The sequence below is a fragment of the Brassica oleracea genome, chromosome C8, assembly GCF_000695525.1.
Source record: "Brassica oleracea var. oleracea cultivar TO1000 chromosome C8, BOL, whole genome shotgun sequence".
NCBI classification, from domain to species: Eukaryota; Viridiplantae; Streptophyta; class Magnoliopsida; order Brassicales; family Brassicaceae; genus Brassica; species Brassica oleracea.
Window position 1 is genome coordinate 41,301,998 of NC_027755.1, and position 68,543 is coordinate 41,370,540.

Consider the following 68,543-nt stretch of genomic DNA (forward strand, 5'->3'; position numbering starts at 1 on the left):
AACAATCTGATATCTTGTTTTTTCTTTTAGTCAGGAGGATTTTGTCGAATCCAGAGGCTAGGACCATACTTGTACTTGTAAATGGAGCTGTTAAGGATGGAGAGCGGCTGATTCCACCTTGTTCATTTGAGATCTTGGTGCGGCATACATTCCCTGCTAGAGTAGAGGAGGCATGTATAACAATCGAAAGTTTCAGAATGTTACATCATACTAACTACAAACGAGAACGCATGTCCTCCGTGATTTGGTAGGGGAAAATATGTTGTTTCAACATGACTGAATTCAAATTTTCATTTTGGAGATATGTATAACAATCGAAAGTTTCAGAATGTTACATCATATAGTGTTGGTTCCACTAGCATCAATGCATCATATACGACGACAAAAACATAATTAACTTTTTAACATATAGTTATTACGGGTGTGAGATATAATGTGGATATTGGACCATAAACGTTGTAGAATCCAATTGGCATGAAAGTCATTCTCATTGTTTTGGGCGTTTTGTAGTATGAACACTAACATAAAATATGTTTTTCATCAATTTTCCTTTGATAATACCCCAACCACGTAATTTTCACGTAGCCGACAATCACTAATATATCCCACACAATTCAAAAACAGGCCCGGGCTAGTCATGGTTCAATTTCAGATCATCATTTATTATAAAACGCGGTCGTTTACACCTCGAGTCACCAAAACAACAGAAAATATACAAAGAGACAAGACAGAGAACAAAACTTGAACCAAAAAGAGTTAACAGATTGAGTTGATATCAAAGACCAAAACACATATCAACTCATCTGGTAACATCTCTTGAGTCTTCTCCTTCTTCGGCACCCGAAATTCGCTTCCTCGTGTATCTGAAACTACACAGATTAATCGAGAAACGTTAGAAAATGTGTTCACATTTGTCCTTGATTTAGAAAGGAAAAAAAAGGCTTTCTTCAAGCTCATTCTCACCTGTATGAGGTGGTAGGGCTAGGATCATTGTATAACTGAGCTGAAACCAATTGGTTGTCAGGTGAAACAATTGGTGCAGGCGAGATGTCTGAACTCAGATTCGAATTGCCAGCAAAGAAGCCTGCAACGTCGGGAGAAAAAAAAAACAGACTAGCCTTGAGGAAACACATTTCGGAACCAAACAAGATTCATTACGAGTTAAAAAGATGGGTACCTTGAGAGACAAGAATACCGAGGAACAGAACCGTTACTATCATCGAGAAGATACTAATGTATGAAAACGATGATGATGATGATGATGACTTGGCTGCTTTGATTCTTCTTAGAGATTTTTTCATCCTTTCAATCCTTTCACGCTTTCTCATAGCGAGCTCTGCTATTTCCCTCATCACCTTGTGGTCACTCGCAGTCAAAGAAGGGCGTTTTGGAGGTCTAGGTGGCTTTGAAGCCTTTCTTGGTTTCTTGAACTTTACAACATCGCGTTTTCTCTCAGAGACATCTAAACTCTGACTGTTTGTTTCTGTCGGGTTCTCCTCGTCTCCCATTAATGGATAGTTTACGTCATCATCAATCGTTTCAGACGCATTGTCTGAAGTGGATTCTTGCGTAACATGAGCTAGACCAGCTTCAATGTCTACTTCAAAATCTTGTTCCCCCGAAACCAATCGGTCCATTCTACTGTCTTTTAAAAAAAAGCTACTTAAACTCCCACAAAAGCAAAGCTGATTCAGCCCTTTACTTCCCCCTGAGGAACAAGTCATAAAGATAGATTATTAGCAACTTAATCAGTCTCAAAACAAAAACAGAGCAATGCTAATTCTGGATTAGCTAAAACTCTAACTTAGACCATTCTCCAAGTAAAAGCCTGAAGCTAATCAAAGGATACATACTTAAGAGAGTAAACTCTACGATACGCCAAAATGTAAAAAACCACAGAAACTAATAACAAAGTAACAAAAATCAAATCTTTCGTTGAGAATGTGAAAACCGTTAATTACCTGGGACGAGGAAGACCAAAAAATAAACTTTGAATCAAAATACAGGGGAAAAAACAGAGTACCCACCTTGAATTATGGTTCTTAGAGGATGAATGAATAGATTGCGTATCCCAAATTAAATTTCCCAAAGATATCAGTTTGCCTTTGTTGTTTATATAAACAGAAAAAAACTAAAGAATGTTTTTTTTTTTAGTTTTGGATTGTTTATGTCGCCGAACGAATTGAAAAGTGACTGTTATGACCAGGTACAGAACGTGCCAGCTTGTACGCGGTTTTTTTCTTTCATTTCTTTTGTTTCTTTTTAGTGATTTGCTCTAATTGTCTCTTGTTTTTTTCACCAGTCACGTTTTGATATTGTCTGATTCTCAATTATGTATTAGTGATCTGGTTTGTATAATAATAGATTTCAGACGGATATGCAGTTTTAAAAGAAACTTAAAAATTACTAAAATTGTAAATACACAAACTGTAACCTTTCCTTCTAATGAACTTTTTCAAGTTATCTCTTGTGGATAATTAACAGGTTTATTTGTTTGAATTGTTTAGGAGATAAATCTAAAAATATATATTTTCCTGACTTTGTTGGATGCACTAACTATAACATGGATCATGGTTCATGGGGTTGATGTTCAAGAATTAACAAATTTATTATTTTCTTTTTGGCAGTAGTCGGTTATTGGATTTGGATAAACAACAATTTATTGGTTGACATTCGAAAATTTGTTAAACTAAAAAAAAAAAAAGTCAAAAGCTGAATTTTTGAGCCAAGTTCTCTGCCTTGAAATAATAAAACTTGAGCTCATAAACGAGAAACATGTCTAATACACAATGTTCATTCAGCGATTATTAACAAAATGCAGGTTAGCATAAGGCCTTTTGAGATCTTCTCTTATGTTAACCCACAACTTTGTCAAAAGCTCAACTTAGTAGAACCAATAAGCTTAAGTTCATTTAACAGACATAATACTAAACCAAATTAATGCAGATTATATGAAGGACAAACCGTTTCAAGCAAGGCTTGGACCTCCTCGCTTACTTCGACGGCATTAGTGAATAATGATGGTAGTAGTAGGGGTTTAAGGACAAACTTTAAGCTTGTTTAAACGGCAAGTAGTATTGAAGACATAAGACATCAGCTTACATGTCATTTAGGATCCGTATGGGTTTCATGAGAGATATTGGGCTGTTAAATGTAGCAACTGGGCATATATGGATTATGAAAAGCAGAGGCCCTTTGAATAAACGAGTAACTATTGACCCAAGTTATTGACTTTGAATAAGCAAAAGTCAACGTATGTGCATGCATTGACCCCAGGCATGTGAGGGATTTGATTCAAATCTTTTTTTTCTATGGGTTGTCTTTGTATTTAATGTGGTCTGGTTTTGGTATTCCCATGGTATTTATTCTACTTTTCTTGATGCTAAGCTAAAAGCCTAAAACTAAAATTATCTGAAACCTCCTAACAGACATCCACTATTTGTATTTATTATATTCATGTTTTTATTTATATGTATATGATATTTTGTTACTACATAAAAATTATACTATGTAACTTTTTGGTATTCAAGAAATTCGTTTTCTTTGTCAGCATTCAAGAAATTCTTGATGTAATTTAATGTACTATTTTGCTAGGTGGAACAGCTAGTTTATGTGGGCGAGAAATAAATGGGAGCTAAAAGTCAAAGCCCAGAAACCACTTGCTACACAAAGTTTTTAAGAACCTACCGGATTCTCTCGTCCGTTAGATTTCAAACACACAAAACCACGGTCGTTAGATTTATTACAGGAGGCTCCCACTGTTTCTCTCTCTATATATAACAGACCAGAATCACTTGGGAAAATTTAAAAACATACCAAAAAAATCCCAAAACACGCAGATAAGCTTCTTCAAAGTTCATCAACATCATCAATGGCGTCAATTGTGCTTCTGCTCACACAAATCCTCCACCCTACAAACCCCGAGTTCCCTTCTTCCTCCATGCTTCTCACAACATCATCATCATCATCATCATCTTCTCCCCATTACACGCAACATGAAGCTCTAAGACCAACATCACTCGACACGATCAAGATCTCACCACTTCATGAAGATCCTCAAGATTCAAGAGTTATGATCGATTTGTTCTAGATTCAACCATCTCTCATGCTTTTGTGTTGTATTTTTGCTGCTATTTTGGCCACAATTTAAAGTAATATATATATAAATTAAAAACGGAGGTTTCTTAAAGTCAAAACTGCAATCTACAGCTTCACTTCCTATCAAAGTGTTGCTATGTTATATTACTTGTAAGCGTACCTCGAAAATGAAAATAGTTAACAGTTTCATAAGCACCTTTTACACAACCGACCAAATGCTAATTTCCACCCAAGAATATGCCTTCATGACCAGAGAAAAGCTTTCGCTGCTTCGTCTACCAAATCAAATGACTATCAGGAATGGCTTGAGGCCATACCTTCACTTCAAGTACAACTGAATCCATCGAGCCTGGATCTATATTCTATAAGCATCTTCCTTAAGTCTCGTCTATCCATTGCTTCCACTAATTCACCTTCTGACAGGAAAAGAGACCAAAATATCTGTACGATTTACGCATAAGATAGAACCTTTGTTTCCAACCAGAGGTTCTAAATGCTAGAAACCTTTGCTTAGATTTTCACTAAGTGGGCCCATATAGTCGCTATTTGGGTTGGTTCATCATGGTTGCATCTTACATTATGTAGCCCAAAATAAACGCTCAAGCGCTTTTCATGATGCCTCTTTTTGGGTCTTTGAGGTACAAATTTCGGGGAAAATAACACATTTTTAAACTTTTCTTAATTACGTAATTTGTTTACTGATGAGCTAGTCTCATTTTTAATAAAATTTTAGGTCAAAAAATCACTTACCGTATAAGAACCTAACGTTTAGGTCGAAAAATCTCGGATCTATTTGATTACAATGAAACTATGTCACCTCGGTTTTATATCATGATATAGTAATTTAAAAATTAATTATGGTTATGAAAAGTTTACGTTCATGTGTCAATCCTATCTATTTTCAATATTTTTCTTTTTTTTCATTTTGGTTATTGTTCGATATAAATATTGATTTTGAAGTTTATTCTCATTTCGTTTGTTTGTTTTGACCTGAGATTTAAAAAATGCTTATGATTTAAAATAATTAAAGAGATACATACTTAGGTTAAGATCTACACCTTTTGCAGAATAAATATTATATATTTATTATTTTTTTATGTTTTTCTGCATATTATGAAATAATAAAATAATAAGTATATATATTAAATAACTAAGAAGTCAGTTACTATTATGTAATAAATTGGAGTGTGCATATAAATCAAACTATAATTCTTGTTTATTCGCAATCATTTTATGGTAAATAAATAAAAATAATCAATATTATCTATTGTATATGATATATAATTAAATTTAAATGATATCAACATATATATATAGTACACTTTTAATATGGATATTTATTAAATGAAGTTTCTACTCATATGATTTTATGATTATTTGCATATTTATGTAAATTTACACCAACGACTTTTTTAATGTGGAATAATTTCAATAATATATAATCATTTAAAAAACAATGAAGGTTTCAAAATTAAAATATTAACTTTTCAATATATGTTCAATGCAAATATCAAAATATAAGTAACATTTTCATACGATGTATAGTTTAATTTAAACGATATGATATATATAAACATAAAAACCTATTTAAATAAGATTATTTATTCATATGGTCTTATAATCATTGTATCTTAATATAGAAAAAATTTAAACCTTGATCATAAAAGTTTATCTGAGACTTTTAATAATTTTAGTAATTTATACTCGTTTTGAAAAATTCAAAATACAATATATACAAAAAAATCTAGATTTTTATTATATGATTAATGTAATTATGTAATTTATTTTAATAATAAATAAATAAATAAAAATGATAAAAAGTATAGAGATTGTTATCAAAAATTTATTATTTGAAATCATTAATTGCTATATATATATTTTAATCACATTAGGTAATTCCGTAGGTTTTATTTAAGGAAAACATGCGAAACAATAAATATTTGATATATGCGACCAACTATAGCCTGCGAAATATTATTTTGCTAGAGAGTATAATTTTTTAGACTATAGTTTATCTAAGGTGCTCTAGAATTCTTTGAAATAAGATTTAGAAGGCATACCAAGTACCACATAGGATAGGATTTTTTTTTTAATTTTTACAAAATTTAGGTTATAACTTTTTAAAAAATCCTCAATTAATATATAGAGGATTATACAAAGCCATTTTTATATAATATACTCATATACATACTGCTTACAATTACATATTTAACAAAAAAAATACGATGAGAATTAGTTACACTTACACGATGTATGTCTTCATGTTCATATGTACTTAAACCATGATCAATGGGTCTCTTAGAGAAGGTATCTTAGTGTAATTAGAAATTAAAAAATAGTTTTTAACTAAGAAACACTAAAAAATGTATCATAAATAAGAGATATAAAATACGTCTATTAAAAAAAAAGTCAAATCATGGTCTAAAAATTCCCTTAGAGTCTATCCTATTAATCATGCTCTTGTATAATGATTTCATCTGGTTTTTGTGTTAAAAGGACTTAGATTTTTAGCTATGGTATTGTGTTTTTAAAAAAGAAAAGGATGGTGTGCTGGTGTTGAAATATCGATCATTAGGTCGATTACATACAAAACTAAAAGAATTTCATGTTTCGGTCCCAAGATAAATGACGGGAGAAAATATATTTTAGAATATTGATAAGGATAATGCAAACCTTTTCCAATTTTCAATTATTTGAACTGTGTACTGTAGATTAGAACTTATACTCCGAAAGGTCGTTGTCTTTTTTAGGAGATGGAAGCGATGGAGTGGCTGAGGTTTTGCTTCGTCGTTCGCTAAGACACCAACAAAACTGAAAGCACTGAGTGTCAGACATACAAGCATGTCCATCACGAGGTTTCACGTGAACGACACGCATTTTCTTCCTCTCCTTTAGGGTTTTCAGGCCCATTTGATTCAAAGCGAGGTACATAAATACTTATCTAACATTCTTTAAACATAACAATAGTATTTTGCTTCAATAATTCATTCACTCACTTACCCCCATACAAAAAAAATCTTGTTGGTTTGATATAGAGTAGTTTTATTATGATTTCTGTTGGAGAAAATATTTTCTAAGTACTGGACTTTTTATCGTTTTTCAGCAACAAATTTCACTAAAAACTTATCCCATAGAGAGCGATGGTTTTGAAGTACATATTTTACTAGGCATCAATAATAACCTGGACCATCGCACCTGCTCGGTGTATGGGTGATGGTGACGTGACAATAAAATTCCAATAAATGTGTCGTGGGGTTACTGAAGACAAGAAACACACTATTCGTTATAGTAGTATATAGATCTAGGGCCACAACCCACGTGGGTTTCTGGATAAAACCCTAAAACTATTGTTTATTTTTGCTTTTCCTCTATCATAGTTATGAAATCTATTCAGTGCCGTGAGAATAGTTTTAGGGGCCTAAAACAAATTTTAAAAATAAATTTATATACAATTATAATGGAAATATTTTTTTAATACGATATATCATTTTCGGCAAATACACAAATTTAACACTTACAAAAATAAATTTATTACGTAAATATGTTATATTATGTCATATAAAAAAATACATAGATTCAGAAAGTGAATTAATCGATTCTCGTGGAAAATTTTTTTTAGAAAATAAGTTTAAGCAACTAAACTAGAAATTATTTTAAATTTTGAGACCCTAAAAAAAGTAATATTATTCGGGGACCTAAGGCAAATGTCTTTTTCAATAACTGTAAGCACGCCTCTGAATCTATTATTAGCTGAAATAATCGAACATTAGTGTTTGGGAGAATAAGCGTCCTAGTATCATAACTTTGCAATGTCCGATGATATTGAATTATTTTTATTTTATTTTTTTTGGGACACCAGCATCGTTAATGGGGGTTCTTATGGTAGGGTTATTATGGTAGAGTTTTTACCGGAATATAAGAATCCGTCTCTTAACTTTTAACTAAAAAAACTAAGAATCGGTTCTTAAATATTTTGTTTAAGAACCGGTTCTTATTTTTTTAGTTAAAAGTTAAGAAACGAGTTTTTATAATAAAAAATTTCTTATTATACTGAAATATCATAAACACTTATACCACAAATACATACATAGAATAATATAGATCCATCAGTTAATTAATTTATACAAGTATTTTAGTTAATTATTCTCTCGTCATCTTTTATGACGAATAGTTTTGGTTCGAACTTTTTCCAGGGACCGTTTAGCACCTAAATAATCAGCGAATTTTCATTTGATAAAATGACTTATGATTTACTCCTTATGTTTCATAATAATTGTCACTTTAGATTTTTTATTTTGTTTCAAAATAAGTGTTATTCTACAATTCTAATGTAAATTTATATATTAAATATACTTTTTACTCTTTTGAATAACCAATAGATTTTTATTTAAATCATTATTATTTAATTAATCATATATTAAATAAGAATATATTAATCTATTATACAATTTTTTTTTAATTTATGAAAAATATCAAAATGACACTTATAATGAAACATAAAAAGTATTACGTCTATCCTTGCGCGGAAACAACAAAAAAATCGATTATGTGATACTTGTGGTTGTAGTTGGTCCACTGTTTTACATATCCAGAGACCATCAATTATTTTCGCTATACTTTTTTTTTTTTTAACTCATTTTATTTTTCGCTATACTTTGAGCCGATTGAATATCTGATATTTGATTTTTTTTTTTTTAACGCAAAAATAAAGTATAACGACGACAAGCAACGAGAAGTATAAAATGGTCCTGCACGTTTGTGCATTACAGTTCTAGGTGTGTCTTATATTCATCAATGCATGCATATATACATCGAGATTGAGTTGTGTGCATGTAGACCTTTAGATTTTTTTTTAAAAATAATTTAGTTAATCAACACTAGTTGCACACAAAATAAAAGAAGTTAATCAACACTTTAATATCAACTATATCTTGATCCGCGCGATTGCGCGAATGCATATTTTACATTATATACAAACTTTAAAAAATGAAAAGTTAACGGTTCTAGTTTGACTACTTTTGTTAATATGTTTAAACTATGTATTTTTTTACTGTATTGTGTAACAGGAATTCCATAGAATGGTACTGTTAAAAAATATTATTGTTAAGAAATATTTCAGTTTTGGTTTCTATGATTTGGTTTGATACGGAATAAAACGCTTTGTATGTATGTCAAAGAGCATTATTTGATTATCATTGGTGGACCAACACAAAAACGGGTCAAAGATATAAGAGAATTAAAAGCCCATTTAGTGTAAACTAAAAGTTTTAAGCATGAAATAATAAATTTATCTTATTAAGCTATCCAAGTTTCCAAATAGTATTAGTTTTTTTTTACTACTATCAAAGTTACCAAACAAAATTTTTAGGTACTTCTACTTCAATAAGATAGAGAAAGATGTGTTCATCGTTTGAGTTTAATGTTTAAAAGACCGAGTTTAATGTTTAAAAGCAATTCATATTAGGCAAATTAAATGTCATAACTTTAACCTCCTGCTTTTTCAAAAAAAAAAAAAAACTTTAACCTCCTGTCCTCACTCCTTTAGGTATTAAAGAATCTAGTCGGATTGTTGTATTATTGTCAGTGTACGTCAAAAATCATTTTCTATAGAAAACCAAAAGAACCATTCATAGTAAGAAACGTGGCGTAATACTAGTGGGCCACTAAATTTGCTGACACCGAATGTTCTTATATAAAATGAAATGGGATTCCATTTTCTCGGACAAATCTTGAGCCCCCTCCGCCAAAGAATAATTTTCTCAAATCCTCTTATCTCCGATATCTCTTTGGTTTGTTAACATGTACGTATACTTAAAAAGGCAGAGTTCATAGTTTAGGTTTCTTGTCTTACAGTTCAGTAGTGATCCTTTTTCTTTTTCATTAATTAATCTCGTAAACCCTAATAATTTACTATTATTTTCAGGTTGAATAATCAAGATTTCATGGGACTGGAATGGACAAACGATGTCGAATCGCTTGCTTTGAAAGATCAAGATATATCAGTAAGAGCAAGAAGTGATGAAGATCGTATAACCAACGGTTTAAAATGGAGCGACGACTACTTTTATTATCATCAAGCAAATTTTCATCTTCAAATTGTTCCAGAGAATCGTAAAGAAGAAGAAAACTCCGAGAAAGATTTGACGTTGGTTGTCCCTGATGAACATTCTGAAACCGGTGATCATCATCTTCATATCAAAGATTATTCAGAATATAATCGACGTTTTTTGAGAAACAAGCATGCAAAGCCGAAACGGCGTCGTGTTCAGATTTTAAGTGATGTAAGTCGACATATATTTGATATATGTAATTGTAACCTGAGACCTTGATGTCTTTGTATATTCTTCATTTTGACCTTTTTTGTTTTAACTTCTTTTGCCTCCGCGGATTTCTGTGTAGGATGAATCAGAGGATTTTTCAAGAAAGGTTCCTTTAGTGACAAGAAAAAGTTCCAAGAGAAGAATAAGAGATGATATGATGAGTAACAAGATGCGTACTCTGCAGCAGCTTGTTCCTAACTGTCACAAGGTTGGTATATTTTAATATATTATTCCCTCGCTATCTCTTACTCTCTCTATAATAATACACTTTGTAATACATGTATAGTTCCATATATTAAGCAATCTTGCCTTAAAGTTCCGGTTTCTAATGACCGGCAGTGTTTTTTTTTCGATTTTCAGACGGATAAGGTTTCGGTTCTCGATAAGACCATTGAGTATATGAAAAATCTTCAACTTCAACTCCAGGTCCATATTATAATTTTATTTAGTATATGTATGTTTATATATAGTACCTATATCTCTACATATAGTTGCTGGTTGTTCTAAACATAGTTGGGTGTCAAAAAGAATAAGACGGTCAATTAATTACACATTTTAGATGGTCGATTAGATGATATAACGTTTTAATGATCTACAGTCTACACGATTATTTTTAAATTAGTATATTGTAGTTTTCTTATATCACATATATTGTGTTTGTTTCAAGTTAAAACATATTTTATGTTCATTGTTCAAAATACAAATAATTTTGAAGAGTGTATAATTAACATATAGATTTTTTATTTATATAAATTGAGAGCATTTTCTGATATCAACAAAATTCAATAGAGAAATAGGGAATAATATATAGTTATGATTAATTGTTGAATTTCTTTGTTTTGTATGTATAAACATAAGATTATCATATATATAGAGCTGCTCATTGCTGCTAATATATGTATTTTATATAGACATCAGAAAATAATTTATAAAATAAAACCCTTTCTAAAAAAAACTAATTTGTAAAATAATGTTGTAATTGCAGGTGATGTCAATAATGGGAACAAATCCATATATTCCTCAGGCGACATTAGACTTTGGAATGCACAACCAACTTTTGACGGCGATGGGTATTGCTCACGGCCTAAACCCGGCCAAACAAACAACCCTTTCACCGTTAATCGCGGCGTCAAATTGGCCGTCACCACCGTTTAGTAATCTTTCATTCCCACACTCATCTAACCAATCTCTATTTCCTCCACCAGCTTCTTCTCCTCAATGTCTTTGTGGTTTGGTTCGTTGTTTCCCAACTTTCTTTGATTTCTCTTCTCATACGATGGGAGGTAGACTATAATATATGTAAACTGTTAGAGAAAAGTTTATGAAATGTCGTTGATTAGAGGAAAAACAGAGATTGTAAAATAGGACAATATGCCAATGTGGGATTTATTCTAAAATGTAAAATATAAAATTTTATTTTTTACTTCTATTAGTTAAAAAATAAATATACGTAAATAAATTTCGTGTCGTTTAAAATTAGAATTGGTTGTAGTGAAAGACATGTCAGAAAGCTATAGTTTTTTTTTTTAGAAAGCTATAGTTTTTTACCTACTTAGCTTTGATGTACATTTCATATTTTGGTAAAGACAAATGAATTGTTTTGTTTTTCTCAAGCAATGACTTGTCAATCAACAGGACTGGTCTAATTAAGTTCTATAAATACCAAAAAGATGATCCAGTTATCCCTTATTATCAAGAACCTGGAGCTTCTTTTCTCAAACTAAACAGTAGTAATTTCGTCACATTTTTAGCCTTGATGAATTCAAGAATATTCATTACCATCGTGTTATCTTATATTATCGGTTCGATTCATGCATACGATCCCGATGCTCTTCAAGATCTCTGCGTTGCTGATAAACTAACATAATTTAAAACTCTTATATTACATTATATTAACATTATACGATCCCTGTGGTTTATGTTATCTTATATTACTAACTTCTATTAAGATATTTAATTTATCATACTGTTTTAAATACTTTGTCCAACTTTGAAATCTCTCGATATATTTCTGTGACATTTCTATGGTATATCGAAAATAAACTAACATAATTTAAAACTCGTATCGTTTAGGAAGAACAAGTAATTCATAAATAGGGACCCGAGTAGATTTCATATCAAAATACAGTTGAGTTCGTAAGGATGACTGAATCAACAAGGTTCTAAGTCAATTACATATTTAATGACAATATATTAAAATCAGGGATTTAGTGAATGATGAATAATTACATCATAAACAAATATGCCTTGTGATACATGATAAATGGCACAATGTGCGCATCACAGGAACAAATTGAATGGATCTCCATGCAAAGAAACGTCAAACATCACGTCGTCCGACTTCTTCTTTGCCGGAATTTCAAAACCCGCAGTCATAAATTAAACTCCACCACCGCCGTTACTGGAGCCAACGTGGAGAAGATCCCAGGGCTAAACACTCTTTCCGTCTCTTTAGCACGTATAGACTATACGCCGGGTGGTTGGAACACCTCATACTCACCCACGCGCCACTGAAGTCGTTTACGTCCTCGAAGTTGGGTTTATTTTTTATTTTTTATTTTTTATTTTTAGTTGAAGTTGGGTTTATCACGACGGCAAACAAGCTTTTCTCAAAAACCATTAAGATTGGTGAAGTTTTTGTTTTGCCAAGAGGGCTTGTGCATTTTCAGAAAAAATAATGGCAGATCTCCAGCATCGATTTTGTCGGTGTTTAATAGTCAGCTACCAGGAGCGGTTTCTGTTGCAGCGACGCTTTTTACGGCGGAACCTGCTTTGTCGGAAGATGTGTTGACAAAGACTTTTCAGGTGAAGTCTAAGATGGTTGATAAGATTAAGGAAAGGCTTGCTACGAAGAAATAATTTAAATGATAATATCGTCACGTTTATGATGAGAAACCTATCAAGATTTTTCATTAATGCTATGGTAACTAAAAATAATCTATTACTGTAATTATCTGATTTATATTGGTTTGCAAAAGATAATTTATCTTTTTATACATCAAAATTAAATAAATAAATCATCCGATAGATAAATCATGATTTATGAGTACTTTTAATGATTAAGTTTGTGATTCATAATATTAATATTTACCCTTCACTCCCTTAATAATTATAAGGTTTAGTTTAGCTATGATTGTACGAGGTTTAGGTTTGGGATTGGACCATTAAAACCTAAGATGGGCCTGAAAATGTATAAAGGGCTAACTACTAAGGCCCATGACAACAATTCCTTTCGTTTTATTGACAGCCAAGTATATTGAATAAGAACTGGTGAAGAAAACAGAAAAGAGTCTTGTGGAAGTTGAAACGAATTGAAACGAGTGGAAGATGAGTTATATAAGATACCTGATCATCTTAAAGTTCATTTGCTTCTAGGAATTTAATGTAAAAATGTAGAAAGAATTAGATTCGGTCTCCAAAAACTTTCTCAGGTTAAGAAGCGTAGCTCAGAAAAGAGCTCAACACAGTGGAGTAGTGTACTACCGGAATAGCACAAATGCAACTCCCATCGAATATGAATACCTTTCTCATAGATTGATCATTGAAGACAAGTGTTTTCAGTATTGTAATGATTAATGGTTTCTTCGGATGGATGATGTAGATACAAGCTGAAGAACATTGAAGCTGCCAAGAAGCTTCTGCAAGAGAACAGGCTTATGGGTCGGCCGAAATCAGAGTTTAACATTCTTTCTAGTTATAGTGCGGATTATTTCCAACGTGGAAAAGATAATGCTGAAAAGCTTAGAAAAGGTTTTGTTCATAAATCCGTCTTCTCTTTTCTATTTGTAGGCGTGTGGATTCTTGTATTGATTCAGTATAAACTTTTTAAAACATGCAAAATACCGATTTATACAAAGATAGAGGACCTCAAGCTGATAGGGAAGGACCTAAACGGTCTAGTACTAATACTGATACTGCTGATTCAGGGAAATGCAGACAAGGGTGGTCCCGAAGTGAAATATTGTACTAGAATCCCCAATTTTTGTTAAAAAAATTTACATTGAAAAAACCTCCAAATTTATAAAAAAAAGTTTTTGTTAAAATCTTACTAAAATGTTTATGGCACACAACATTTCAGGGACGCCCCTGAATGCAGACAAGCTGCAACTGATCAAATCATGTTTGAATGATTCCGCAAAAGATAGCGTAACCGTGTGATGAGGAGATAAGAGAGACTTGATGATACTTGACCGGGTAAAAGTTTGACTGCGGCTGATATGGCGTCTAAAGGAAGAGCCACCGTCACGACGGCATTCCGGCAAGCCTCCGCCATGGTAATGAACGTCTCCAGGATGTGGGGTTTCGACGAAGGTGATTACATTCCTCTAATCAGATATCTCCAGCTGGCTCCTATTAATGAAGACGTTTTTAAAGGTAACACTCATGCAAGTATATACACATACACAAAGACACTAATATGTATATCTTAATATGTTCGACACTAAATTCAATTTTGATTATTTATGAATAATTCTAAAATATCAAAAAATGTATTTATGAATAACATTATGAAAATGATATTGAATCAAACAACCAAATTTAAAATTTCTTAAAAGAAAAGAAAAAGTAAATGCGGAAACGCACATAAATACTACTCCTATATAGGAGGGTTTCAATTATGAAATATATCATGAACTTATTTTCATGTAACATTTAAATAATGAAACGCATATCTATTGTGAATAAGAATAGTTAATTTTGGTTTTGAAATTAGATTTTGTAACTGAACCGTCCTAAACCGCTTGGTTCATCCATTCATTCCAATGATTCAATGTTCTTTCCTTTTTTCTCAGACGACAATGGTATATATAAATATAAAAATAAATTGAAGACACAATCAGGCGTGGTTCTAATCAGGTTTGTGTCTGGATCCTCTCTCATAGAAAGCCTAGCGCGGTAATCAAATCAATGAAAGGAAGATGTGGATGTAGTCAATTGGCATTGAAGACGAGGAAGAATGAGACGAAGGTGTGTGGGCTGTGGTCGCTGCCAGATGATGTGTTTGTGGACTGCCTGGCCCAGGTGTCGAGATTGGACCTCGTGGCCTTAGCTATGGTCTCTAGGAGACACCGGTTTTACGCAGTGTCGAGTAGATTCTGGGCCGTGAGGTATCGGATGGGTAACGTGGACCCATACTTGTACGTATTTATGCACATGTATCCCGATCCAAGCCCATGTTGGTTCGTCCTCCACCCCATGCAACGTCGGCTGAAACGAGTCAATTTGAACTTGTATCCGGTAACAGGATCATGTTTTGTGAAGACGGATTTGGGGATCTATACTATCGGTGGACTCATCAACGGCAAACCAACATCGAAAGTCACGTTTCTGAATTGTATCGAGCACACAGTGTACCGCATCACGCCTATGAAGATGGCTCGAAGCGGAGCATCGGCAAGTTTGATAGAGGACGGGGAGAATAAGAAGATATACGTGTTTGGAGGGTGCTGGGATGTGGCTGATTCCTCGAACTGGGTTGAGGTATATGATATCGAAACCGGAACGTGGGAATTGTTGTCTGTGTCTACCCCCAAGATGCCCCTCAAAATCAAAGAAAGTATGGTGATGGACGAGAAGCATGTCTACGCGGTGGACGAGGATGGTGAAATCTTTGTTTTCTCGACAAGCGAAAGTACGTTTTGTGCAGAGGGAGAAAGAGAGTCTAACCCGGATGATAGAAACGATTGGCGTTTGTTTGATCAGACGTTTTTCTGCCGTGGTATCGGCGGGAGAATACTGTGGCGTTTGCCGCGTGAGTTTGGTTGGAAGGAAGTCAAGGGTTTGGAAGAGCTGCAGCAGCAACACATTATCAAACTATGCGCCTTCTCTGTCCAGAGGATGGCCATCTTCTGGGAAGCCCAAGGTCCTGATCAGATTTTGGAGCTTTGGTATGCCGAGATTACCCTCAAAATGACAAGACGCAAGGAAGGCGAGGAGGAGGAGGAGGTATGGGAGGTTTGGGGGAACATTGAGTGGTCCGGTGCTGTCCTCTCAGACTCATCATATACTGGCCTTAACTTGTTATTTGCGGATTCTCTCTATGTCTGAATATATTTTCAAGTCTTTTGCTTTTTTTTTTTTTCAAAACTTTATTTTATATAACTTAAGGTATCTTATGTTTGTGTGATTTTATAGAATTTGGAATTCAGTCAGAAAGCTTTTAATCTTTGAGTCAAAGTGTATGAAGATAACATAGAATAATAATATTTGCAACATGTTGCTGACTTCTGTTTCTGTGATTAGTTACACTATTTGTCCGAACATTGAGTGATGCCTCTGTGCGCTTTGCCTGGAGATAGCTTCACAACTTTGACTCAGTGGACATCATCTTCCGGTAAGTAAGTTGGAACACAAGCCCTGCCATAACACTAGACTTTGATGATGCAAGACATTGGGGAAACTGTCATTCTGTTTTCATCTAAACTCAATTTTTGTTTTCGTTTTTGTTTTTGTCTTCTACTCTTGTGTTCCATAAAGTTTTGATCTTTCTTAAACTCCAATTGCTGCAGTTAAAATCACAATCTTGATCTGAACAAGGACAAGTGGTGAAAAGATTTTGATATTTCTTTCATAAATAATCACTTGAGAGTTCCATATGAGGTAAAAGTTGTATTCATTAAACATCCTGGACTTAGGATTTTGTTGATGATATACAAAAGAGGTTCATGACTCCGATATGTTATTAAAGTTTTGGAGCAACACGGCAGGCAGGCAGAAGAACAGCAACTTAACCAGATAGTGTCATGTTGTATAAGCAATCAACAGAAGAATGGCTAAACAACTTCACAGGAAGATGGAAGACGATAATCTCAACAGATCCCAGGTTGCATGTTTATACAGGAACAAGCTCTTGCAATCTGTGGCTAAGAGGCACTAAACGAAGTGATAGAGCATGCACTTTACTAATACGTTTTTAGAGGAACGGAACAAGTTTTTTCAAGAGAGTCTATGATGTGATCTAAAGTTTTATAGAGAAGCACTTTACTTCTACGTTTCGTTTCTGTTACCATGAAGGACTTACTTACATGGCCTCAGTTCACCTCCAGTGCTGTGCAAGACTAAGAAGCAAAGCATGTCTCTTTGTATACAATAAGCAAAACATGTCTCTTTGTATTGGTTAATTCCACCTTAATGCTAAAAGTTTATCAACTCTTTCCTTTCATCTCTAACTCGCATACAAATGCTAAATAAAGACTGACGAAAGATCCAAATCATGGTTTCATAAAACATACTCAACCTCTCACGAACCAAATCACCACTCGTTCCTTAGTTTTCCTATTGAGAGATATGTACATGTACCACGTACCTAGCTAAAAAGGATTAAAAAAAATGGGCACCTGAAACTTCTCGCAAACGCATCCTAATCATCACTCTCATCATCGTCGCTGTATGGCACTAACGTTACTGGAACCTTCTTTCTCTTAGATTTAACGATCAAGTTGACGGGAGTAGCAGCTTTTCTCTTCTTCCGGGCAGTCACTTCAGTCGTGTTGGTTCGAGCTGCTGGTGGTGGTGGCAGTGCTGCAACCTCGTCCTTGAATCTTCGAACTTGTTCTTCCACGTCATCATCAGCTTCCTTCTTGTCGGGTTCAGCGTCGTTGTTTTTATCTTTCTGTTTCGGAGTCTGATCAACACAGCACAAATCTCAGAGAATAATCTTACAAGAAACTAAACCAAGATCAAGAAACTTACAACAACGTTCGGTTTAGGTGAAGACGTCGAACCATAACCCAAACCTAGATACTTTGGACGCAAGGAAACTTCCAAGGGCTCGCTAATGCCCTGTTCTTCCACCACGGATAGTTGCCTAAATAAAAAAGAAAAATATTTTAGAGAAATTCTTGAGACAAAAGCGAATCAATCTAGAGTCGTCACCTGAATTTGAATTCCCTTTATCTTTATCCATCGATGTGTTGTTGAAGAAGATGTCCAAGAAACTAGTGTAGTCCGGATGAGCTAGTCCAAGTGGCAGGACGGGCCTGTGGGGGTAACCACCATCCGGATTCGATTCCCCTTATGCGGAAACTACCCTGCCTCTTCTAGACACCAAAGCGGTACTGGGTTCGATACAACCCAGGTAAAGCCCTCCCGGGTAAAATGGACTGCTGCCTGACCGGACCCAGGAGAATGACCCGCGAAGCGGGAAACCCCTGGATTATCAAAAAAAAAAGAAACTAGTGTAGTGAGACGAGAGAGAGAAACTTTTATATTAAACAGGATGTAAGGCCATCATTAACGCTGAAACCCCACATGGGGTTTTTTATTTTTTATTTTTTTATTTTTTTATTTTTTTTGTCTGAGTACAAAAAAAATAAATAAATAAAGACCAACTAATTGCGGACCGTCACGTGTCAGTGGGACCCGCAAACAGTCCAAAAACCCACCTAACATCGATCTTTATTTCGGCTTTCCTGTGGCCGGTTTTTCCCCTTTTTGTGCCCCCCAACCTAAAAACTACACTGAAAACCCCTTCCCCCTCCCCGATAATCCTGCTCTAAAAGTCGCGAGAGAGAGACGAGATTGTTTAATATTTAAACTTAAAATTCGTTATAACGGTTTGTTTTCGTTTTGGAGTGATGGGGTCCATTTGTTTATTTTATAAAGTTACGCGGCCGTTAAATAAATAATGGAAGAATAGAGGAGTGAAGTTAAATAAAATCCACTAAGTAAATTCCGATAAGGTCACATGGACATTGTTTGTTCTCTCTCCAGAACGCTTTCGGCTTCTTTCTCCTAAACCTCAGACAACGGTACCTTCCTTCGAGTCTTTTAAAGATTATCTCTTTCAACGTTTATTCGATTTCGTAATCTCTAAGCTTTAGCGCTATATATAAAGCTTTAACCTTTTGTTTTGTTTTGGTTCTGGAGTGATGGGGTCCATTGTTCGCGAATGGGTTGGGTTTCAGCAATTTCCAGCAGCTACCCAGGAAAAGTTAATTGAATTCTTCGCCAAATTGAAGCAAAAGGTTTCTTCTTTTCTAAAAAAAAACTTGTTTTATGTTTCTTTGCACTGTTTGTGATACTCTTAAGGGTTGTGTAATTTTGCAGGATATGAACTCATTGACAGTTGTTGTAATGGGCAAAGGCGGTGTGGGAAAATCATCCACTGTCAACTCTCTTATTGGTGAACAAGTCGTCCGTGTCAGTCCTTTCCAGGTATGCAAGCCTCAATTGAATTTGCAATTTGCAATAATTGAAGCTGGGATTAAGAAAGTGTAGTCATTTTTCAAATCTTCAGGCAGAGGGTTTGAGGCCAGTGATGGTTTCAAGAACAATGGGAGGCTTCACTATTAACATTATTGACACCCCTGGCCTTGTCGAAGCTGGTTATGTCAACCACCAAGCCCTCGAGTTAATCAAAGGGTCAGTCATTTATTGGCTTTTTTTTGGTTAACTCCATGTTTATGTGATTATAACTCCATGTTTCATATGAGCTCATGTCATTCCTTTGTGATTAAATTGTGAATTTGCTTAACTGTTTTGCTCAACTGAAGTATTCAAGTTGGATTTTGTGTGTTGGGGCTTACCTTGTCGGAATTTTGGGGGCAGGTTTCTTGTGAACAGAACCATAGATGTGTTGCTCTATGTTGATCGTCTGGATGTGTATCGAGTGGATGAGCTAGATAAGCAAGTTGTTCAAGCTATCACCCAAACCTTTGGAAAAGAGATTTGGTGCAAAACGTTGCTTGTTCTGACTCATGCTCAATTCTCCCCGCCTGATGATCTTTCCTATGAAACATTTTCCTCCAAGAGATCAGATTCTCTCCTCAAAACCATCCGCGCTGGTTCTAAGATGGGGAAACAACAGTTTGAGGTATTATGGCTTTACAATAGTATTACCATGTTTGGGAAAAGAATCAGTTATAATGCTTCTACTTGCTTGTAGGACTCTGCAATTGAGGTTGTGTATGCGGAGAACAGTGGGAGATGCAGCAAGAATGACAAGGAAGAAAAGGTTTGTTTAAACTCTGACTTGTAATGATTTGGAGAGTGTTAAAAAAATCGCTTATGTGATCACTCTCTCTCTTGGTTTAGGCATTACCGAATGGTGAAGCGTGGATCCCGAACTTGGTTAAGGCGATAACGGATGTAGCAACGAATCAGAAGAAAGCGATTCATGTAGACAAGAAGATGGTGGATGGATCTTACTCTGATGATAAAGGAAAGAAACTCATCCCTCTTATCATCGCCGCTCAGGTAAAAATAACACACTTCATCCACTTTATAGACACCAATTCGATTTTACTGTCTTGTCCAACTTTGCTAAATAAACTTTTCTTTCTTTTTTTTTGTAGTACTTTGTCGTTAAGATGATCCAAGGAGCAATCAGAAATGACGTCAAGATAAGTGGAAAGCCACTTTAAGAGCTCTGTTTTATTGTGATCCAACTAAACTGAGAAGACTTTTTTTTTTCTTGTTTCCGGCTTTATGTTCGAATCATTTACATCCTCTCTGTCTCTGAGTTTTTGCTTTAAATTGTCAAGTTATCTGTTGTCTTCTTCCTCTGTCTCCGACTAAACCAAACAGCATGCTTGTCAAGACCGGCTCTTCGATAGGAGTGCTGGGCTATAGCCCAATGAAATTTAACTGCTAAATGGGTTTTTTTGCACTATGATTGGTCATGAGCTTTACTATTATATTTTTTTCAAATATAAATCGTTTAACTATCAACAACAATAATTCGTGTGTAACAGAAACAACTATTTTAGAAAGAATAATAATGATTCTAACCCAACGTTAATATTTATTTATGCGTCGACAAAAGAAAAAAGATACATAAATTTTATACGACGTGATTAAGCAACTTGACCCATGGCAGTTTTGTTTAAAGAAGAAAAAGTTGCTTTGGTAGGAACCGGGTCAAGGTCACCGACATGAGACAAGAAGCATGACTCTCATTTCTCATCATTAATATCTTACTCCTCTCCAAAGATATTTGGGTTTTTCATTAGTTAGTAATGACTGACTGTTTTATTAGATATTTTCTAAGTAAAGTAGAGTAGATATGTCAATTAGGACTGAAGCCTGCAACTCGAATCCGCCCAACTCTAAAAATTACCGGACATGGACTTAGTTTTAAAATTATTTGTTATATTAATTACATAGAGAATTTTAAATATATAATATCTAGTTAGTTTAGTTATTATTTAGGTGTATTAGACTGCATATAATTATTTGTATTCAACTATAATTGTTTTTTGATCTAAACACATAAAATTTTGAGTAGTTTCTTATTTGCATTCAGGTTAATTTGTTACCTTAGATAATAAAATTATGTATAACTTAATATATTAAATATATATATATATATATATATATATTGAAAATTAAATATAAAATAACTAAATAAATATACCAAGAATATTTTCAAATTTATTTTAAATAATACTAAACATATGAATTTGATTTGCTTGTATGTTTTTTTGTAAATATTGAATTTAAAGTATAAAGAATAGTTAATTAAAACCAAAAGTAAATATTAAGCAAAAACAAATATTTTTTTGATATGGTTAAGTATAATACTTTTAGTTTATTAAAAGTATTTGATAAAAATAGGCTTATGATAAATAAGTATTTTAAAATATTTGTTTTAATATTTTTTAAGAAATAAAATAATACCAATTTTTTAAGATTTGTTTTTGAAAATTGTGTTATATTAGTAAGAAAAATTTAAGTTTTATAGTTTATTTATTTTTTATTCTAATAAACATGTAAAGAAAGTGTGGGTAATAGTTTTAACGAAAAACTAATATGCAAAAATTGATGAATCATCTCATTAATAGTAATCATAAAATATTTTTTAGTCAACAGAAGGTAACTGGTTTTATATTATTTTTGTAACCATCTAAAAAATGTATAGATATAAGGAAAACATGTTTTAATCTTGAAAATATATAACATTATGTTGCTTAACATAATGTTTTGAAAGGAAGAATTTTTTCAATATCAAGGTTTTATGCGAAATTTTCGTTTTTTATGAAATCATATTATATATTAAAATATACACATGTTAATAATCTAAATTAAAATTGAATTGACATGAATCAGTAAATAAAAATTAATAATATCAATTAAATATATTATTTTTAATTCACTAAAATTAACAATTTTATCGACACATAAGAAACTAGTTTATTAAAAAAAATATTGAGAAGTCACAAACATTGTATTCTATATATATTTCCACAAGTCGACAATAGACACATATTTATAAGAGATTGCTACTATCATTGAATTTTTTTTTGAAGAATTTGCTTAGTCAGTCATGAATGAAATTACATGGAAAATTTTAATGGTAATTGTCTAATTGATGAACGAAATTACATGGAAAATTTAGTAGCAATTGTGAATGAAACTTCATGGACCTTACAAAAGAAGTGTTATATGTGGTATACATTAAGAACGTTTTTAATAAATAAAAAATAAACGGTTCACATAAAAGTCATGAATTTAAATAAATTTGATAAAAAAATCAGTCGTGCCAAAAAGAAAAATATATAAATCTGAGACCATCCATCCGCTTGTAAATTCGAAAAGAAAGGCATCACAGGAGGAGGAGGAGGGAGGCTCATCATCAATCAACGGTCCATATTCATCATCATCCCTTCACGACTCTCATATATATTTTTTACCGGCAGACACAACAAAGCGCTTTCAGTTATGGTCAGTAGTCGTGACTAAAGTTTTTGATAGTTTTTATATTGTTCCGACTTGTGAGAGATCCGATGTGATTGTGCAGAGACTGAACTCGAGCTTAGCTTCTTCAACGAGTATATCGTGTACCACTTTCAATATCTTGGCTCCCATTTATAAACGCATTGATCAACTGGTTTGTTTGTTTGTTTGTTCCCTTCTTCTTCCTCCTCATGTCTTTTTGATTTTCCGAAATTTTCTCACTAGACGACATGGGTTTTGTTGTGTGTACAGAATCAGAGCAATCGAGAGAGCCATTCTCGCGACCTTTGGTATACTCGGAACCAGGATATATTAGAGTTGTTACTCCATCAACGCTCTTCCGTGATCTGTCTGCAGGTAATAAGATTATAATATAATTCTTTAAAAAGTCAACGTTGACTCTTTTGTATGTTGTTAAAAGAGAATTGCGACTGTTCATTAGGAAGTTTGGGTTGCAAATGAAGAATTGGTGAACATGTACCATGATCGCCTTGCCACTGCAGGCTACAATATTTTCCAGTTGCCTAGAACAAACCGTCGTGGCGATGGTAAGCAAAGGTTCTCCATTTTATCATGCTGTTAATTTAAACAATTTTCCCGCTCTTGTTAGGATTTAGGAGTACAAGGATACTGTTCTTGCTAAATTTTTCTAGGTATAACATTTCTTTCCAAAGTCATTAAGAATCTTAAGAGGCTTGACATGCGTCAGTTAACAGTAGATTAGAGAGAACGTAGATGGGACTATCCAAAGATACATTTGTGATCTATCTGATTTGCTTGCGATCAAAGTTAGGTCTCTTTCTTGTCTCATTTGTGATTGATTGAATTTATTTCTTAACAGGTCTTTTAACAGCCATACATAAGGACTACTTTGAACTTGTAAATTACCGGGAGCTGCTCTTTAACGATTTTGGAGACCGTGTTGCTCAGCTCTTACATGTCAGATCGCTTGTTCCCTTCCCACTTAATGGGAAACAAGATGTTCAGCAAGAAGTTCTTATAGTCAACACTCATCTCTTGTTCCCACATGATTCTACTTTATCTATTGCAAGATTGCATCAGGTTTGCCATCCTTCTTCTTTTGGGGACCGTTGATCTTGATTTGATCACCTCTGTGTTCTCCTGACAGGTTTACAAAATTCTCGAATATCTTGAAGCTTACCAAAAGGAAAATAAACTTACTCACATGCCCATTATTCTCTGCGGGTGAGCTTCTTTGTCGTAAAGAGTATTTCAAAATGTCTCCCTCCATAAATACAATCTGATCATAGAGTTTGAATTTTAGTGACTGGAATGGAAGCAAGCGTGGGCATGTGTACAAATTCTTGAGATCTCAAGGGTTCATATCATGATATGATGTTGCTCATCAGTATACGGATAGTGATGCTCATAAGGTTAGAAATCTCCTACCAACTTTCCTCCATCCTCACTGTTATTAAAGCCTGGTTCATCCTTAACCGTTTTTCTTCTTATATATCTTCAGTGGGTTAGCCATAGAAACCACAGGGGTAACATATGCGGAGTTGATTTCATATGGCTCTGTAAACCTACTAGGAGCAATTCAAGAAAACCATTGAGAACAAGTTGGGTGGAAGCTGTTTTCAGCATTATCAAGGTGAGTGAGATTGATTGCAAATATTCACAAACAAAGATTGTTAATCACTTTTTGTATAATTCTTGATATATCTTGATGGTGTTTCCAGTATCAACTACAGAAAGCTTCCATAGCTGAAGACAATAAGGCATTTGCCTTTCTTGGGGGAAATAAGCAAAGTGATTCACTAACTTACTCAGGATTCTGCCAAGCACTTCAAAAGGCAAATCTAACGGGTATACCACATGGACTTAGCTTCCAAGAGACAAAAGAGCTATGGGTTCGAGCTGATCTTGCTCGAAATGGTGTCTTCGACTATGAAAAACTTAAGGTAAAACGAAAGCCACAAACCAATAAAAATGTTAAGTTCGAAGACTCTGATGTATGTGGTTAATGTATTGTCAGAAAACTTGGAACATGAGGACGGTGGATCAGTCTGGAAAGTGCAAAGAGAGGGTGATGGAGAGTAAGAAGGAAGAAGAAGCAGTTGGATTGAAAGTGAAGAAAGCGGTTTTGTTTCCGCAAGAAACAGAGAAAGGATTGTGGCCGGAAGATGATTACAGTCTCTCCGATCACGCTTGTCTCACCGTACAATTCTCACTGGTCAAAATTATCTCTAGTTAATTTTTGTTCATTAGTGTGGCTCTTGTATGATTTAATTTAAAAGGAGCAACGAGAGAATTTTCACCGAGAACCTCTGTAAAAAAATAATAATATGATTTTGATTGAATCGACAATGAGTTAAACAATAATTAAAAAAGAAAAAGAACTTTCTATTAGGGGGTTGATACGGTTCTCTTTAAATATTCAACTAATTACAGTATCGTGATAATTGACTCGTTAACACGACGATTTTGTCATGTTATGTAGATTGAATAGAAAAACACTTCATTACTTTGTTTTCCAATATATATAGTTCTTGAGATCAATTGATAAATCAATTTGAACTTCTGTAATAGCATCACTTTGTTTTCAGACAAATGAAAAGAGATTTTGTCTTTTGATTGAATCAACATCGAGTTAAATTAATTAAAAAAAAAAATTGGGCAAAAAACTAATATTTTTTTTAAAAAGGAGTAGTAACTTTTATATTAGGGGGTTGATACGTTCTCTTTAAATCTTCAATTAATTAATTACAGTGTCGTGATAGTTGACTCGTTAACACGACGATTTGGTTGTCATCATGTGGATTGAATAATTAAAAAAAAAAAACGAGTCAAATCATAGTTAACTTCTTGAAAACTGGTGAACAAGAAGATCTGGAACAACAACAACAACAAGAGAGAAAAAGCTTTTGGGTTTCAAAAGCAAACTGAAAAGAGCTGACTTTCTTTTATGTCTTAACTATAAAAGGTAACTCCTGTTCCTCTCTGTTTATCTCTCTCTCTCAAAGCTTCTCTACTTGTCTGTAAACTTATTCCAACGGAAGAAGTTGTTTCACTACCCAAAATCAATTTGACTCGTAAAATTGATTGCAGAGACGATTGTTTCCTAATCGCAATTGTTTTAGCATATGGCAATGGCGCCTGTAGTGAAGCTGGTCCTAGGCTCGATAGCCTTCGCAACCTTCTGGATACTAGCAGTCTTCCCGTCCGTACCATTCCTCCCAATCGGTCGAACCGCCGGCTCCCTCTTCGGCGCCATGCTCATGGTCATCTTCCAAGTCATCACCCCTGACCAAGCCTACGCCGCCATCGACCTCCCCATCCTCGGCCTCCTCTTCGGAACCATGGTCGTTAGCATCTACCTCGAGAGAGCCGACATGTTCAAGTACTTGGGCACGCTGCTCTCTTGGAGAAGCAGAGGAGCCAAGGACTTGCTCTGCCGCGTGTGCCTCGTCTCCGCTGTTTCCAGCGCTCTTTTCACTAACGACACTTGTTGTGTGGTCTTGACTGAGTTCGTGTTGAAGATCGCTAGGCAGAAGAATCTTCCTCCTCACCCGTTTCTCCTCGCTTTGGCCACGAGTGCTAATATTGGTTCTTCAGCTACTCCTATTGGGAACCCTCAGAATCTTGTTATCGCGGTTCAGAGTAAGATCTCGTTCTGGGAGTTTCTTCGTGGAGTGTTTCCCGCGATGATTGTTGGAATTACTGTTAATGCTGTGATGCTTCTGGCTATGTACTGGCGCTTGTTGTCTGATCATAAAGACCAAGAAGAAGAGGAAAATGAAGTTTCTGAAGGTGTTGTTGCTGTTGAAGAAGAAGATGTTACCTCCCATCGGTTCTCTCCAGCTACGTTGCCGCATCTCAGCTCTTTCAGATCGGAAGAAACCAACGTGAGAACGGATCCTGAGACGCTTAGAAACAGAGGTGCTTCCTCTGGTGAGAGCAGTGCGTCTAGAGACCACCAAGCTGATGCTGAGTCACAAGGAGAGAGCTATCCTACCGTCAACAGCAATGTGTTGTTGTTTCAAACAAAGAGGTGGAGACGGGTTTTGTGGAAGTCAAGTGTTTATTTAATCACGCTTGGGATGTTAATTTCTCTGCTTATGGGTTTGAACATGTCTTGGACTGCGATCACCGCAGCGTTAGCTCTTGTTGTTCTTGATTTTAAAGACGCGAGGCCTTCTCTTGAGAAGGTGTCGTATTCGCTTTTGATCTTCTTCTGTGGGATGTTTATAACCGTGGATGGATTCAACAAAACTGGTATCCCTACGGCTCTGTGGGATCATATGGAGCCGTATGCGAATATTGGTGAAGCTAAAGGAACCGCGGTGCTAGCAGTGGTGATTCTTGTCCTCTCCAATGTAGCATCCAATGTACCAACAGGTGTGTCATCAAACATGTTTTTTTTTGTGTGTTTATTATATCTCTAGATAGAAAAATTCATTTTAGTTGTTAAATTGTGTGTGCAGTGCTATTGTTGGGAGCAAGAGTAGCTGCATCAGCGGCGGCAGGGGAGGAGGAGAAGAAGGCGTGGTTGTTGCTGGCGTGGGTGAGCACAGTGGCTGGAAACTTGACGTTGCTTGGTTCAGCAGCTAACTTGATAGTGTGTGAGCAAGCTCGTAGAGCAGTGAGCCATGGATACACTCTCACTTTCACTAAACACCTGAAGTTTGGTTTACCTTCGACACTCATCGTTACTGCCATTGGTCTCTACCTTATCAAGTAATCCACAATTCACACTGTACATGCTTTGTTTTTTTCTTTACACACTTATTGTAACTCAATTATGCATAGAATCTATATTTGTATCTTTAAAAATAAAATAAACAAATGGTTATCGTAATTATGAGTGATGAATGAATGGTACACTACATACTTATTTTCACGTTTTGAAAATGAGCTTCTAATAATTTCAATATTCATATCAAATTCTCATGTTTTTTTTACTTTTTGGATAGTGAGTTAACTGTAGAATATTAACATAATAATAAATATAACTAGCTCTAGAAAAATATAACTAGCTAGCAAAAGTCACTAACCGAAAAAAGACAGATGATTATATGATCAGTAGGGCATCTGCATTAGTGAAATTTAGGAGGAGTTCACAAATTTAATTTTTTATTATTATTTTCTTTTTTACGTTTGATTTTTTTTTTTTTTTTAAAGTAAAAAACCCAACCAATCGCGGATCGCCACGCGTCACGGGGCCCACGAAATAGTTATGAACCCGTCTCTTACGCGTGAACCTGCAAGACACTGAGTTCACTTTTATTGTTTTGGAAAGCGTGTGAACCTGAGTTTAAAACCCTCAATGCGGATGGCCTTAGTAAACTAAAAGGTTCTACCACATAAAAGCTTTGGTAGAATCTCTGTTGAGGTCTAAAAGTTTTGTACCAATACATTGGTGTGAAATGAAATTTGACGTTGAGCCCAAAAAAAAGTAAACTAAAAGGCCATTCCTCACTTATTTTTGTAGTTTTTTAAGTTTTGGAGATTTGTTTCAACTAATTTTCAGATTTACAATATTTATTTAGTTTTTTTAAAGGTAATTCCTCACTTACTCAAGGTATGGACCAATTAAGAAAAAAAGATCGGATTAAAAGTTTTTGAGAAAAAAAAGTCATATTACATTCTCGAGTTAAAATATGTCTTTAGGGGTATAAAAGCTTATGTTTGTGAGGCAAACAGGATAATCTGATTTGTCTTATAAAACGTGTGCAACGTATACTCAGTGACGTACATCTTTTTTTTGGGTTGGATTAACGCAACCTCAGTTTTCATTTAAATTAAATAGTTAATTTATCTAGATAAAGACATATGGCAAAAAATGTATTAAGATAGCAACGTGTCTTAATACATTTAAGACACCTTTGGGCTAGTGGATGGAAACGTATATTAAAGACGTTTACGATCAAAACGTTGTTCGCCATCATCCATGTGACCCCGTTGTGTCAAAGGTCAACGTTAAAATCTCTTTGATTGTTTATTAATTCTACTGAAATTTTGATATTTCCTCGCAAGTATCGCCAAGCGTGGGTGGGGACCACACTGCCCTTCTTCTATTCTATTTCCATATGTGTTTTGGTTTGTGAGAGAATGTTTCTAGTTAACGTGGGAGTCACAGATTAAAATATACTAACAAATACTACTGTACGTTTCCAAAACTCACCAACCACTTTATAATCCAACGAACCGAGATTTTTTTGTTTAAAGAGAAAGGCGTTGTTTAAACTCTCTATGTCTTTCGAATTTTAATATTGCCCCGCAAGAATTGGCACGTGTGGGACCGGAACTCCCCCGTTGTCCTATAAATACAGACTTGAGCTTCTTCCTTTCTCCAACGATTCAAAGCGCTCCAAATGGGGAATAATATGGTGGGGTTCAGGTTTCGTCCGACGGACGTGGAGCTCGTGGAACATTACCTCCGTCCGAAAAATAACGGCGGCGGTTCCACCACGAGCAGCCAAGTCGATCAAGTCATTAACACTGTCGATATCTGCAACCTTGATCCTTGGGAATTGCCTCGTAAGTCCTGTCTCTATCAGGTTTGGATCTCATCGTCTAGCTAAGTTCTAGTTTTCTCATATCTCAGTTTGTTTGTTTGTTGTTAACACTGTTATATCTCAGCGCTGTCGAGGATCGCGTCGAGTGATCAGGTTTGGTATTTCTTCGGACGCAAGGAAAGCAGATACAACAGAGGTGAGCGACAGAAGAGGAAAACCAAGTCTGGTTACTGGAAGAAAACCGGTAATACCTTGCCCATCACGCGAAAGAGAGGTAACCACGAAACAATCGGTGAGAAAAGGGTTTTGATGTTTTACATGAGCGGTTCCAGATCCAACTGGGTTATGCACGAGTATCACGCTTCTTGCCTCTCTCCTAATGACGTACATGTTCTACTCCCCTTTTTCTTTTTGTTATCACTCTGTTTTTGCTATCACTCTGTTTTCGTCATTCCTCTGTTTTCGTCATTGCTCTGTTTTCGTTACTGCTCTGTTTTTATTAATATAAATCGATTATGATGAATTGGGGTTTGACAGAGCGGTGTATATACAATCTGCAAAGTACAGTTTAAGGGTGAAGCGAGTGAGATCTCTTCTTCTTCCGTTGTCGACCATGTTGTGCACAGTCACTCTTTACCCACTCCTATGAACAATCCTGGAGGATCTGAGGTTGGCCAATCTCTCTTTCACATCATCATAACCATATTCTTTATACGCACTCATTTGTGTTGTTTTTTGACTTCCCTGTTTTTTTGTAGGGATTAGAGAATTCAAGTAGTGTTCTTGATAATCAGCAAGCAATGCAGTTTGAAGCTGAAACTCAGATGGCTTTCGACATTCTGCCAAGCTATGATTGGAAAAGCTTGCTTGATGATGATGATGCTGATGAACAGAATAAGACTGCTTCTATGCCAAGTCAACGACCAGTGTCTTCATTGGTCACATATAGCAGTGATGATGATTAGTGATTCTGACTATCTCCCTTGATCAAGAAGAAATGAGCTGTTTTTGTATTATATGATAGATTAAGTTAAGAAAATTCACCAATGTTCAGTTACATGATTTTGTATAAGTTATGTCTAGGCTTGTTCTGTTACATGTTTGTACTAAGATATATATATATATATATATATATATATATATATATATGAAAAGAAAAGGAGAGTTTGTGATAAGAATTGGTTAGAGAAGACAGTTGTATCAATTCAACACAAGAAACAAAAAAAAATGTCAAAACTCCCTTTGACGTTTGAAAATGACAGGTTCTACAAAAGCAAACAAGATTAATATCAAATTAAAAAAGGTACGTAGATGTACTACTTTTCAAGAGTCTCAAAGTCCACATCATATATATGTGGTTGTTCATGTCTATGCCTAATTCCAAATCCCATTGGACTATATTGTTAACTATTATTTTACTACCTCTTTTTAGATTTTAGCTTGTTTTCAATATGTACAAAAGTAATTGAACAATAAAAGAAGGTACATATATTTACTACTTTTCAAGAGTCTTTTAAAGTCCACATCATATATGTGTTGTTCATGTTGATGCCTAATTCCAAATCCCATTGGACTAATGTTAACTATTTTTTACTACCTTCTTTTAAATTTGAGCTTGTTTTCAGTATGTACAAAACTAATTGAACAATAAAAACTGTTTAATCTTACCAGAGAGAGGGTACTGAGTGTATTGACTATTGAATGAAAAATGACTTAGCCATCCGGCCCATTATCAATAGCCATGTTCGTTTCATGATAGCTGCATCCAGCGCAAACTTATTTTGCATAAGTTATGTGTAGGCCTGTTTTGTTACATGTATGTACTGAGACGTTAACACATCAATTTTGAATTTTTTTTTGTATAAGTTATGTGTAGGCCTGTTTTGTTACATGTATGTACTGAGACGTTAACACATCAATTTTGAATTTTTTTAAAAAAATATGACAATAATGTTTTAATACATAGTTGAATCTTACAATAACATATGACGATGGTCAAAGAGGTTTGAAAGCTTTGTTGTCTCTTTTTCTAAAAAAATAGCGATTTTATATTGGTTAGTCAACTAATTTAGAAAATATATGCAGTTTTACTAAATTAATTGATTAAAAATTAGAACGATGTCCATGTACCATGAAAAAGAGTTTAGCATACATTAATATAAATGTGTAATGTGGTTATCAATTTTAAAACAAATCTAAATATTATAGGCTTCAATATATAGAGCATTTACCGAAAAACTCACTATTTTCGTAGATGTTACACATAGATTTTGAGAAAAATTCAAAAAACTGATAATAATATTTTAATACATAGTTGAATCCTGCAATAACATATGATGATGATCAAAGAGGTATGGAAGCTTTGTTGTCTCCGTTTCTCAAGAAAATAGCGATTTTATAGTTGTTAGTCAACTAATTTAGAAAATATATGCAGTTTTACTAAATTAATTGATTAAAAATTAGAACGATGCTCATATACCACAAAAGGGAGTTTAGCATACATTAGTAAAAATGAAGAATATGACTAAAAATTTAAAACATCACTAATAATAATAGGCTTCAGTATATTTAGCATTTACCAAAAAATTCAATATCTTCACATAGATTTTGAGAAAATTTAAAAAATATGAGACGATTGTTTTAATACATAGTTTCATCCTACACAAACATATAATAATGGTCAACTAGGTTTGGAACCTTTGTTGTCTTCGTTTCTCAAGATAAAAATGATTTTATTGTGGTTATTTCATTGATTTAAGGAGTATATGAAGTTTTACTAAATTAATTGATATAAAATAAGGACGATGCCCATGTACCGTGAAATAGAGTTTATCACACATTAACAAAAATTTATAATGTGGTTAGAAATTTTAAAATAACACTAAAGATTACAGGCTTCAGTATATAAAACATTTACCAAAAAATTCAATATTTTCGTATGGGTTGTTAACATATAGATTTTGAGAAAAATTCAAAAAATTTGACAAAATTATTTTAATACATAGTTGTATCCTTCAATAATATATGATGATGTTTAAAGAAGTTTGAAACATTTGTTATCTCCGTTTCTCTAAGGAATATCAATTTTATAGTGGTTAGCCCATTGATTTAGGGAGTGTATATACAGTTTTCCTAAATTATGATAAAAAATTAGAACGATGTCAATGTACCATGAAAAGAAGTTTAGTATACATTGATACAAATGTGTAATGTAGTTATAAATTTTTAAACAAATCTAAAGATTATAGGCTTCAATATATAGAGCATTTACCGAAAAATTTAATATTTTTGTAGGGGGTTGTTAACACATAGATTTTGAGAAAAATTCAAAAAATATGACAATAATGTTTTAATACATAGTTGAATCCTGCAATAATATATGATGATGGTCAAAGAGGTTTGGAAGCTTGTTGTCTCTATTTCTCAAGAAAATAACGATTTTATAGTGGTTAGTCAACTAATTTAGAAAGTATATGCAGTTTTATTAAATCAATTGATTAAAAATTAGAACGATGTCCATGTACCATAAAAGGGAGTTTAGAAAACATTATTAAAAATGAAGAATATGGCTAGAAATTTTAAACTAACACCAAAAATAATAGGCTTCAGTATATATAACATTTTCCGAAAAACTCAATATTTCCGTATGGGGTTAACAAATAGATTTTGAGAAAAATTCAAAAATATGACAATAATGTTTTATTGCATAGTTGCATCCTACACAAACATATTATGATGGTCACATAGGTTTGGAACCTTTGTTGTCTCCGTTCTCAAGATAATAACGATTTTACTGTGGTTAGTCCACTAATTTAGGGAGTATATGCAGTTTTACTAAATTAATTAATAAAAAATAGAACGATGTCCTTATAACATGAAAAGACTTTATCATACATTAACACAAATGTAGAATGTAGTTAGAAATTTTAAAACAACATTAAAGATTATAGGCTTCAGTATATATAGCATTTACCGAAAAACTCAATATAACACATAGAATTTGAGAAAAATTCAACAAATATGACAATATTGTTCTAATACATAGTTGAATCATTCAATAACATATGATGATGTTTAAAGAAGTTTGGAATCTTTGTTGTCTCCGTTTCTCTAGGAAATATCAATTTTATAGTGGTTAGTCCATTGATTTAGGGAGTATATGTTGTTTTACTAAATTAATTGATAAAAAATTAGAACGATGTCTATGTACCATGAAAAAGAGTTTAGCATACATTAATAAAAGTGTATAATGTGGTTATAAATTTTAAAACAAATCTAAAGATTATAAGCTTCAATATATAGAGCATTTACCGAAAAACTCAATATTTTCGTAGGGGAACACATAGATTTTGAGAAAAATTCTAAAAATATAACAATATTGTTTTAATACATAATTGAATCACACAATAACATATGACGATGGTCAAAGAGGTTTTGAACCTTTGTTGTCTCCATTTCTCAAGAGAATAGCGATTTTATAGTGGTTAATCCACTAATTTGGAAAGTATATGCAGTTTTACTAAATTAATTGATTAAAAATTAGAACGATGCACATGTACTATAAAAAGGAGTTTAGCATACATTAGTCAAAATGAAGAATATGGCTATAAATTTTAAAACAGCACTAAAAATAATAGGCTTCAGTATATATAGCAATTACCGAAAAATTTAATATTTTCGTAGGGGTTAACACATAGATTTTGAAAAAATTTCAAAAATATGACAAAACTGTTTTAATGCATAGTTGCATCCTAAAAAAATATATAATAATGTTCAAATAGGTTTGCAACTTTTGTTGTCTCCATTTTTCAAGATAATAACGATTTTACTGTGGTTATTCCATTGATTTAAGGAGTATAAGCAGTTTTACTAAATTATTTGATAAAAAATAAGAACAATGTCCATGTAGCATGAAAGAAAATTTAACATACATTAAAATAACTGTAGAGTGTGGTTAGAAATTTTAAAACAACACTAAAGATTATAGGCTTCATTATATAGAGGATTTACCGAAAAACTCAATATTTCCATAGGGTAACACATAGATTTTGAGAAAAATTCAAAAATTTGACAATATTGTTTTAATACATAGTTGCATCCTTGAATAACATATGATGATGTTTAAATAAGTTTGGAACATTTGTTGTCTCCGTTTCTCTAGGAAATATCAATTTATAGTGGTTATTCCACTGATTTAGTGAGTATAGGTAGTTTACTAAATTAATTGATAAAAATTAGAACGATGTTCATGTACTATGAAAAAAAGTTTAACATACATTAATACAAATGTATAATGTGGTTATAAATTTTAAATAAATCTAATTATAGGCTTTAATATATAGAGCATTTACACATAGATTTTAAGAAAAAAATCAAAAAATATGACAATATTGTTTTATTACATAATTGAATCCTGCAATAACATATGATGATGGTCAAAGAGGTTTGGAACCTTTATTGTCTCTATTTCTCAAGAGAATAACGATTTTATCTACTAATTTAGAAAGTATATGCAGTTTTACTAAATTAATTGATTAAAAATTAAGACGATGTCAATGTATCATAAAATGGAGTTTAACATACATTAGTCAAAATGAATACTAAAAATAATAGGCTTCAGTATACATAGAAATTACCAAAAATTTCAATATTTTTGTAGGGGTTAACACATAGATTTTGAGAAAAATTCAAAAATATGACAATACTATTTTAATGCATAGTTGCATCCTATACAAACATATAATAATGGTCAAATAGGTTTGGAACCTATGTTTTGTACGTTTCTCAAGATAATAATGATTTTATTGTGGTTATTCCATTGATTTAAGGAGTATATGCAGTTTTACTAAATTATTTGATAAAGAATAAGAACAATGCTCATGTAGCATAAAAGAAAGTTTATCATACATTAACATAAATGTAGAGTGTAGTTAGAAATTTTAAAACAACACTAAAGATTATAGACTTTAGTTTATAGAACATTTACGGAAAAGTTCAATATTTTCGTATATATGTATGAAAAGAAAAGGAGAGTTTGTGATGATAAGAATTGGTTAGAGAAGACAGTTGTATCAATTCAACACAAAAAACAAAAAATGTCAAAACTCCCTTTCACGTTCGAAAATGACATGTTCTACAAAAGCAAACAAGATTAATATCAAATAAAAAAAAGGTACATGAGTAATTGAAATAAAAAGAATAAAAAAGGTACATATTTTTTTTTTTGATCACTGAGCGCTCTCTAGAATCCCGGAGGAGTCGAACCCGTGTGCCTTGGGATCTAGTTCACTCTAGTGCTTTACCACTAGGCTATTCTGTCCCGGCAAAAAAAAAAAAAAAAAAAAAAAAAAAAGGTACATATATTTACTACTTTTCAAGAGCCTCTTAAAGTCCACATCATATATGTGGCTGTTCATGTTGATACCTAATTCCAAATCCCATTGGACTAATGTTAATTATTATTTTACTACCTCTTTAGATTTTGATTTTTGTATATGTACACAAATAATTGAACAACAAAAAACTGTTTAATCTTACCAGAGAGTATTGACTGTTGAATGAACAATGACTTGCATCCTCGGGCCCATTATCAATGACCAATAATGTACCACTGATTTTGTAATACTGGGTTATGTTTAACATTAAGATGGACCGTTAATGAAAGACCCAACTAACAAGTGGATGATTATTTATGAAAAAGTGGATGTTTATTTTCTCCATATCCATGAATGAAAATGCTTAACGAGGGTATTGGGAGCAAGAGTAGCTGCATCAGCAGCGGCAGGGGGGGAAGAAGAAGGCGTCGTTGTTGCCAGTGGTGGAGCCACCTTTATGGGAGGTGGGTCAATTGACCCAGGTGGAAAAGAATTTTTTGCTTATATTTACAAAACAAAAATGGGAAAATACTGTAAAAATTAGCCTATTGACCTTTATGATGTATGCAAGCTCGTAGAGCAGTAAGTCATGGCTACACTCTCACATTCACTAAACATATCAAGTTTGGTTTACCTTCAACTCTAATTTTTTAATTTTTTTTTTTTTTTTTAATCTGGGGTAGCCCAAATCCATGGAGAAGCCCAGACTAATACTTCAACTCTAATTGTTACCGCCATTGGTCTCTTCCTTATCAAGTAATCCATAACTCACTCTGTACATGCTTTCTTTATTTTCTCTAGTTGATGAAAAACATTTTTCATTTCAAGAACCAATCACTATGTTCATTTCATCCTTTGTACACGCTTTTGTAATTCAATATTTACACCTTAGAAAAGAAACAAGTAGCTATAGCAACTATATGTGATTTATGTTGAATGAATGGCACACACTTTTTTCTCTAAAGGTGATTCCTCACGTATTCATGGACAATTAAGAAAATAAAACAGATTTCTTTTTTCTTTAACTAAATGCCACGTGGACATAATACATGCAACGTGTTTAATTCTCCGAAGTTCAACGACTTCCGTCCCTTTGTTTTGGTTGGTCGAACGACGTCTATAAACCCAATATATTTTTTGCCAACTGACAAGCTGTACGAAGAACTAATAAGACGATCTATAACGCAGCTAGCAATCGTGGCTGTACCACGGTGACCTGATCCGAATCAGAGGTCAACGTTAAATCTCTATGATAGTTTATTAATTTTAAATATTTATTTTAATTTTTGATATTTCGACGCAGGTATCGTAGGCACCGGGGCTTCTTCTATTTCTTCAACTACAAGCCCCAAATTTAAATACTATACTATATATATTGAAGACCACTACTGTACGTTATCAAAAACGACCGTGGACCTTCGTCTTTGTCTTCATTTTTTCCTTCTTGAATTTTTAATATTGTCCCGCACCATTTGGCACGTGTGAGACCGGACCTTTATGGTTGATAGTTGTCTCCCTATAAATATATACTTCACCGTCTTTTCTTTCTCCCACGATTGATAGCTCTCTCTGTTTCTCAGTTTGGTTATCGGACAACATTTGTGGCGGAAGCAAAATGGAGAATCTGGTGGGGCTAAGGTTTATTCCGACAGACGAGGAGATCGTCGACCATTATCTCCGTCTTAAAAATATAGGTGGTTCCAACACGAGCCATGTCGATGAAGTCATTAGCACAGTCAACATCTGTAACTTCGATCCTTGGGATCTGCCTCGTACGTCTCCTTCCCACTGATTCTATCAAGTTTAAATCATTGGCTAACAATATTCTGATTCCTATCGTTCTTTTTTCGGGGGGTTTTGTTATTTCTCAGCGCAGTCGAGGATCGCGTCGAGTGATCAGGTTTGGCATTTCTTCGGACGCAAGGAAAGCAAATATAACAAAGGTGAGCGACAGAAGAGGAAAACCAAGTCTGGTTTTTGGAAGAAAACCGGTAATACCTTGCCTATCAAGCGAAAGAGAGGTAACCGCCAAAAAATCGGTGAGAAACAGGTTTTGGTGTTTTACAAGAACGGATCCAAATCCAACTGGGTTATGCACGAGTATCACGCTTCTTGCCTCTCTCCTCCTCAGGTACATTTTCAGTCTTGCTCGGCTTTCACTACCGCTATGCTTTGTTTGTTTGTGTAAGTACAGTAATCAATCGATTATGCTGAATTGGTTTGACAGAGCGGCGCATATACTATCTGCAAAGTACAGTTTAAGGGTGAAGCAAGTGAGATCTCTTCTTCTTCCGGTGTCGACAATGTTGAGCACAGTCCCACTCCTATGACCAATCCTGAGGTGGGTCAATATCTCTTTTACTTCCTCAGAAGTCAGAACCATATCTCATAGACACTCATTTGTATTCTTCTTCCCCCTTTTTTTTCTGGATTACAGAGTCCAAGTCAGTTTAGTGGTTTTCGTGACCATCAGCAAGAAATGCAGTTCGAAGCTGAAACTCAGACAGATTTCGAAGAGCTATTAAGCTATGATTTGAGTAGCCTGCTTGATTATGATGGTGATGAACAGATTGAGATTGCTTCTATGCAAAAGTCAATGACCAGTATCTTCATCGGTCATATATAGTAGTGATGATTAGTGATTCTGATTACATGATTTTACTTTTTCGGTTTGTCCCTTGATCAAGAAGAAGGGAGCTGTTTTTGTATTACAATATAGGTTTTTAGTTAACAAAATTCACCATTGTTCAGTGATATGATTTTGTAGTTTCCACATATGTATAAGTTATATCTTAGCTTGTTTCGTTACATGTAAGATATATGAAAAGAAAAAGAGAGTTTGTGGTAAGAATTGGTTCGAGAAGACAAATTTGTATCAATTCAATACAAAGAATCAAAAAAAAAAAATGTCAAAACTCTCTTCTTTGGCGTTCCAAAATGACAGGTTCTACAAAAGTAAACAAGATTAATATCAAATAAAAAAATTTACTTATATTCACTACTTTTCAAGAGTCCTTCAAGTCCACATCATAAATGTGCTTGTTCAAATTGATGTCCAAGTCCAAATCTCCATTGGACTAATGTTAACTATTATTTACTACCTCCTTTTAGATTTTAGATTTTATATTTTTAATATGTAAACAAATAATTGAACACTAATTCTTCAAGTAAAATACTCTCGCAATCGAAATAAATCTATATTCATTTTTTTTTTAAACAATGTTTAATGTTGTTACCAAAGAGTACTGACTATTGAATGAACAATGACTTAAACCTGGATGGGTGGATTATTTCTTAGGCATCAGGCCAAGCTTGATCACTAATGTACCACGCGTATGTTGTTCATGTTGACGTCTAAGTCCAAATCCCATTGGACTAATGCTAACTTTCATTTTACTACCCTTTTTTTTAGAGTTTATATTATATTTATTTTACAATATAAATGTAAACAGATACTTGAACAATAATTCTAATCATTCCAAGAAACAGATTCAATCGGAATGAGTTGACAAGGACAAATGAAAGATCCAAAATCTTACAAGAAAATGCAGAGGAAGTATCAATTAAAGATAAAAAGGTAAACAGAAACCAAGATGTTGCAAGAGATGTTCTGAGGAGAAGAAGCTTCAACGTCTCAGGGTATGGAGAATGTACTCAGCATAGAGGTCCCTGTAAATGAAAAATCAAAATCCAAGAGTAGTTGATTTAAAACTTGAAAAGCTGTAAGAAAGTTTGGTTGTTAGTGGAGAAACAGAGACTTACATAGAGTACTGGATAGCGTCAATAGCATTCTCAGATGGCAGAAAATCATTAACCGCAACTTCCTTGTTCTCGTTCTTCTTGTCTATATACGTTAAATGGAAAACCTAACACTTACTGAGAAATCGAATAAAAAGTGAACAATAAAAGAGGATACAGTCTTCAAAGAAACGACGGATCTCAGAGAGACGGTGAGGAGGAAGTTCTTTGATGTCAATGTAATGCTTGTACTCAGGATCATCAACACAGACTGCTATGATCTTGTCATCTTTCTCACCCTGAATACAAGAAACAAACAAGAATCATTTATAAAGCAAAGCTCAATGATTAGCCAATGACCCTATTGGATTATTACCTGGTCAATCATAGGCATTAATCCAATAGCACGAGCACGTAGAAAACAACCAGGAAGCACAGGTTCCTACACAGATTTTGTTAAATTGAGTGAGTGATGTGAAAAAAAAAAAAAAAAAAAAAAAAAAAAGAGTGAGAGAGATACCTGCATGATGACTAAAACATCAATAGGGTCATTGTCTTCACACAATGTGCGAGGAACGAAACCATAGTTGTGTGGGTAAACAACTGATGAGTAGAGAATACGATCAACCTGGAATTAAAAATCAAAATTTTGTAATTTATGAAGAAACCATTTACTAAAACAAAAACATCAAATTGGAGCTTTATATAATAATAGATAACAACACCTTGATGAGTCCAGTCTTTTTGTCAAGTTCATATTTGACTTTGCTTCCCTTTGTGATCTCAACGACCTAAATTAATATTTCATCCAAAAGATAAGAATGATTCTAATAAAGTGATTATTATTCAATAATAATAAAAAAAAAAAAGGTGTAGAAACTTACAACATTGAAAATCTGGGGAGCTCCAGGTCCTACCAAGAGATTCATGATTATAGTTGGAAAATACAAAACCAAAAAAGGAAAGGAAAGAGCTTTTATAATGTACCAATCTCAAGATCATGCCAAGGATGAGCAGCAACGGATCGTCGGGACAAGGAAGAGAGGATCCTCTCGTTAAGACGAGGCGCAGGTCGCTGCTGCTCTTCACTCATCTGTCAACAAAATAGTCACATTTCTATATCAAAACTCAGTCGAAATTGATCGAATCGTACATCATCATCATCATCATCATCATCATAATCCCTAACTAGTGCAGAGAGCTGGAATCAATTGAAACCACCACATATCTGGTCTGGGGGCCGAATCTGTTGGTTTCTCTATAAAACCCAATAGATGATTTGAGATTTGAAGCAAAACCCATATGATCAAACATCGAAAGCATCCAACTTTGAGATCTAAAGAATTAAAAGGAGAAAAAAAAAAACAAACCTTCTGGAATCGAAAAGGGAGAAACTTTGGGAAAGAAGAAAATACGAGAGTGAAGCGCGTTGTTGGTGTGTAAAATGCAAAAGGCAAAGGGTCTATAAATCGAAACACACGATAAAGAAATTGTATATTATAATGTCTCTTTATATTTTTACGACGTGGGTTGGCGTAGACATGCAAGTTGCAACAATAATAATGTGAGAATTTTATTAACGTGGGTTGTTATGCCTGAATTATCACAAATTCATGGACACATGATTAGTCCACTATGAATAAATTAAGGGATAACTATGTAGTGTTGTTATTCATATCAATGAAAGTATATTAGTTCATGAGCTCGTCTGAATGACATTAGTGTTTCATTAGAATGAACCAGATGGATGCATTCGCGAAGTCTTCTATATTCATCTTCTGTGAAACGTTTGAATCTTCTTGCATAGCAGCAACAGCTTCCTCCTTGTCACCATTTGTTTTTTGAATCAGCGTTTAGCTTGGTTACTCCACTCTCTTCTAAATCATCTCATCTGATGATGAAACCAGGTTTTGATCTTGAAGGGATATGTTTTGTTTCTCAAGCGGTACGTAGTTCATAATCATTTTTATCCATCGGTGGAGTTGGAACTGCAACGGTTGCACTACAAGAAAAAAGGCTTTTCTTAGCGGTTGAATAACGCTATCTAACGATACGATAGCGGTTTTTGAAGCGATGTATCATCGCCCGTCATAATAGATCTGACACATTAGATAGCGGTTTTTTGCGCTGCTATCTTATTGTCATATACTATAGCGTTTTTTTTGTGTGCAATTAAATATTTTTTAATCGCGTATTATTTTCGTTATTATTTACAGTATTAAAAATTTTTTAAAAAATTACCAAAATAAAAAATTATAAAAATTTTATATATCGATATTATTTACATATTTAAGGATTGGTATATTAAACTAAACCAAACTAAATCAAGTTAAACCAATTTTTGAAAAAATAGAAACTAAACCTAAATTTCTAAACCTAAAATCCATTTTCAATCATCTACTGCCGCCACCTCTATCTTCTTCGTGCTTGGCTCCACCTCCACACCACGACCCTAACTTCTGCCACCACAGCTTCTTCAGATCTGACGATTCATTGTCTCCGCCCCATCCATCACCTCAAGCTCGTCCCATTCACCTCGCCTCATTTCTTCTTCCTCTTTCATCTCCGCACCACCTCTGTCGCATCTTCTTCCTCCTCTTCATGACGTTGTCTCATTCTGTTATTAAAAAAAAAATCAAAATCAAACAATGAGAGAGAGAGATGATGTCGAAACTGTTTACCATACAAGCAAATTGACAAGGAACATTTTGTAGAAACTATATGTTGTTTATAGAGTCCATCGAAGTAACATACCTTCAATCCACCGTCCTCAGATCCAGCTCAAAGAACCGTCTGATTTGACTTTGCTTAAGAGGATGGGGTCTGGCCTCGAAACTGGGAGGTCGATTTGGATGAACTGCAGACCTAATCGGAACCTCGAAGATCCCGGTCCCACCGCACTTCCCAACGAAATTCCAGCAGAGAATCGGAGCCGTCAGCGTGGGGGAGGGGGGAGTAGCCGTGGCGGAGGAGAAGTCAGGATCATTGAGACTGGTAAAGAAGGATAAAGCGTAGAGACTGGATATGTTTCTCTGCAATATCGATGGGTTTTTTTGGTTAACTAGAGAGACGTCGTATAGGAGAAGATAAATGAGAAAGAGAGAGATTTAATTGTGACCATTGGATTAAAGTTCATCAACGGCTAAAAATTGGGGTCTGTGAGAAAGAAAAATTAACCAATAGGAGAAAAGGTTGATGGTGCACAAAAAAAAAAGGAGAAAAGGTTGAAGATTGACAAAAAAAATAGTTTTTAACCCTTGGATTAGAATTAATCAATGGCCCGTAAAATAGAGGAAACAAAAATTGGTTTTACATTTTTTTTTTTTGAATTTTCCTAAATTTAAAGATTAGATACTATAATTTAACATTTGAGATATAAATTTTGATTTGAATTTTGTGAATTTATGACTTTTAAAAATTTCATAATAGGGTTCGAATAATTAGAGTTATGTTAAGTATTTTTTTAAAATACAAATTTAAGAGTAACTGTATGGTTTTATACATGTTTGATGTTAGGGTTTAGGGTATAGAGTTTGATTGAGGAATTAAGGTTTGTGTGTTTGGAAGTTATATATTAAAATAAAAAAGAATAAATTTTGAGTTTAAGTTTAAGATTTGAACTTATAGTACAAGAATATTAGAGTTTTAAAGTTTATATTCTGAGTTTAGAGTTTTAAAACTTGTTTAGGGTTTAGGGATTTAAAAAGCCAAACATAACATTTTAAAATGTTTTGCTATTAAACATACGCTATTATAGCGTTTTCAAATATGCCCCTCTATCATAACGTTTCCAAATATACAAACGATATCTAAAAGTAATAGTTATGTCAACCATAACACAATCGAAAAAAACGCTATCTCGGTCTGCTATTAAAACCCATTTTTCTTGTAGTGTTGGTAAGGCAAGGCATGTGACCGGAGTAGGAAGAAGTCCACTGAAGAGTTGAACCATAACTGTGTCCATATTGGAGAATGTAAATGCAACCCTGAGACTCTTGAGGTTAAAAAGAGTCTTATACTGACCCAGGGTAGAGGTCCTAGAGGTTTTTTCTTTTTTGACTTGAATGGCTAAAAGAGGTCATGCAGTCCCATTATTTCATCTGACTTAAAGTGAAATACGGTACATTTGTGTCATACAGTGCTAGTTTGTTACTATAGAGTATAGACTTCTCATGGTTATAGAGAATGAAGCTCTCTCTAATCTAACTCTAGACAGTTTTATGATCTCGATTCGTTTCAGAGCAAATGAAAAAGTTAAAGTTAAAACAGTTATGTGCTATCCTTGTAACCAACCAACTCTACTTAGCAAGACTCCAAATCTCTAGTTGAAGCACTGAGTAAGAAACAGAACCCATAAAAGAACCTTTGTTCCACACAGAACATGGTCATCATTATCAACTAAATTCATTGATCGTCGTTATCTCACTACTACCAACCAGTTGTATCTTTACTTAAGATTCGAAAGGAACAGCTTACCTTTGTGCATGACTTCTGATCTGAACAGCAGTCTTTGTCCCAATATGTTCTGCATATTAAAGAATGAAAAAGGAATCTCACAATCAAGAGGAGATAAAGAAAAAAGAACAGCACAGAAGACAGATGTTAATTTTGTAAGACCTTGTATACGTTGCCAAGCTCTTCCATAAAGCCTCAAGGCTTCTAGGAACCTATCATGTTCATCCTTTGTCCATCGTTTCCGCTGCTAATAGTATATGGCTTTCTTGCCTATTCATCAAAACCAAATCTTCACTCACACAACAACAAAAAATCCAAAAATCTCAAACGAAAAACCTCAAAGCATCCCTTATAGTTAATAATACCTCATCTCCAGATGTATTTGTATCCATCATAACCGCATCTTTACAGCTTCCCACTGCTTCAAACACTATCTACTATAATAAAGAAACCATCTTTGATCCCTCCAAACATCAAAGTATCAAAAATTTAAAGCCGTTGTGATTCTAAATGACCAGGACCGTGCGGGTTCGGTTTCTTCGGGTATTTTGGGTCGGCTAGTTTGGAATTCGGGTAGTTCAGGTTGGTCGAAATATGTGACCCGAAAAAGTTTGGTTCGGTTTTTGGTTTCAAAAAATTTTACTAAAATTTTCGGTTTTGCAGTTAGTTCGGTTAAATTTTTGGTTTAAATTGAATAAAATTTGATTTTTTTGTAATTTCAGTTTGGATTTTGGTTAGTTCGGTTATTTCGATTCAGATTTTGGTTAGTTCGGTTCGAAATTTTGGTTAAGATTGGTATTGTTTCAATTTTTTTTAGAAAACAGAACTAAACAATTACCGAACTGAAAACCGATTTTTTTTGTTATCGAACTAACTTTTTTGTTTAGTTCGGTTAAAATTCTCATCCCTAATCATCCTTTATATATTACTCCCTATGTATCAATATAAGTGGTTTTTAAAATTTTTGAACATGGATTAAGAAAATACAAACTTTTATACAATTTACATTGGTTACATAAAAATATAACTAAATGAAACTAGTTTAACCAATAAGAAAAAAACAGTATTTTGTAATTGATCACAAAATTCAAATGCTATTAAATTCTATATAGAATAGTGAGAACATCCGTTATTTTGAAAACAATTTTTTTTTAAAACACCACTTAAAGTGATACGGAGAGAGTAATTGAGAAGCATTACAACATTTTTTTGTAGCCACGTGTCATCACTATGATGATTTTTAGAATTCCTATAAAAATAGGTTGGTCCATCTAACATATATTATAATTTTTACTAAACTAACTATCAAATTGATTAGTAGTGTACAAAAGCACATTATCAATTCTTTACTTAAATAAAAGTTACGAAATTACCTAATATGATTACCATATATATGACAATTAATGATTATGAATAATAAAATTTTGATTAAAAAAATTGTATCCTCCCTCCTTTTTGTTTAATTTTATATTACTTAAAAAATAAATAATCACATTAACTATTTAATAAAAAATTAGATTTTTTATATGTTATATTTTAAATTTTTAAAACGACTATAACCTATTAAAAAATGTTAAAAGCCTCACACTGAAAATTTTGTGATAAATGGTTTAACTTTTTTTGTTATAGCAAGATACAAGATCATAAAATCGTATGAATATGAAGTCTCATTTAATGGATATTCATATTAAATATATATATATATATATCTATTTTTTCGTTTAAATTAAATAATATACTATATAAAATATATAAATATATTAATTTCAAAATTTGCATTGAAAAAGTATTGAGACCTTAATATTTTAATTTTGAAATTTGCATGAAAAAAATTTCACATTGAAAATTTTGTGATTAATGGTTTAAACTTTTTGTTACAACAAATTTACAAATGTTAATAAAATTATATGAGTACAAAGTTTCAATAAATAAATATTTATATTAAAATATACTATATGTATATTTCAGTATCATTGAAATTTAGTTATATAACACAAAATAAATGAAATGCTTTTTTGGTTTATTCACCAAAGAAAATTATTGTAAATAAACAAAATGTATTTTTTTTATTTATGTGTTTACTTTATTTATTTATATATATAATACGTAAATGAAGTAAAAATAATTTCTATGCATAATCTCATTCTGTGCATGACGTGGATTTTAACCCAGTGATGATGTATTAATAAGTCGGTAGCTTTGATCCTCGGACTATACTATTAAAGCAAACCCAATAATCTATATTCCTACTTTCGATTTTATAGTTCCATTTATTACTGAGATACTTTTGAAGTTTTTTTCTAGGGCAGCAATACCTTTTGTGTTTTAAACAAGATGTGCCTGCTATTAATGCATTCCACCGGCTCATGCAGTGGTAAAGCATAAACTTTTTCATTGTTTTTAGTAAGCAGAGGATTTATGCAGAAACATTAGCTACTTTTTTTAAAAAAAATGAAGTAATCGTGTCACTTAAAAATGTGTCAAAATACCACATTATATCAAACGATATTTGAATCATACGGAAATTTAACCCCAAAAGAATTAATAACGAAGAAAATAGATAAGCTGTCACATGATATTATTAAATAATGATGAATATATATTTGACAACTCTTTACGTTGATGTCTGGAGTTTTAGACTTCAGATAAGGGTATTCTCTCATTATCTCTCCTTAAACATTTTTTGACAATCCTCTCCTTAAACATTAGAACTATTATTTGAAATATTAGTATTTTGTTCTTCGTTATCCATCTGAGGAGGCAATGTAGTTGATGTTTCCGTTTCGTTGTTCTTACCCCACAAGAACACATAGAGACCCATTACTGCCACTACTGATCCAATTACACTGTAATATCAAAACTCCAAAAACTTTAGTTAGTGTTATGAGCATGTACCTACTTTACGCATATATAAATACAAAACAAGTAAAAGTACCTGCCGAGGTATAAAGGAGTGTGTAAGATGAGGAAATCGAATAGAGTAGCTGAGATAAGACCGATTGGAGTAAACGTTGATGCGAAAACAGCTCCCAATTTCTTTATCCCCCATATTGTTGCTACCGTCGACATGGCTTGCCCTACTACTCCCTGTAATTAGTACGTGTATATGTGATATACGAGTTGTAAAAGTAGAGAGGAAGCGGAACCAAAATACGAACAACTCAAAGAAAAAGAAAGTTTCTAGACAAACTTTTGCAAACATTTTGACAAACATGTTATTATAAAACATATTTGTAAAATCAGTTGTTGTTAATGTATTATAACAGATGGGTACTATCTTTAGAAAATGACATTTACCCAATATGAGTAAATAAACGTAGAATGCAACAAATTTTAGTAGGTGTGGTTCGTTAAATTTAATTAATATTTAGAAACCTCATGGTTTTATATAAATGGCAAAGTAATATTAGATAAACCTCAAAATTTCCCATGCGTTTGCATAGTTACCTTGTAATTTATTAATTTATCTTTAAGTCCATTTTAGATTTATCTAAATATTATAATAACTTACAGCGTATACGACGACAATAATCACGAATCGATCATCGATAACCCAGTCTTTAACGTTTCTGCCCTTGTAAAGGCTCAATAGAGCACATTGGAACGCCGCAAAAACTGACATGAGACAGGTGCTCGAGTATTTACAAGGGTACTTAATGCTTAAAGTCCCTTGAAACAACATCCATAGAGACAGCAACGTGGTTCCTATGGTTAAGTAAAGACATCCAAGAAGCCAGTTATTGGTTTTGTCTTGATCATTGTTGTTGTGGTGAAGAGCCTCTCGGTGAGAGTGAGGGTTTGATATTTGAGGGCCTTTGTAGAATGTTAAGAACAAAGCCCCACTTATGCATATTAGAGTTCCCAGCATCTTCAATTTTCCTCCTTTGGTCTTTAGATTCTTTACTTTTTCAATCCTAAAAACGTGTTTATGTAAGTTTATATGATAGATGCCACATAACTTGTTAAGAATATGTCTCATATTATTTTATTTTTTACTTTACAAAAAAACGAACATAAACCTATGCAAAAGGATCGGGATAGTGTACTTGAGTTGTAGACAACAACAAAAAATTATATAAAAATAGTTATTTACTTTTTAAAAGCTAATGATAGATATTATATATATTACATTTGATTCAATGAATCGTGTTATTACTAGGTTCCGCATCCCTTTATCAAAGATTATAAAAATGCGACGTCTAGCCAAAAAGACCTTTTACCAGGAAAAGCTATATAAAGGAGCTCAAATGGATATAGTTACGTATAAGTTTAGGTGATATAAGAAAGCTCTTTCTCAAAAAAAGAAGTTTAGGTAATATCAAAGAAATCATAATCAAATTGCACAAAATCAATTTAGCTAGAAGAATTTTTTTCAAATAAAATATTTTAATATAGAGTTCAATAAATATGTTGCGTCAATACATACATAAAGAAGCCGGGTGGTTCAGTCAGTACCTGAAAACAAGGGCCAAAGCGAAAGTGACTGCAGGCAACATGCTTACCAAAGCACACGAAACAGTTGCTGACGTATACGATAGACCAAGCAAAAAGAAAAATTGCATCAAACTTGCCCTGCAATTTATAAACCCAAAAATAAAACTTAAATAACAATAACTGGGGCGCGTGATTAATATATTTTACTTGAAAGAAAACACTCGAAACCGAAAATAATAATTAACGTATTATAATAAAAATAAAAATAATTTGAAAATAGACGACACAAAATGTCAAGAATTAATTGAAATATAGATTTGAGAGGACAAACCCGAGCAGACCACTGAAGAAATGATCGATGAATAGCATAAGCGTTAGCTTCGGTCTTGTCTTCCTGTTTAACAATTAAACATAATTTTTAGAGAAAAAAAACTTCACTTAAGTGCACATAACATAACTAATTGGCTTTGCTTGAATGTTAAAAAAAGAAGCGAATTAAAAGAAAAGCGAATTCAAACAATCTTCAAATGTATCTGTCTCAAGAAAATGCTTTTTTCTCATAATAGAGATTTCATTATTGACTTACATTTGAAAAAATGTCTTTTGTTATCATAGAACAGTCTTTTTAGTGAGCTAATATCGTTTACAGCTCTATTTTTTAGGGGGGGAGGGTGTGAACAGAATATCACATATACATAAATCGTTGTTTCATAAAAGTTTCGAACCTGTCCAAGATATAGGCGAATGGAGCTAGAATGAAAGCGGAAATAGCCATTCGATAAGCACCAATGACCATATGGTTCACACCAACATCAAGAGCTTTCTTCACAAGTGCATTCACTGAACCCATCGCTATGTTAGTTATCACCATTACTATAATCGGTGAACATTGCCCGATTACTTTCACGCTTTGCGTCTCTTCATTCATCTCTTTCTCTCTCTATATATATGTCTATATATGTGTGAGCTTGTGTGTGAGAGAGAGAGATAAGAGCCAATGTGCTTTTAGTTTGGTTAATCACAAACCTTCCCATATATATAAGGAAATGTTTATGCGTTGTCATTTTTCACATTGGACTTATTCTGGCGTTAACTTGAAAAGAAAAACAAAACAATTCCTAGCATATCTAAAATCTATAAAGCATTTTTTTAGTGAAAAACTGTCTAAGCATGCATGTGTAGTTACTAGTTACACTATGTTCATCCACTCGCAACCAAAAACTTAAAGTTGTTACGTATATCGTTATCGGTATTCCCTGCGGAATTTCAAACGCTTTAATTCTTTTGATTACTATATTATTTAAGGAACTTGCATAGGCACGTTAGCAAAAGCTCACGCATATGATTTTATATAGAGATTATAAAATTATGAATATTCGTTAATTTGGCGAACAATTTATTTACACGATATACGTTATCGGAGAAACATGTAATTTGGTTTTGTCACGTCTTGTTCGTGTCATCTACTGCACATTTTGTACATTACACTGAAACATTTCTCTTATCGGCATACAGATTCAACATTATATTTTAGGAAAAAAACGTAGGTCGCGACCTGTAATTGGCTTGGATTTAGCGATGTGGGAAATAAACGAATCTCTACAATAGTATATTAAGGCAGAGAATGAGTTTTACGCAGATTTTAATGCAAAAAATGAAATACAAATTATACATTGTAAATCCACAGACTATATTCTAAATTTTAAACCTACAAACTATAATGTTCAAAGAGAACAAAATATGTCATATCTGGATATTGGTCATGGATTTTTTTTTTCTCTTGTGTTCACCGGTCATGGATTTATAGTCACCGATCTATAGATCTTTAACTCCTTTTTGTTGTTAAATAAATAGACTTTAACTTTCTCTCGCGTCTTTTACTTATTTGTGTTTCAATTTGTTTTAGGTCTAAACAATTATTCGTTTCAATTTAGCATCATCGTTTATTAGGTGACTCACCCTTGTGTCTTCGGAGGTTGCCCCCGTCAAGTTTCTTTGTAGTTCTTTGTTTCGATCTTTTAGCGATTCTTCATTGGGTTGGAATGTTGGAAGCTGTAAGAACCATTATTTTAAAGTTTAAAGACGCCTATTTACTAATAGGTTGTGGTACCAGACTCTTTTTCTATGCTTTTGGTTTCAGATTTTTGCCACCATAAATTTTGTTGTTTAGCTTCAATTTCTTCATCCCGTTACTTGTTTTCACTATAATCTAAATAACAAATTCGAAAATCTAATATTAATCTTAACATTTTACACAAAAAAAAAGAAGAATTGTTGAACTATATAGCGCACTTTGTCCAACAACTTCACTATCTTTCATAAAAATAAAGGGAATAATTAGTTAAAGTTGTCTCTATTTATAGTACTCCTCCTTTTTCTGTTAAAATGAGTCAGGATATGATATGTACTTAGTGTATTACCATAATAAGTTCATCATTTATGTATCATAATATAAGGTCGGGTGGAAATTTATCATATTGTGAATCAGTTCTTGTTGCACAGTGCACACCGAGAATTTTGATGTACATTAACATATAATCTCTCCGCTTCATAAATATTGTTATTAGCTTTTATTTTGTTTCAAGAATGCTAAAAAGACTAGTAACTATTGTATACCCTAAACACACAAAATGAAAATTTTATGGTCACTAATCTTTAATATTTAATAAACACAAATGTCATAATCCTTTTTTTTTGTAACACGACTTTCATTAATGATTAAACATTCGGACTACATTTTGAAGAAGAGATGATCCTAGCTCTACATATTACAATAAAGCAATACATCATAAAAGATAGATGTAGAGCAACCTCTAAGATAAAATGACAGCGAATTCAGAGTAAAACTCGAATGCGTCGAAATAAAATTTACGGCGAAGCCGGAAAGTTGGAACTTAATCACTTTGGAATGTGACGTTAGAGCATGTTTATCAGTTTGTTTCTTAACCTAGGTTTCTTAAAAATTGGCCGAAAAAAAAAGAAAAAAAAAAGAGGATTAATCGCGGGCCGCCACATGTCGTGGGGCCCACAAAAAAACGAAAATGTCTCTTTTTTTGCATACACAAGCAACGTCTTTTGTATCTTCTGTGGAGCCCACAAAATTTTAATTAATTTTTTGGTTATGAAACCATGGGTAAGCAACCCCTATAAACATGCTTTTAATAGCCGCCAATCCACACCTTGGGATATCGTTGACACGAGAGACCCTAAATTATTACATTTCTACCATATTTTTGAAACCTTTATATAAAATATGTTTACAATTTTCAGAACATTAAAGCACAACATATTAAAAAAAAAACTATTTTGTTTGGCAACAACCAATACTCTTTCACTTATTTGATAAGAAAATATCTTAAAGTATCATTACACGTCAATTTGATGAGTTTCAGTATTATTTGCAGCTTTCCACACTATTTTCAAAATGTAAAATGCATTTCGGTTATATAGATATTCAAAGAAATTATTTTATGTTTCTTTACATGCACAACACTTTTATTTAAACGAGAAATCTAATTCAAGACCAGTTGAAAAAGAAAGGACCGTCTACTCCGAAATTTAAACAAAATAGAATTATTACGCCTCTCCGAATTAAGTCGGACGTAGTTCCTAACCCACTCAAGAAGTAAGCCAATTAAGCAGCTTTTTGCTCAAACCAGGATGCTGTGCCCACTAAGATTGCTATAATTCAACGAAATCCGTCTGTCCTTAATAAATATCGGAAGAAGATGATTGCCGGTAAATTAAATATGTATTCTCGTAAGTCGTCCCAAATGTTCATCTACCTCGGTGGTCCAGTGGGCTTTTTCGCGGCTTACTTTATGGACTTTCGTTTTATTTCGAACGTCTCAGCAACTCTAAACAAAACGTGCAAAGAAAAAAATACACAATGATCGCTGATGATCAGTTGCCCAAAAAATTAAAGCTGGGAAAGTTGTGGACTAAAAAAACTGTCAGTGCTTTATTACAAGGGATGATGCAATTTCTATCTTATTAATAGAAAAGGTGGCCTACTAAAGAATAATGGAATCATGTGATCCGAATAAAATTGATATATTGTTCTCTTTTAGTGTATATTATAGTATATGATTGGATTTGGGGGAATAGTTGTGGAAAGTCACTCTTGACTCCATCAGATATGGTTTGCTCTTCCATATTCCCACTAGTTCATTTATATAAAATAGAATATCATACAAATATTATTTTAACTAAGAACTAGATTTTTATCCGCGCAACCGCGCATGTGTTTGTTTTCATTTTTCTATACATAAATTATTATTTTAGAACATAAGTGGTATATATTTTTAACGTTAATCATATACTTAAATGTTTATATAACTATTTCAAATATAACAATTTTATAATTTATATGTTATAATTAATAAATTGTTTTTTTGAATGACAATTAATCAATTTTTTAAAACCGTATAATTTGTCAGTTCTTATTATAGATTTATCTTATTGTATTTGCATTTAGTTATTAAGAAAATTAATATTTTCATGAGAAAACATATTTGAAAATTATTTTGTATTTAATTTATGCTAAATTCTGACCCGTTTTTCAAAGCTGGATTTCTTTTTACTAATATTTTTTATACTTATTCATTTTAGATAATATATTATTGTATATACAAAAGTCTAGCATATGTCAATTTTTAGACATGTATTATATAGTTTGTTAATTTTAAGCCGTTCTATCATATTATATTTTAAAAATAAATAGTTTATATTTATGAAAAATATTTATGAAAATAAAATTTATAAAGTTATCAGTTGAATATACTTTTATCATATTTATTTAAGTATAATAATTGTATTTTAACATGATCATGACTATAAAGTTGATAAAATAGGATATAATTTATTTATTTTTTATTTTATAAACGATAACTTAAAATACATTAAGTTACTGTTAAAATTTACACAGATTTATTAGAACTTTTAAAATATAATATATAAATATATATTATATTATATTTAAAATGAAAATATATGATTAAAGTAGTTACAAAGATTTTATATTATTAGCTTTAAAGAAATACATGTTAATTTTTATACATGTATTATATTGTTTGCTAATGTAAACTCATCTTATCAACGTATTAGATTTTATTTTTGAACATATTACGAAACTAAAATTCATAAATTTATAAATTTAATACAATTTTATTATATTTAGCTCAATATAATAATTTCTTTTAATATGATTGATTAAGATTATATAATAGATAAAATATTATAGATTTTTTTATTTTTCATTTTATAAATGATAACTGAATATATTAATTTATAATAATATTTCAAACAAATTTCAAAATTAGTGAAAATATTTAAATATAATTTCGAAAATGAAGATCTTGTAAAAATCTTTGAAAACAGATTTGTTAGAATTTTAAAATAAATATATATATACTATTAAAATGAAAAGATATCAAAAGATATTATTGTTAAAGTATTTTAAAGATTCTATGTATTATTAGTCTTAATAAAATACATTTAGTAAGATTTCTAAGTGGTGTCCAGATTAAAAAATCACACATTAAAGAAGTGATAACTTCTATTTTAATATATAAGATTATATTATGGCCCCGACAAAAAATTGTTTCCGAGTGATGCGAAAAAGAATCAATACACAATCAACTTATACAAAGAAACAATGTAATTACCATTAGACGCGCATGTTTGATATATATGTTAAGTACCTCATATCTAAATTAATATGTGGCCTGTAGTAATACACAGAAAAGGATCAATATACATTAATTGCTAAATGATTTTAAGCTAGAGATTTATGAAACTTAATATTATATATATATATTGAATCAAATAGCAAAGATACATTAACTCTCAACAATCCAAATATTTAGTTAGTGGATATACAAAATTAATAATTTGCATTGGACAAAATTTAGAACTATTGAGATGCTCATAGCGTATAAATTTATAATACAATTTTGTCACATTAATCTGAAACAATACAAACATAGTATAAAGAGAGTAAACGGAGGTACTTTATTATATCTCAAATCCTCTTCATTCAAACCATATTAAACGGATAACCTAGAGCCGTTATTGTTCGTGTTATTATCATTAGTATTGTATTTATCTTCGTTTTGGATCGGAGGACACATTGTTGCTGCTGCTTTCATTTCTTTGTTCTTACCCCACAAGTACACGTAGAGACCCGTTACTACCACCACGGATCCAATTATACTGTAATCGAAGTAAGAAAGGCAAAATGTAACAATTAGAGTTTTATATATTATATAGCAGGGACCTACATTCACATATATAAAACGAGGTAAAATGAAATTACCTGCCGAGGCACAAAGGAGTGTGTAAGATGAGGAAATCGAATAGAGTAGCTGAGATGAGCATAATGGGACTAAACGTTGATGCGAAAACGGCTCCCAGTTTCTTAATCGACCATGTTGTTGCTACTGTCGACATCGCTTGCCCCACTATTCCCTATATTTATACATTTTAAATAATCAGGACCAAAAAAATAAAATAATAAATAAATAAAAAATCAGGACCGTATCTATATATTTAAATCCAAATCCAGTCAATTTTTCAAAAATATCAGTATTCCTTCTTTTTCATAAATTTGCATATATTTTTTTTCTACATTCTAGACAAGTTTCAAATAAAGCGGCATTACTTCTTTTATGTAAGTTAACACTTTATTCTCATCATAATTAAACCCCCAAAATATAAGAAGTAACCAATCAACGAAACGAAATGATACCAAAGAACATAGGCCTTTATTAAAAATAGAGTGGTTCAAAACATAATTGTAAAAATTGACTGCTAAGTGACTTGGCTTAGCTTTTGGCATTTATTCCAAAAATGCAAAAAAAAAAAAAAAAAAAAAAAAAAAAAAACAGAGCTCATAATATTGTAACAGAACGTTTCATCCTCTAGAATCAAAAATAATATATATAACAAGTTTCCAATATATTTATTAGTTGTTACCTGGATAGTAAGAATCAAAAATAATATCACCAACTTAATGGTGTCTCGTTCAATTAAGAAAATATTTCGTGTTTTGATCGGCTGAGCAAATCGAAGATACATAGATTTCCAGGGAATGGATTACGTGCACCAGCTTAGTTGGGATTAAAATAATATACACGTCATTACAAAAATTCGAGGATTACATAGTAGAAGATGATAGTGTAAGACAAAAGGAAGTTTTATCTACAAAATTCCATAATTTTAAAGACTAGCAGACTAACACCATGGTTTATTATAAGTTCAAAAAAAAAAAACACCATGGTTTATAAAAATTAATTTTAAATCCCAACTCAGGATATGGTAGGTATGAACTGACTTACCGCGTATGCAATGACGAAAATAACGAATCTATCATCAATGACCCAATCATTGACAGTTCTCCTTTTGTAGAGACTCAAGAGAGCACATTGGAATGAGCCGAACACGGACATGAGACAAATGCTCGTGTATTTGCAAGGGTACTTAATGTTTAAAGTCCCTTGGAAAAGCATCCACATAGAAAAAAACGAGGCTCCTATAGCAGCATAGAGACATCCAAGAAGCCAATTATTTGTGTTGCTTTGATGGTTGTTGTTGTCCTGAAGAGCCTCTGGGTGAGAGTGAAAGTGTGATATCTGAGGACCTTTGTAAAATGTTAATAACAACGCTCCACCGACGCATATCAATGTTCCCATCACTTTTAGCATTCCTGTTTCGCTCTTTAGATCTCTTACACTTTCCATTCTGAAATTTACACAAATTTAAAACAAAACATTTTACTGTATTTGATATGTCCCCATGCATTCTGATACGTTAGGTGTTTAATATATATCCTTAAAATTCATGCGCTGTTTTCTTGTTTTTTTTATAAACAACGCTGTTTTCTTGTTTATGCGTATTATATAACATTAGATATTACAACATTCTCTTGGTGATTGTTTTCCGAAAAGTAATTATATAATCAGTGGCGGATGTAGCATAATGTTATAACACATATAAAATATAAAACTAAAATTAAAATGTAATTTTTAGTAGGAGGGAATAGCTAAAATTTGGGTATATTACAAAGAAATTGAAATTTTCAAGGGAGCAAGTATCATCCTCTTGGTATATGTACGGAGCTAGCATATGATCATGCCGGTCAGATGACCCATGTGATTTTTAAAAATAAAAAAAAATTGCATGTATTTCCTATAGAAACATATGATGAACCTTGATTACCGACTCTTGTATCGTCAATTTGACCCCTGTAAAAAATATTTCCTCCTCTGCCACTGTATATGTACATCCACCACAATTTGCATGAATAAAATAATTCTATGTTTATTAAATTTATTTAAATTTAACTGCATATAATATCTGTTTCAGAAAATCATGTGTTTTGTCTAATATTACGTGATCATGAAAAATAATTATTTGTCAACAGATAATGGAAAACTATTTAAAACAATCAATTCTCAATTTTGTAAGATGAATAATTAATAAAAAATCAACTTTACGTATATATATAAGTCTATTTCTTGTCTTATTAGATCTACTATTCTCAATAATAGAATTTCATGAAATACAATAATAGTAAAAATACTTTTTCTTAATATCGAAATGTTTATGTCAAACATGTCAATCTTTAAAATTCTGCATAAAGATATTTTAGTAAGTATTTCTGTATGATGAAATGAATATTTATCTAGTTTACACGATTATATTATATTATTATGGACTTCGTTAATGATATTTTATGATTATTTAACCTGACTTAGAATGATTGACGGTTCATTAGTACCTTAAAATAAGGGACAAAGCGAAGGTAATTGCAGGCATCATGCTCAGAAAAGCACCCGAAACAGTTGCTGACGTGTACGACAGACCAAGCATAAAGAAAAATTGTACCAAACTCGCCCTGTGGATTATCAAAAATATGTCAAAACAAAACAAAAATTAGAGCTTAGCTATGTAACTGTTATTGCAAAAGTTGACCAAAAAAAAACTGCTATTGCAAAAATAAATACCAAGAAAATCTAAGAGCATTCACAACGGTAAAAAAACTCAAACGAGTCTCTCAAAAATAAATAGAAAATGTGAGTTATTTACAAAATGATATGCGTATCTTATATATTAAAACAAAAGTCACAGCCTTGATTCATGTGTGATTTTTTTTTAAAAAATGAACTCAATGGACATATTCTTAGAAAGTCATGTTACATTTAATATCTAATCTTATCATTTAAATTTTGGGCTTACCAGAAATTTTTATTGGACTATCAATAATTAGATTTAAACAATAGATGATCCATTGAATTTATAGATAGTATAAATTAAATAGATATAATTTAATAATGTAATACTATACCTCTATATGCTAAATATTTAAATATTTGTCGATGTTAACTTTTAAAATTATAAAGATTTTTTTTAAATAAAAAAAATCATATTATCTAATAATGATTAATTTTTACTACTTTAAACCAATGAAAACAAATTTTAAACTATATAGTTTATTTTAAAAATTAAACAAAAACTAAATTTTTAATTATTTACTCGATAATATAAATCTATGAAGCGAAAAGTTTAATTTTTTAAAAACTTTCTAAATTTGTGAAATGTTACGAACATTTAATTAAAGAGTGAGGCTATTGCTATTCTTAAGAAGAATAAAAGGAAAAGAAAAATTTAAAAAGTGAACAAGAATACCAAAAATCACACATCTGAGCTTTTAAGAATTTTACAACAAAATCTTGGAGCCAATTTTTACAAAACAATTTTGGAGCCAATTTTTGTATAACTAATTTGAACTAAAAACTCAAAATTTTACAATGGAGCCAAAATCAATTTTTTGGAAAGTTTTTGATGCTTATTTAAACACCAAACCAGAAATGGTCACTCATTCTTCTCTATGGCTTTTGATTTTGATTTAAATGTTTCAGTTCAAAATTATGAAAGTGGTAATTTGTTTGATTTAAACACAATTCCATCGGAAGAAGAAGAAGAACAGAGTGTTAACAATAGCTATGAAGTTATTCTTCCATTTAGCTCAGGTGATATTATTTGTTAATCATTCATTTTACTCATTATATTAATATCAAATCATCTATTTGTTGGAATATTTGTTTGCGTAATAAGAAAACATGTACGTTAGATTAGTTAGATTTATAGTGAATTTAGAAGACACATATTTTTGTAACTAGTAAATATTAGTAGTTGACTACCTATTAAATTTAAAATTTACTTTGTAAGTTGTGTTCAACTTTTTGGAAAAAGTAACAACTATTTAGTTAAATATTTTTAATTATATTATTTTATTGCTTTGGATTCTGTAACATCTTACATTGTGAAACAAATCTATTTTGCTAAAACTACCTACAAATAAAAACAGAGGGAGTATAATATATACCAATTTAGAATTGAAAACAAAATATTTATATAAAAATAAATGAAAACAAAAATCTGCGCGGTTGCGCGGGTCGAGATCTAGTATTAGTTAAGCGGCAATCATTTATTTGAAGAATTCTCTCTCTTTATCTTATTTTTTTTTCTTTTAGTTATTATTTTAGTTGTGAAAAAATCTATTGAAAGACTACAGTTATGGATGCTTTGACGATGAGAATCATATACTATAAGAACAAATAATTAAAAAGAGGGGCAAACCCAATCAAACCGCTGATGAAATGATCGATCAATAGCCTTAACGTTATCTTCGGTCTTGTTTTCCTTTAAATAGTAAAACATAAGATTCAGAAGAAAAAGTATTTAGTTAAATCACATATAAGTAAGTTGTTGGATCATCAAATATCGAACCTTTCCAAGAAATAAGCGAGAGGAGCCAAAATGAAAGCAGAAATAGCCAGACGATAAGCACCAATGACCATATGGTTAACACCACCATCAAGAGCCTTCTTCACAAGGGCATTTACTGAACCCGTCACTGTATTTGCTACCACAACTGCCATAGCCGGTGCCCATTTGTCTACTATTGATGATCTCTCTCCTTCAACGACATTCATTTCTCTTGCTGATCGCTTTCTCTCTATATGTATGTATGTTAGAGAGTGATAAGACCCAATGTGCTTTGAGTTCACCACAAGGCTTCCCATATTTATAAGCAAAGTTTTTTAAACAATATTAAAGCTTTCACTTTGGACGACCAACTTTAAATTGTTCACTTTTTGGATACGTTATTGGTATTTCACCCGGCTTTTCAACGTCTTATTTTGAAGTATTTTAACGTATCATCAACTCGTAGTGTCCTGCAAGATTGTAAGGGAATAATGTTTAATAAAAAAAAGATTGTAAGGGAATTTATACCATAGATTTTGCAAGTATTAAGAGCATCTTTATCCAAAAATATTATAGGGGTTCTTAGCGTGTGGGTCCAGCGTAAGATCCATTTTTTAAAAAAAAACCGGTTACCAAAACTACCAAATAGTAATCGGTTTTTAAGGGTTTCTTACACTGTTCGCAGGCCCCACTGACACGTGGCGATCCGCGATTGGTTCATTTTTAATTTTTTTTTTCTAAATTCCAAAAAGTAAAATAAAAAAAAAAATTTAAAATCCAAATGGGGTTTCTGGGATAACGATGGTCTAAACCGGCATTTAACTGGACAACTTAAAAATAATAATCAATATTCCCACTCACATAACTAGCTTAAGAGCATAAATGGAAAAAATAACGCATCGATAACACCAATCATGTACAGGCTGATCATGTATTTGTTTCTTTCTTTTGCGTAAACCGCACATACATACAAATAGGTGTGTTTTCTTAAATAACGCACACATTTATATAATTTTCATTTTAACCATAAAAACAAAATGGATGGCAAAATAATCAATCAGACATTTTGGACTTTTAAACGAACACAAGACACGTATACCATACATGTATCTCAATATTATTGTAAAAATATTATTTTCTATAGAACTATTTTACAGACAAATTATTTCAGTAATAATTAGTAAACAGTACTATTATTATACGTGGTTGATCCCGTGTAAATCATATATGTTGACATTGCTGTTGTTGCATTACATTAGAAAATATATATTTTGTAATCATATATAATTACATGTTTGTATGGAAGGCATATAATAATATTTTTTGTTTTTTTTTCTTAAAACAATAGTTTTATGCTATTTTAAAATATGTAAAAAAAAATGTCTTTTAATTAAAAAATATTCAGTTAATATGTTGTATTTTATGATTGGGATAAGACCAAACAAACAATTTAAATTTAAAACTATATTAATTATATACTAATTTTATATTATTTACTCTGCTTTTTATCATTAAAAATTAAATTTTTTAATACCACAAAATATATTTTAACTAATTAAATATTACATGCACTGCTTATTTTATCAAAATTTTACTTATTCTGTAAATCACATAAACCGTAGTTGCATTGCACAATATTTAGTTCCGTCCGATTATATTACCAAATCCGCAATTACCATTCGGATCGTAAATGCTTATGCGGGTGTGGTGTAAAATATTATTGTTATTTTGTTTTTGTCCATGTTATAGTTTATATAACCAAGTATGATATTGGAATTAGAAAAGCATAATAAACGTTTGTTGATGGCCTCTGGCTAGAGAAAGAGGTGCCAAAATATTTAGGTCTGGGCATAAAATCCGGAACCCAAAATCTATGATGCAATACAATTTTGAACCGAACCCGAAGTGTTATTATCCGAACCCGACCCGTACTAATAAAATTTTAGTATGGGACCTAGAAGCGTAAACCCGAAAATCCGAAAACCCGAAAAACCCGACCCGAATGCCAACGGGTACCCGAACGCCCAAGCCTAAAAATATTGTATGATTTTCTTCACTGATCCAGAGGCTAGGAGAGTATATATGAGGGAAGTGGTGGATAAGAGATAAGGAAATGTTTTTTATTGTTCTTTTTTTTTTTTAACAGCAAGACATTCACAGACTCATATTGACTCTGTAAACCAAATCGGCAACTCCGCATCCATATGAACGACGAAAGACGATTTTTTCTTGACAAATCAGTTTAGGGAGATGTGGTAGCTGAGTTCAGTGAATGTTGAGATGTTTATCTAAACTGAAATCCATTTGATCATGTTCTGAACTGGCTAATCTTTCTATGTGAACTCTTTCTCTTTCCTTTTTTTTTTGGAAAATTGTTTTTTTAGAACAAAAAATGATAACTATGTCCTTTTAGACTAATATCTATTTTGTGTCATTTTTGCCTATAATACCCTTTAATATTTTTAAAAATAAATTTAATAAATAATTTTACAAACAAAAAAAAATTAGAAAAATAGTAACTATTGATAAAATACCTATATGAACTTAGTGGCATTTTTTCAGTTCTAAAAATGCTTAAATCATAATTTTCAGATTTTGTTCTAAATAAAGTAGAAATGGCATTTTACGAAGAAGAAAACGAAATCCATTTTTTTAATTGAATCTACAATGTTTAGAATACGTGATCTACGTAAATAAGAGTATTCTAAAAATATTTAGAATACACATTCCGCGCTTAACCTGCCGATCTAAAATCTTTAGAAATCAAAATCTACACATTACTATAAATCTAAAACACATAGAAACCGACTTCTATAGATTTACTGTAAATCTAAAACATGTAGAAATCAAAATCTACACATTACTATAAATCTAAAACACATAGAAACCGACTTCTATAGATTTACTGTAAATCTAAAACATGTAGAAATCAAAATCTACACATTACTATAAATCTAAAACACATAGAAACCGACTTCTATAGATTTACTGTAAATCTAAAACATGTAGAAATCAAAATCTACACATTACTATAAATCTAAAACACATAGAAACCGACTTCTATAGATTTACTGTAAATCTAAAACATGTAGAAATCAAAATCTACACATTATTATAATTTTAAAAACCTGTAGAAACCGATTTCTACAGATTAGTTGTATTCTACGGATAAGAAATCAGTTCCTAAAAATATGGAAACAAAATATTTGAGAATATTCACTTTCATATTTTGAAAAAAAAAATCGATTTAAAAAAACAAAAATAAACAAAAAAAAAACAAAAAAAAAACGTGGTAACCTTCTTCTCACGCTGTCTTCTATATTCCATTGATTGTTCACAAAATTTTCACAAAAATTTCACATTATTTCTACCAAATCAGTGTGAAATTGAGTGAGTTAGGGTTTATGAACTTGAGACTTTGATTTTTTCCCCCTTTGTTTGTGAAGGAGATGAGAAATTATGGGTTTCATCCAAAAAAATCGAGTTTAAAGAGTTGAAATCGTGTTTGGTCGGTTCAAATCAAGTGGGAATCAAACCGGATATAACCGAAAAAACCAGGAAATCGATTTGGAATACTTACATGGGCACGAGATCGATCGGTCTATAATTCGAGATCGGTCGATCTGTATGAAATCGACCTTTGCCGATCGAGTGAAATAGACCAGGTCAATCAGTATATGCTCCGCGTTTTTTTTGTTCTACATAATGATCAGTATCGATCGATCCGTTCGAATTTATAATTTCGGATCGATCGATCCCGCTTGATCGAACCCATTATTTATTATATTTAAAAATTACAATTTTAAGGGTATTTTGTCATTTTGAAAATAATTAGTCTAATGAGACATAAAGTATATGAGATTAGTCTAAATGGACATTGTTATCATTTTTTTGCTCTAAAAAAACAATTTTTCCTTCTTTTTTTTGGTCAAACTCTTTTTCTTTCCTTTAACTTGCGAGACTCGAGCGTAAATATAGCGTCTTTCGTGATGAATCAATCGTAACTGGCGTTTTACAAAAGTGAAAAAATACGTCATGCAAATGAAGCAAAAGTGTTGGCTACTTAATTTTATACCCAACTAAACACATGCAAACTAACTAGATAATTAATGACATTTAACATTTAAGTGGCTTAAACAAAATCTTTGAATCTAAAGTAATCTCAGTTCCAGTTACTTAAACTAACTAATACTTTTAATTTTCTAAAGTTCAATTTAAACCCAATAGTAGGTGACTTACAAAAAAAAGGAGAAAATCCTAATTTTTGGCAAAGCAATCTGAAACGTTTTTTTGAGAAAAAAAAATACCATCCTCGGTGGCCTATCCAAAGCTAAAAATCACTAATGGAGCCCCATGAGTATTTTTTATTAATTTATTTTCGTTCTAATATAAAGTTATTGAGGAATACATTGCTTTTTTTTTTGGCAACAAACTGAATTATAAATTCAAATGGAGAGTTTACTACAAGAATGGGATAGAGCTATGGAGAGCAGCCTTCGCAAGAGAATCTGCAACTCCATTGAACGTACGACTAACATAGGACACAACAATAAAATCAAAGGAAGAAGATAACAACTCGATATCCATGAGAACTCCAAAAAACTCCACCGAATATATCTTCGAGTCAATAACTCTAGCGAGCTCTTGAGAATCGGTGAGAGTCGGTTCTGAACCAGAAGTTGGAAAAGGATTTGTGCTGTGCCTCCTGCGTAGCGTTCCTCATGGCAAGTGCTATTTTGAAAATCCATGAACCCACTGAGAAGCACTATCCTATTTGATTTTTATGCGCCATTTTAATATTACTTCTGTTTAACTTATTGAAAAGGTGAATTTTAATGTCATGTGAATGATAAAGTAAATACGGAAAATATCCACGTGCAGGGGAAAACGAAAAGCTCTGGTTCTATACGATCGTATTACTCTTTAGCTTTTGCATTGAAAATGAAAAAAAGAAACGTTATTAAATGATCAAAGGTTGTGAATTCTATCACGGCAAGTCATTAGTCATATATAGTTGATAGTGTGACACATATATCTTTTTCCTTATTATACACACCTTTACGGAGCAAAGCGAAATCCAGTAATAACTTGTACTCATTCATGCTACAAGATACGTATGTATTTTTTTTGAAACGATTTGTTTTGTTTATAGTTGTCATTTTCAACACCATTATAATGTATACCTAATGAAACGCTATTTTCTATAATATTACTTCATTCAATTAAAAGTCATGGGATCACTTATCCAAAGTTTAACCATCACACTGGTTTTGCTAATGAAGTCCCCCTATATATCTAGCAATATGATTATTATTTTAAAACACGCGGGTTGTAAAAAATAGAAGTACCATAAGAACACCATTATCCTGGTTTCTCTACATGGTTTCTGTGATTAATTGGTCATTTATTTAAATCAAAAGGAAAATTAATTAGCTGATACCGATCCTTAAACTGGCCATTTGGTAACCGATTTTAAATGGGGTTGGAGAACCACGTGTCAGGTTGTGAGAAAAAGGAGGTTTAATTTTGGTTTTTGTATTTTTCTTTTCATTATTTTCTTCTTCTCTCTCTCTTCGCGATCTCCGTCTTCTCTCTTCTCTTTTGATCTCCGCCGGTGACGATTCGTCGCTATCAGTCCGATCCGTAGCCGACGAAGCCATCCTCCCCCTCAATCTCATCGCCTCCTTCTCTAGCTCTTCTCTCAGCCGCAAAACTCAAGTCTTCTCTAGAATCCCTAATCTAGGTTCCTCTCTGTTTTGCATGCCGGCGACCACTCCATCTAAGCAAAGGTTGATTCGATTACTTCTGTTTTATTAGAGTCAAATTTTTAATCTGTTTTTTGTCTAAACGATTTTGTTTCTCGGTTTTGAATAGGGGAGGGATGATAAGGATTGGATCGATCAGACCCGAGTATGAGTTCGATGATGAGGAAGCTGGTATGAGGAATCGATCGATCTTGCATGTTTCGATCTTGCATGTTTCCATCTCCACGAAGCTGGTATAGGATCGATCTTGCAGGTAAAGTCTCGACCTGTCTACTAAAACGGTGATGACCTTTTCCATCTTTTGTTGCTTCTGAGTATACGATCAAAGCGATAACCTTTTACATCTTTTGTTGCTTGTAGGTGTGTTTGTTCAGTGGATCCTTGTGTTTTCGTGGATCTTCAAGGCGTTAGTCGAGGTAAAGCTTCATGCTTTATTACTCTTGTTTGCCGCACAATTAGTAGCGGATTGTTTTGTTGCCTAGTTACTGATTTACTCTTGTTGGAGGTATAATTGATTGAGATGTATCTTCGTTATTGGATTAAGAGCTTAGTATCAAGTTAGTAGCGGATTGTTTTGTTGCCTAGTAACTGATTTACTCTTGTTGGAGGTTTTGTTGCCTAGTATCAAGTAAAGAGCTTTGTTTATTCTGAAGTTTTATTACCTATCTCTGTGAATTGATCTTATTTGATATGTATGTTCATTCTCTAACTCAAATCTTTTGTTTCTCTTGATTGTGCTGCAAGTATTGTCTTTGTGGTTGAAGGTGTTGTGGCTAAGACATCAACTTCTTCGCAACCACTACCTGAGACAAGGAGAAGAGGTAATTTTCGACAATGTCACTCTTAAAGTCAAGCTTTATTCTTTATTGCTCTTGTCTGGAAAGTAGTTGACTGAGGGGTTAATGGTTGTCTGAGTTAGGTTGCAGTTTAGTGTTGAATCCGCGTGTGATGAAAGTAGTTGATAGAGGGTTTAATGCTTGTTTTATTGTTGTATTAGGAGTGTGAGGTAGGTAATAAATATGTTAGTTTCATGTCAACTCATGTAATAAACCCATTATTTTCTCCTCTATTAAATCTGATTCCTTCTATAATTCTTTTCATCTTCTCAACCGCATCCTTCTTATCTTTCTATTTCTCTGCTAACACATTTCTTGTTTTTTCATTTGGCTCTATGGATTCAAATCCATATCATGAGACCTCCAATTTTGTTGACCTTCTTACAAGTCAACAAGGTTGTGTCCCTCCTCAACCCTTCCGTTATGATGGTTTCTCGCATGGTGGGGAGGTCGGATCATCACAAGTCCCTCCTCAACAAGGTTGTGTCCCTCCTCAACCCTTCCGTTATGATGGTTTCTCGCATGGTGGGGAGGATTTTGTTGACCTTCTTACAAGTCAACAAGGTTGTGTCCCTCCTCAACCCTTCCGTTATGATGGTTTCTCGCATGGTGGGGAGGTCGGATCATCACAAGTCCCTCCTCAACAAGGTTGTGTCCCTCCTCACTGTACTGACACTGCTAGCATCGGTGAAGAGACACCATCAGAGCGCAGAGAAAGGAAGAAATGGACTCTCACCGAGGATGTTGTGCTTATTAGCGCATGGTTGAACACCAGCAAGGACCCTGTTGTAGGCAACGAGCAACGAGCAACGAGCTGGTGCATTCTGGAAGCGTATAGCTGCTTACTTTGCAGCTAGTCCAAAGGTGCAAGGTGGTGAAAAGCGAGAGTCAATCCAGTGTAAGCAGAGGTGGCAGAAGATAAACGATCTCGTTTCCAAGTTCTCTGGATCATATGAGGCTGCAACAAGACAGAAGACAAGTGGAATGAATGAGAATGATGTAGTTAAGCTGGCACACGAGATCTTCCACAATGATCACAAGATGAAATTCAATCTTCAACATGCGTGGGAGGAGCTGCGGTTTGACCAGAAATGGTGTGAAGTAGCTAGTAGCAAGCTTGATGGAAGCTGTAAGAAGCGAAAGTGTGACGATGGTGCTCAGTCCTCAAGCTCTTATGCAACCACCAATGATGCTGAGCAACGTCCTCCTGGTGTTAAGGCATCAAAACGAGGAAGTGGTAAGAGAACCAATGAAGACCTCAAGGATATCTCAGAGATAAAGAGCTTGTGGGCAATTAAGGAGAAAGATTTGGAAGTGAAAGAAAGATTGTCCAGGATGGGGCTGCTTGAGACTCTCATTGCCAAGACAGAGCAACTCTCTGAATTTGAAGAAGCTTTAAAGTCGAAGCTTATTTCAGAAATGTTGGGTAAGCTTCTTAACTTCTTATTTATTTGTTCTGTTTCTGTGTTATGTTGGTTTCTCTTAAAGCTTTCTCATTGTTACTCTTGCTTTGTATCAGGCGGCTCAGTCTAGTTCTCATTGTTGCTCTGTATCAGGCGGCAACAGATTACTGTATCAGGGTGAGCACATCTCTCTCTTTTATTGTATTTTGCATAGTATATCTTCTATTGTATTGTTTTGTATTCTCTTATGTCTTCTGTTCATCGCAGGGTGGAGCATTGGAAGTGGTCTTCTGGTCTTATGTGTCACGGGCGTGGAGCATTGGAACTATCTCATTGTTGTTTTCTTGTGTCATAGTGTCATTGTTGGTTTGTTGTGTCACGGAACTAGCTACTGGTTTGTTGTTTTGTTGTGTCACGGAAGTAGCTTTGTCTTAGTTGTTTTGGTGTGTCACGAGACTGTCCCATATGTTTGTTGTTTTGTAGTCTTATTGGCTTTAAAATGAGATCAAATCTTTGTATTCTCAATCACAAGTACTCTCTTTGTATTCTTTGTATTCTCTATTACATTTCAATCACAAGTCCTCTCTTTCTCATCTGCCAAATCTCTTTTAATTTCTTTCTCATCTTCTCAATCTCAAATAATCTCGTTCTCATCTTCTCAATCTCTTTTAAACTATTTATGGTATCAAAGTATTTAATTCTTTAATCCTTGACATTAAGAATGAGCATGTGGTGATTGTAATTTAAAGAACTAGCGTGTATTGGTGCAGGTTCAACCTTTCCTCCGTAAGCATGGCATCTTCTTCTCATAATGATTCTGATAATTTTGATCAAGCTTTTGATCAATATTTTGATGAACGTTTTGATCAAACGTTCGAGAATCTTGTCGTTGCTTATAGTGGTCAACAAGAGGAGAGGCCGGAAAGGAAAAAACGTGTTTATATCGAAAGAAACCGTGAAGCAGGCCATATACGTTTATGGAATGATTATTTCAGTGAAACTCCAACGTATCCTGAAAATTTATTCCGACGACGATTTAGAATGAACAGACGATTGTTCATGCACATTGTTGATCGACTCTCCAACGAATTTCACTTCTTTCGCCAAAAGAAAGATGGTCTTGGAAGGCTTGGGCTCTCTACACTCCAAAAGTGTACCGCAGCTATTCGTGTCTTGGCATATGGTACTGCGGC

At 32.8% G+C, this 68,543-nt stretch overlaps 9 protein-coding genes and 4 pseudogenes across 11 annotated transcripts; 9 read left to right on the forward strand and 4 right to left on the reverse strand.

The window, feature by feature from the left end:
• Positions 1-436: 436 nt before the first annotated feature.
• Positions 437-2,160, reverse strand: LOC106310557. Of its 2 annotated transcripts, none has more exons than XM_013747788.1 (4): positions 2,028-2,160; positions 1,178-1,708; positions 964-1,084; positions 437-863 (listed from the first exon to the last, which is right to left on the reverse strand). In XM_013747788.1, exons 2-4 carry the CDS (start codon positions 1,635-1,637, stop codon positions 800-802), a joined length of 645 nt encoding a protein of 214 aa, XP_013603242.1. In that variant the 5' UTR covers positions 1,638-1,708; positions 2,028-2,160; the 3' UTR covers positions 437-799. The 2 variants fall into 2 exon arrangements, with proteins under 2 accessions (XP_013603242.1, XP_013603241.1); XM_013747787.1 differs by having other exon boundaries at positions 440-869.
• A 7,640-nt stretch (positions 2,161-9,800) lies between these two features.
• On the forward strand, positions 9,801-11,897 carry LOC106310296 (annotated as a pseudogene).
• Positions 11,898-11,993: 96 nt separating this feature from the next.
• Positions 11,994-13,277, forward strand: LOC106311277 (annotated as a pseudogene).
• A 446-nt stretch (positions 13,278-13,723) lies between these two features.
• Positions 13,724-14,587, forward strand: LOC106309428 (annotated as a pseudogene).
• Positions 14,588-15,326: 739 nt separating this feature from the next.
• LOC106311317 (F-box/kelch-repeat protein SKIP6-like) lies at positions 15,327-16,466 on the forward strand. Its single transcript, XM_013748517.1, has one exon. It carries the CDS (start codon positions 15,327-15,329, stop codon positions 16,464-16,466), a length of 1,140 nt encoding a protein of 379 aa, XP_013603971.1.
• A 2,622-nt stretch (positions 16,467-19,088) lies between these two features.
• Positions 19,089-21,013, forward strand: LOC106309518 (translocase of chloroplast 33, chloroplastic). Its single transcript, XM_013746563.1, has 8 exons — positions 19,089-19,168; positions 19,287-19,384; positions 19,467-19,574; positions 19,657-19,781; positions 19,968-20,232; positions 20,305-20,373; positions 20,454-20,615; positions 20,714-21,013. Exons 2-8 carry the CDS (start codon positions 19,289-19,291, stop codon positions 20,780-20,782), a joined length of 894 nt encoding a protein of 297 aa, XP_013602017.1. The 5' UTR covers positions 19,089-19,168; positions 19,287-19,288; the 3' UTR covers positions 20,783-21,013.
• A 1,754-nt stretch (positions 21,014-22,767) lies between these two features.
• LOC106309429 lies at positions 22,768-25,417 on the forward strand (annotated as a pseudogene).
• A 495-nt stretch (positions 25,418-25,912) lies between these two features.
• Positions 25,913-27,951, forward strand: LOC106309755 (putative transporter arsB). Of its 2 annotated transcripts, XM_013746879.1 has the most exons (3): positions 25,913-26,040; positions 26,166-27,455; positions 27,542-27,798. In XM_013746879.1, the coding sequence occupies exons 2-3, from the start codon at positions 26,201-26,203 to the stop codon at positions 27,796-27,798; spliced, it is 1,512 nt and encodes a 503-aa protein (XP_013602333.1). In that variant the 5' UTR covers positions 25,913-26,040; positions 26,166-26,200. The 2 variants fall into 2 exon arrangements, with proteins under 2 accessions (XP_013602333.1, XP_013602334.1); XM_013746880.1 differs by lacking the exon at positions 25,913-26,040 and having other exon boundaries at positions 26,201-27,455; positions 27,542-27,951.
• A 1,480-nt stretch (positions 27,952-29,431) lies between these two features.
• Positions 29,432-30,675, forward strand: LOC106311253 (NAC domain-containing protein 4-like). The gene is made up of 4 exons (XM_013748464.1): positions 29,432-29,597; positions 29,700-29,959; positions 30,113-30,244; positions 30,334-30,675. The coding sequence occupies exons 1-4, from the start codon at positions 29,432-29,434 to the stop codon at positions 30,538-30,540; spliced, it is 765 nt and encodes a 254-aa protein (XP_013603918.1). The 3' UTR covers positions 30,541-30,675.
• Positions 30,676-37,564: 6,889 nt separating this feature from the next.
• Positions 37,565-38,575, forward strand: LOC106309430 (NAC domain-containing protein 4-like). The gene is made up of 4 exons (XM_013746455.1): positions 37,565-37,721; positions 37,821-38,080; positions 38,177-38,290; positions 38,387-38,575. Exons 1-4 carry the CDS (start codon positions 37,565-37,567, stop codon positions 38,573-38,575), a joined length of 720 nt encoding a protein of 239 aa, XP_013601909.1.
• An 827-nt stretch (positions 38,576-39,402) lies between these two features.
• Positions 39,403-41,176, reverse strand: LOC106310019 (soluble inorganic pyrophosphatase 1-like). Its single transcript, XM_013747212.1, has 9 exons — positions 41,058-41,176; positions 40,675-40,780; positions 40,572-40,600; positions 40,413-40,478; positions 40,208-40,315; positions 40,064-40,129; positions 39,866-39,986; positions 39,712-39,793; positions 39,403-39,618 (listed from the first exon to the last, which is right to left on the reverse strand). The coding sequence occupies exons 2-9, from the start codon at positions 40,778-40,780 to the stop codon at positions 39,576-39,578; spliced, it is 621 nt and encodes a 206-aa protein (XP_013602666.1). The 5' UTR covers positions 41,058-41,176; the 3' UTR covers positions 39,403-39,575.
• Positions 41,177-46,720: 5,544 nt separating this feature from the next.
• LOC106310482 (WAT1-related protein At1g01070-like) lies at positions 46,721-49,504 on the reverse strand. Its single transcript, XM_013747714.1, has 6 exons — positions 49,302-49,504; positions 48,908-48,970; positions 48,598-48,714; positions 47,654-48,056; positions 47,078-47,229; positions 46,721-46,988 (listed from the first exon to the last, which is right to left on the reverse strand). Exons 1-6 carry the CDS (start codon positions 49,502-49,504, stop codon positions 46,841-46,843), a joined length of 1,086 nt encoding a protein of 361 aa, XP_013603168.1. The 3' UTR covers positions 46,721-46,840.
• A 4,951-nt stretch (positions 49,505-54,455) lies between these two features.
• On the reverse strand, positions 54,456-59,620 carry LOC106310065 (WAT1-related protein At1g11460-like). Its single transcript, XM_013747259.1, has 6 exons — positions 59,368-59,620; positions 59,218-59,280; positions 57,356-57,472; positions 55,914-56,316; positions 54,893-55,044; positions 54,456-54,789 (listed from the first exon to the last, which is right to left on the reverse strand). The coding sequence occupies exons 1-6, from the start codon at positions 59,571-59,573 to the stop codon at positions 54,624-54,626; spliced, it is 1,107 nt and encodes a 368-aa protein (XP_013602713.1). The 5' UTR covers positions 59,574-59,620; the 3' UTR covers positions 54,456-54,623.
• Positions 59,621-68,543: the final 8,923 nt, after the last annotated feature.

What these genes read in the sequence shown, in the direction of transcription:
- LOC106311253 (XM_013748464.1), top strand. Translation starts at nt 29,432, where the DNA reads ATGGGGAATAATATGGTGGGGTTCAGGTTTCGTCCGACGGACGTGGAG. An exon ending in TGATCCTTGGGAATTGCCTC is followed by an intron (nt 29,598 to 29,699) that starts GTAAGTCCTGTC and finishes GTTATATCTCAG; the next exon opens with CGCTGTCGAGGATCGCGTCG. An exon ending in CTTGCCTCTCTCCTAATGAC is followed by an intron (nt 29,960 to 30,112) that starts GTACATGTTCTA and finishes GGGGTTTGACAG; the next exon opens with AGCGGTGTATATACAATCTG.
- LOC106309430 (XM_013746455.1), top strand. Translation starts at nt 37,565, where the DNA reads ATGGAGAATCTGGTGGGGCTAAGGTTTATTCCGACAGACGAGGAGATC. An exon ending in CGATCCTTGGGATCTGCCTC is followed by an intron (nt 37,722 to 37,820) that starts GTACGTCTCCTT and finishes GTTATTTCTCAG; the next exon opens with CGCAGTCGAGGATCGCGTCG. An exon ending in CTCCTATGACCAATCCTGAG is followed by an intron (nt 38,291 to 38,386) that starts GTGGGTCAATAT and finishes TCTGGATTACAG; the next exon opens with AGTCCAAGTCAGTTTAGTGG.
- LOC106311317 (XM_013748517.1), top strand. Translation starts at nt 15,327, where the DNA reads ATGAAAGGAAGATGTGGATGTAGTCAATTGGCATTGAAGACGAGGAAG.
- LOC106309755 (XM_013746879.1), top strand. Translation starts at nt 26,201, where the DNA reads ATGGCAATGGCGCCTGTAGTGAAGCTGGTCCTAGGCTCGATAGCCTTC. An exon ending in AGCATCCAATGTACCAACAG is followed by an intron (nt 27,456 to 27,541) that starts GTGTGTCATCAA and finishes TTGTGTGTGCAG; the next exon opens with TGCTATTGTTGGGAGCAAGA.
- LOC106309518 (XM_013746563.1), top strand. Translation starts at nt 19,289, where the DNA reads ATGGGGTCCATTGTTCGCGAATGGGTTGGGTTTCAGCAATTTCCAGCA. An exon ending in TGGGGAAACAACAGTTTGAG is followed by an intron (nt 20,233 to 20,304) that starts GTATTATGGCTT and finishes ACTTGCTTGTAG; the next exon opens with GACTCTGCAATTGAGGTTGT. An exon ending in AGAATGACAAGGAAGAAAAG is followed by an intron (nt 20,374 to 20,453) that starts GTTTGTTTAAAC and finishes CTCTTGGTTTAG; the next exon opens with GCATTACCGAATGGTGAAGC.
- LOC106310065 (XM_013747259.1), bottom strand. Translation starts at nt 59,573, where the DNA reads ATGAATGTCGTTGAAGGAGAGAGATCATCAATAGTAGACAAATGGGCA. An exon ending in TTCATCAGCGGTTTGATTGG is followed by an intron (nt 57,473 to 59,217) that starts GTTTGCCCCTCT and finishes GATAATCCACAG; the next exon opens with GGCGAGTTTGGTACAATTTT. An exon ending in TTTTCGTCATTGCATACGCG is followed by an intron (nt 55,045 to 55,913) that starts GTAAGTCAGTTC and finishes GTATAAATATAG; the next exon opens with GGAATAGTGGGGCAAGCGAT.
- LOC106310557 (XM_013747787.1), bottom strand. Translation starts at nt 1,637, where the DNA reads ATGGACCGATTGGTTTCGGGGGAACAAGATTTTGAAGTAGACATTGAA. An exon ending in CGGTATTCTTGTCTCTCAAG is followed by an intron (nt 1,085 to 1,177) that starts GTACCCATCTTT and finishes CCGACGTTGCAG; the next exon opens with GCTTCTTTGCTGGCAATTCG. An exon ending in AGCCCTACCACCTCATACAG is followed by an intron (nt 870 to 963) that starts GTGAGAATGAGC and finishes TAATCTGTGTAG; the next exon opens with TTTCAGATACACGAGGAAGC.
- LOC106310482 (XM_013747714.1), bottom strand. Translation starts at nt 49,504, where the DNA reads ATGAATGAAGAGACGCAAAGCGTGAAAGTAATCGGGCAATGTTCACCG. An exon ending in TTCTTCAGTGGTCTGCTCGG is followed by an intron (nt 48,715 to 48,907) that starts GTTTGTCCTCTC and finishes TATAAATTGCAG; the next exon opens with GGCAAGTTTGATGCAATTTT. An exon ending in GCTTTGGCCCTTGTTTTCAG is followed by an intron (nt 48,057 to 48,597) that starts GTACTGACTGAA and finishes ACACGTTTTTAG; the next exon opens with GATTGAAAAAGTAAAGAATC.
- LOC106310019 (XM_013747212.1), bottom strand. Translation starts at nt 40,780, where the DNA reads ATGAGTGAAGAGCAGCAGCGACCTGCGCCTCGTCTTAACGAGAGGATC. An exon ending in TAATGCCTATGATTGACCAG is followed by an intron (nt 39,987 to 40,063) that starts GTAATAATCCAA and finishes TCTTGTATTCAG; the next exon opens with GGTGAGAAAGATGACAAGAT. An exon ending in CCGTCGTTTCTTTGAAGACT is followed by an intron (nt 39,794 to 39,865) that starts GTATCCTCTTTT and finishes TAACGTATATAG; the next exon opens with ACAAGAAGAACGAGAACAAG.